This window comes from Mustela erminea, chromosome 1 (assembly GCF_009829155.1).
Source record: "Mustela erminea isolate mMusErm1 chromosome 1, mMusErm1.Pri, whole genome shotgun sequence".
Lineage (NCBI taxonomy): Eukaryota > Metazoa > Chordata > Mammalia > Carnivora > Mustelidae > Mustela > Mustela erminea.
The window spans coordinates 16825562-16896019 of NC_045614.1; the positions used below are offsets into that span (position 1 = coordinate 16825562).

The 70458-nt window shown below is 46.4% G+C and overlaps 3 protein-coding genes across 6 annotated transcripts; 2 read left to right on the forward strand and 1 right to left on the reverse strand.

Annotated features, from left to right (window-relative positions):
• Positions 1 to 2556: 2556 nt before the first annotated feature.
• Positions 2557 to 8057, forward strand: RTP3 (receptor transporter protein 3). 3 transcript variants are annotated; one of them, XM_032317721.1, is made up of 4 exons: positions 2557 to 3313; positions 5955 to 6453; positions 6508 to 6571; positions 6842 to 8057. In XM_032317721.1, exons 1-4 carry the CDS (start codon positions 3159 to 3161, stop codon positions 7366 to 7368), a joined length of 1245 nt encoding a protein of 414 aa, XP_032173612.1. In that variant the 5' UTR covers positions 2557 to 3158; the 3' UTR covers positions 7369 to 8057. The 3 variants fall into 3 exon arrangements, with proteins under 3 accessions (XP_032173612.1, XP_032173605.1, XP_032173594.1); XM_032317714.1 differs by having other exon boundaries at positions 5955 to 6584; positions 6882 to 8057; XM_032317703.1 differs by having other exon boundaries at positions 5955 to 6571.
• Positions 8058 to 11397: 3340 nt separating this feature from the next.
• Positions 11398 to 52990, reverse strand: LRRC2 (leucine rich repeat containing 2). Of its 2 annotated transcripts, none has more exons than XM_032317744.1 (9): positions 52775 to 52990; positions 37077 to 37220; positions 28074 to 28281; positions 26264 to 26420; positions 25424 to 25560; positions 20849 to 20994; positions 19217 to 19372; positions 15453 to 15589; positions 11398 to 12756 (listed from the first exon to the last, which is right to left on the reverse strand). In XM_032317744.1, exons 2-9 carry the CDS (start codon positions 37199 to 37201, stop codon positions 12707 to 12709), a joined length of 1116 nt encoding a protein of 371 aa, XP_032173635.1. In that variant the 5' UTR covers positions 37202 to 37220; positions 52775 to 52990; the 3' UTR covers positions 11398 to 12706. The 2 variants fall into 2 exon arrangements, with proteins under 2 accessions (XP_032173635.1, XP_032173624.1); XM_032317733.1 differs by lacking the exon at positions 52775 to 52990 and adding an exon at positions 49051 to 49166.
• A 9411-nt stretch (positions 52991 to 62401) lies between these two features.
• Positions 62402 to 65534, forward strand: TDGF1 (teratocarcinoma-derived growth factor 1). Its single transcript, XM_032360577.1, has 6 exons — positions 62402 to 62436; positions 63250 to 63302; positions 63388 to 63513; positions 63933 to 64047; positions 64163 to 64272; positions 65374 to 65534. The coding sequence occupies exons 1-6, from the start codon at positions 62402 to 62404 to the stop codon at positions 65487 to 65489; spliced, it is 555 nt and encodes a 184-aa protein (XP_032216468.1). The 3' UTR covers positions 65490 to 65534.
• Positions 65535 to 70458: the final 4924 nt, after the last annotated feature.

Below are 70458 nucleotides of genomic sequence, written 5' to 3' on the forward strand. Positions count from 1 at the left end.
CATCACACTTGGAATAAAATCCTAGAGGCCCTGCAGCCCTCAGCTGCATCTCCAACCTCATGTACTCCTTTTCTGCTTACTAAACTCTGGCCACCCTGGTTTCCCTCTTCCTCCACGGACACACCAGGCTCACTTCCACCTCTGGGCTTTCACACAGGCTGTCCTCTCTGATCCGACTATTCCTCCCCCCATGTACATGCTTGGCCCAGTCCTTCACTTCAGACAGGTCTTGGTTCACATGTCATCTCACAGGGCAGCCTTCTATAACCGCCCACTTAGAGCCGCTGTCCCTACTGCCACCCTGCCGGTGCACCCATGCCATTCCTCCTTCCAGACCCCTGCAGTGCTGTTTTCCTCCATAGCGCTCATGGCTACCTGACATGACATTGAACATTTGCTTGTTTACTGGGTCATTGTCTTTCTCCCCATTGGAATAAAACACAAGCTCTGTGAGGGTAGCCTTTGTTTTATTGGCCACCATAACCCTAGTGTCTGGAACATAAAAACTGAGACTAACAGGGGGTCTGTCAGCACCTTGTGATGTCACACAGATGATTTCCTGTGGGACTGATGCAGAAACTGCAGAAACCGGACATCTCATTTCTTGGATCACCCTCCTCTTCCCAATCTCTACAGGATGGAGCATCACAGGACTGAGCCCAGGGACCTCTTCGTTCTCTAGATCAACTTCATTCTCTAGACTAGGTCTTGTTGCTGGGAGAGACCCACGAGCACCTCAGGGGAAAGGGATGATAAGGGATTTCCAGAAGGAGCCAGACTGCTTTTGGCACAGGACTCGGAAAGCACTGAGCTGGAGATGGAGTGGACTTGCTTTCCTAGAATCTATCCACCACTCCCCAGGGGCCAGGCAACTGGGTACATTAGAGAAAAAAGAAATTACAGTCTGAAATGGCTGGATTTACAGTTCCCGGTGCATTCGATCAGTTGTAACCACCAGTGCAGAAGCCTGGCTGGGAAGAGAATAACACTCCGATCTCTGGGCCACAGACAAGACGGGGCTAACAGATGGCCTGCAGATTTGGCAGGGTCTTAGACTAGAGCTAACGGCACTAGTCATTAGCAACTTTCTGGACAAAAACTGGATAATGGGTGAGGGCAGGGCTCAAAAGTGGTTCAGTTTCACCAAGCCAGCTCTCCCCATGGAAGAATGGGGAAGAAAGACAAACCACTGAGTAGACAAAGAAAAACGCAGCCCCCCAGCTCTTTTGGTGGGGGGGGGGGGCGGTAAATCCCATAAAATTGCCAAGAACACTAAAATAACAAACACTGAACCGTGACTCCCCAGGGAAATGCAGACTTAGTTCCTGCCAGCCTCTAGCAACAACATTTTGGGCCGCTGAGCAATCCATGACCTTGCATTGTTTCTGTTTAAAGACACCTTATGTAGTAAGGAATGTTCGTGTATGAACTTGCAGGGAGCAACACTAGAACTCGTGCCTGAATGAAGCTTACCGAGCACACGCTCTCTCCGGAAGGTACATCCCACTCTCCTCACCATTAGGCACACTAGACCGAACACTAGGCTTTGGGGCCACTTGAAACAAAGAGATCACCAACAAAAACCACGAAAATCTGACAAACGTGGCACAAATAGGTCATGAAGAAGACACTTGTTTTCCGCACAGGAACTGAAATGAGAAGGCTTGTTTGTCTTGTCCAAGCTCCTCTGCGTCTGTCCCAAGTTTTCCGACGCGGCCCCTTCCCAGCGGCAGAGCCAGGGCCCAGCCAGTGTTCAGAAAGAGCGATAGCAAGTGTCCCTAACCCTGCTGGGAGGAGAATGGCCTCTGGGTTAGAAGCCGGGACAGCTTGGGAGCTGTGAGATCCAGTTGTACAGAGACCAGCAGAAACAGGAAGCAGAGAGCCCAGAACAGGGACTTGGGGAGCAGTGCGGGCCCACCGTGGCCACGCCCTTCTCTGCATCTCTCCTTCCCAGGCTCGGGCACTGGGAGCCCAGTGGATAAGGACTTCCAAGTGTTAAAACAGAAAGAGTTCTTGGGGCGCCTGGGTGGCTCAGTGGGTTAGGGCCTCTGCCTTCGGCTCAGGTCATGATCCCAGGATCCTGGGATCGAGCCCCGCATCGGGCTCTCTGCTCAGCAGGGAGCCTGCTTCCTCCTCTCTCTCTGCTTGCCTCTCTGCCTACTTGTGATCTCTGTCTGTCCAATAAATAATAAATAAAATCTTAAAAAAAAAACAAAAAAACAGAAAGAGTTCCTGCAACCTCTCTCTGACGCTTCCAGTTGGCGAACGGAAGAAGAATTAGGCACAAACAAGTCAGCTGCAAGAGAGAGAGCAGGCCACAACCGTTGACAAGACCGAAGCCCCAAACAACTCCTCAGTCTCACTTTTATTAGATAGAAACAATAACCCACAGAAGAGCCGATGAAGGTCAAACATCAGTCACCAGTCTTGTGGACAAACAGGAAGGCAGGTAAAGTTTATAGTTAACCAAGCACATTCAAAGGACTCATCTAACTAACAACAGGCACTTTGGGGAGGAGGAAGGAGCGACAACAATAAAGGGAAGCAGGCGGTGTTCCATTCTGCCCTGAGCTGGCCGGGCGGTTCCCAGCTGCTCGGCTTCCAGGCAGCAGGCGGCATTCTGCCCTGAGCGAGCTGGGCATCCCCAGGGGCCCAACTTCATGGTCCTAGATCGTCCTTTCCCCCAAATACCTGTTGCCAGTATGTGTTTTTCTTAAGGCCGTATCTAAATGTGCTTGGTAACTAGTAAAATCCTCCGGGGATTATAGTTGAAGTAATACATTGTTCTGAGGGGCAGTTGCATCTCTCCATCATTTCCAGAGGCTTCTGAGGTAAAGAATGTATTCCGGGTTACAGGCAAGTTATCTGCTGATCCAATCCAGAGTCCGGAGCTTTCCCGGACTATTTTTATTGGATGAAACCATGCATTCCGTGTCTTTGGAAATTCCCCGTGGAGGAGGCTAGCGCTCGCTAGTCCGCTGAACTGAAAGCCAGATTCAACTGACCTTCGTCTTTGAGGCAAAGACCTGGTCCACTGGCCCAGGTCATGTACACAAAGGCGGGTCCCAGCCCTTTAAAGTAGGAAACCTCCTGTCCTGCTGCAGACCTTCAGAGCCTCCCCGAGATCCTGAGGTACGCAGCTGTCCACACAGCGTACCATGAATCAGGACATGGAGCTATGGAAGCAAGTGTTCCAGGAATTAATCCAGGAAGTGAAGCCATGGCACAAATGGACCCTGACAGAAGACAAAGACCTTCTTCCCAACAGCCTGGAGCCAGGGTGGTCACAGTACCAGCAGTGGGCCTTTGCCAGGTGAGTGGGGAATGGGATGGTACATATTCCAGAAAATTCTTATTTTTTCATTTCCTTGCTCCTTTTCTTGTTCGATCCCGTGCTTGCACATTGAAGACTACAGGAAATACGGTGCCTATCATCCAGAAGTTTTAGCTTTATTTCAGCGAATCCCAAACAGCAGCAGGACTGGGCACCAGTGTTGGCTGCATCGGGGGGGAGGGAGGAGCTGCAGGACAGCTGGGTGGGCAAAGTTCCCTACCTATGCTCCCTGTCTCCTGGGGACCTGGGGCTGTCTATGGAGCCCAGGAGGGAGAGGCCCCGCAGGCTGAGGCAGCCCTTCCAGGAGAGGGCAGAGGTTAGCGTAGCTGAGCAATATGCAGAAACCTTGCCCCCTCTTCTCTGGGCTGATGGATCCTTTTAAACCAAGACTCTTGGGGGCGCCTGGGTGGCTCAGCCATTATTAGTTAGGCGTCTGCCTTTGCCTCAGGTCCTGATCCCAGAGTCCTGGGATCCAACCCTGCATCAGGCTCCCTGCTCAGTGGGAACCTGCTTCTCCCTCTCCCTTGGCTTGTGCACTCTCTCTCTCTCTCTCTCTGAAATGAATAAATAAAATCCTAAAACAAACAAACAAAAAAATAATCCAAGATGCTTGGCACTCATTCAAAGCCTTACCCTGTTTTCCCCAGGTGAGGAAACAGAGTTCCAAGGGTCAGGGGGTGGGGCTGCCCCTGCAAAGAGGGTAGGGGCCTGAGACTTGGTGTCTGCCCATTGCCCTCCTCTCTGGGGGAGGGTCTGGGCAGAGGAAGCAGAGCTCTCCTCTCCTTGTGGCCCACGGCTTTCCCAGGCCAGGAGCTGGCACCAGGAACATCCAAGCAAAATCTCAGCCCCGCCCCCACCCCTCACCCTGCTTTTTTGGGAGAACCTTGAACTCTGAGCTGGCACATGAACAGAGCAGTACGGCCCAGAGACGGAGGGTTGGGGACAGCAGCTCAGGAGAGCAGAGGCCCCCTGTGCACAACCAACTCTGAATAACCCCAACAATGTCATCTCTCTCCTGGTGGTCAGAGCCTCTTGTCCTCGTCCCTTAATTTCATGGCCGTGCTCACCCTGTGAGGTGTGGCTGGAATCAAGCCACAAGAAGGAAATCTTGACTGGCTCATTCTTCCCAGCTCCCTCCAATTCACTCTCCCATGATAGGTGAGGCTTGGCTGCTAGAGCAGAGAGACCTTGAAATATCAGTGTTTTTGACCCAACACACTGTCCCCAGGTTGTTGAGGCAGAGGAAGAGGAGTTGGAGGGTTTTCCAAGAGCTTCCGTGCCCGATGTAGAAGTAGCACATGTCATGGCCCGCATCCCATCGGGCAACCAGTCATATTGCCCACCCTAACTGGGAGGGGATTGGGAAGCGAACGGGAGTGCGTGGATAATTTAGTGAGCAGGAATTGTCCCTGCCATTCTGCAATTTCTGCCTCTCCCGTGATTCCTGTCCTTGGTGCAGCCATGTCCTTGTGGGCCTTCTTCCCCCCTCTCCATCTATCCTGTATTTGTCCAAATATCTGAGCTCAGGAGATCGCCCTCTTCCCTGCATAGAAGGAAAGGTGTGAGGCCAGGTGCACACAGAATATGAGGTTTTCCAGGCTACCTTGAGCAATGAACTGGGTAGGAGGGGGAGCAAGAAGAGAGAGAGCTGGACACTGTGATCTCCCCATCATACTGACGGATTAGGCGCCCCTGGGCAACAGGGCAAAGCAATGCTTTTCCTCCAGACAGTAGACCCTCCTTGATCTGTGGGTCTACGATTTACTGTCTTAGTCTGTTTGGGGGGGGGGGCGTAATAAAACATAAAGTAAAGTAAATTAAAATAATATAAACACCAGACTAAACACAACAGACACAACAGAAATGTATTGCTCACTGTTCTAGAGGCTGGAAGTCCAAGATCAGGGTGCCATCTGGTCTGGTGAGGGTCCTCGTCCGGTTTGTGGACAGACTTCTGTATCCTCGCATGCTGGCAGGAACTGGGGAGCTCTATGGGGTCTGTGTGATACGGGCACTAATCACATCCACATGGGCTCCACCCTCATGACCTAATCACCTCCCAAAGGCCTTCTAACATCATCACCTTTGGGACTTCGGGTTCCGACCTGTGAATTTGTGGGGAGACACCAACTTTCAGACAGTAGCACCTACCAGCACCCACTTGTGCCATCTGTGGATTTCAGTTCAGAGCTAGTGGGGGCTAGTTTAATAGCTACTGTTGCACCCATAGCCTCTGACCCACTTCAGTCCACATTTGAAGAAGCCTTGGTTTGGGTTCAGGAGCCCAGAGGTCTGGTCCTGCTTCTTACACCCACCAAGTCTCTGCACATGATGGGTTCCAGCATGCACCTCATCTCTAGCCCCATCATGTCAGATTTAGAAGGTCCCTTCCAGCACCAAGAGCTTGTGGTCTGCTATTTTCATGACAGACACCTGTGGATCCCAGGGCATGTTGGTGGCACAGTGGAGATAGGAATGAGGGGCTCGCTAACGTCTTCCCCACCAACCTCGACCCAGTCGAGTCATGTCTCTGTTGTTGGGTGCCCCTTTCTCCCTCTGGCCCAGCCCACAGCTCGGCCATCCTGGGCCAAGCTGAGGGTCTTGTCTCCTGTCCTTACAGGTTCCAGTGCTCCTTGTGCTCTCGCAGTTGGGCCTCTTCTCAAGTTCAGGTTGTTTTCCACATGCACAAGACTGGGGGGAAACCCAGGGGCAACGTGAAGATGAGGGTCTTTGCCCAGAGATGTCAGAAGTGCCATCAGTCTCCATTTGAGGTTCCCGAGTTCACAAAAGAGAACATCTCCAGGATCCTGAACAACCTGGTATTCCGAATTCTGAAGAAATGCTACAGAGAAGGATTTAAGTCGATGGAGGAGATCCCTACCATTAGGGAAATCACTCTGGAAGGGCCGCATGACAGTAACAACTGTGAGGCATGTCTGCAGGGCTTCTGTGCCCAGAGTGGCTTCAGTGAGGCCGTGCAGTCACCAGTGTCGCCATCACTTCCTGCCATAAGCTCACCTGCTCTTGGGACCACCATTCCCATGCTCTTTCCCAGTAGAAGTGGCACCACAGTGGACACAGTGAAGGGGAACATCACCGCCGACACAGTGAGAGGGAACATAACCGTGGACACAATGAAAGGGAACATCACCACGGGCACAGTGAGCGGGAACATCACGGTGGACACAGTGAAGAGGAACATCACTACGGACGCAGTGAGGGGGAATATCACTGCAGATGCAGTGAAGAGGACCATCACCGCGGACACAGTGAAAAGGAACATCACCACGGACGCAGTGAGGGGGAATATCACTGCAGATGCAGTAAAGAGGAACATCACCGTGGACACAGTGAAAAGGAACATCACCACGGACGCAGTGAGGGGGAATATCACTGCAGATGCAGTAAAGAGGAACATCACCACGGACACAGTGAAAAGGAACATCACCGCAGACACAATGAAGGGGAACATCACCGCGGACACAGTGAGGGGCAATATCACTGCAGATGCAGTGAAGAGGAACATCACCGCGGACACAGTGAAAAGGAACATCACCGCGGACACAGTGAAGAGGAACATTACCGCGGACACGGTGAGGGGGAACCTCACAGTGGACACAGTGAAGAGGGACATCACCACGGACGCAGTGAGGGGGAATATCACTGCAGATGCAGTGAAGAGGAACATCACCGCAGACGCAGTGAGGGGGATCATCACCACCGACACAGAGAGGGGGAACTCCACAGTGGACATAGAGAAGTGGAACGCCATAGCAAACAAAGGGAAGGCTTTACCCCAACCCTGGCATCCTGGGTCCAGGGAGGCTGCAATCCTCCCCACCCACTGGAGCCCGAGAGCAAACACCCAACACCATGTGGAGACGAGAATCCAAGTCAGTACCCGTAGCGAGGTGTTCTATCCCCACACAGCCCCGAATCCCAGGCGCAAGAACTTGAATGTTTGCTGCTGTTTTTTCATTCTGATTATTGTCGTGGTGATTGTCGTAGAGAGCATTCAGTGGACCTCCAAATGATGCCAAGTTCAAAGTCATGTAGTATGATCTCACGGATAGGAAATATCCAGAAAAGGTAAATCCAGAGACAGAAAGTAGCGTGGTGACTGCCAGGGGCTGTGCGGAAAGGGATTAATCTGTTATGGGGCTTTTGGGGGACAGAAGGTGTGTGGTGATGAAAATGTTTGGCACGAGACAGAGGGGGTCGTTGTACAACACAGTGAATGCAGTAAACACCATTGAACTGTTCATTTTAAATGGTTGATTTCATGTGATTTTTTTTTAAGGGTTAATGTTAATTTCAATTCAATTCTATCTTGCCTAAGGGATGCTGAAATTCTGCTCATTTTCTGGAGAACCGAGACCGAAGGCTTTATGGCTCACAGAACCATTTGGAAATCTCGTAAGACCTGTGGATCCTCTCTCCCCAGAGAAGCTTGCACAGACCCGGGGAGGTCAGCAGGTGGAGGCACTTGCAGTGTTTTCACTGGGCTGAAAGCCTAGGTCTCAAAACTGTTCTCCACAGCAGGGTCCACGCAGTTCAGGGCTGGGGCAGGACCCACATGGGGGAGACAGCCTTCAAACTCTGGTTCGTTTCTTTGGACTTTACTATTCTTTGTTGCATGGTTTGTAACAAGCGTTATTGTACTAGTAGAATGGTATTGTGACACAATGTGTAACTAAATAAACACACACCATCTGGAAAGTCATTTCACTGACTTTTCACTGACTTTTTCATTTTCAGAATTGAAACTTTATCCTCATTAAACAGCTCACATTTTCTCCCTCCCCCTTGTCCCTACTAATGCCCACTTTTCTTTCTCTATGAATAGGTCTACCCTGAGGACCTCATAGAGGTGGACTCATACAATATTTGTCTTCTTGTCACTAGTTTATATCATTTAGCATAATGTCCTCAAGTTTCATTCATGTTTTAGCATGTGACGGGATTTCCTTCCTTTTGAAGGCTGAATAACATTCTATGATATATATATATCACATTTTGTCTACCCACATCTGGGAGGCTTCCAGCTCTTGGCCATTGTGACTAGCAGTGCTAGGAACATGGGTGTCAAAAGCTCTTTGAGACCCTGCTTTCAAAATACTCAGACCTGGAATTGTTGATTCTACTTTAAATTTTCAGAGGAACTGCCATGCTATTTTCCATAGCAATTGCATCATCTTACATTCCCACCAACAGGGACAAGTGTTCCAATTTCTCCATATCCTCACCAATAATTATTTTCTGGGATTTATTTTTTTTTGTTTTGGTTTTGGGTTTTTTTGGTTTTTAGCTACACCTAAGGATGTGAGGTGATATCTCACTGTATCTTCGATTTAGATTTCTAGAAAATGCAATTTTCTATGATGCACGATACCTCTTTCGAGGCAATATCAAAAATAATATTTGTGCATCTCAGCATAGATGGAAGTATTGGGAATACAACAGAAATGTGTGGGTCAGTTCTTCACAAACTCACTATTCATTTTCAAATATTTGGGCACAGTCTACCTATTTAGCAAACTCCAGAAGCTTAACATGTAATAGTAGACAAGACAGTTACAAACACATGCCTAAGGAACAAGCATGTCCAGCACCCATACGGAGCTGGAAGCTGAGTGACCAGTGAGGTAGGGAAGAAATGCTGAGTAGTTAATATAAAAAGGGGTTCTTAGTGGAAGGCAAGTCATAAAATGTTAAAGATGGGATCAGCCTTAAAAATCGTCTTCTGGGGGCACCTGGGTGGCTCAGTGGTTTAAAGCCTCTGCCTTGGACTCAGGTCATGATCTCAGGGTCCTGGGATCGAGCCCCGCATCGGGCTCTCTGCTCAGCGGGGAGCCTGCTTCCTCCTCTCTCTCTGCCTGCCTCTCTACCTACTTGTGATGTCTGTCAAGTAAATAAATGAAATCTTAAAAAAAAAAAAATCGTCTTCTGCTACTCTATATTTTACAGGTGGGTAAAAGGCGAAGTGATTTTCCCAAGATTATGTGGTGCGTTAGTAAAAGAGCTGGCCTTGCTAACCTGGCTCCCTGAGTCCCAGGGCTGATAAGCTTCAAGAAGAGACTGGAATGTGCGTGCATGTATGCACGTTTACACAATACAGACACGGCAGATAGAGGAAGATGCAAAACATCTGCCAATATCCCCAGAAAGACTCTGTAGTATTCAAAGATAGGCTGGGATGGTGGAATGATTTGGAGTGTATCAATAAGGAAAACAAACTAGAGAACAAAATTTAGATCATGAGGACATGAAGGTGTTGAACGATCTGTGAACTCACTGAAGACTAGCGCCAAGAACTTTAATTTTAGGAAAGAATTGGAAAGTTCTTTAAAATTCCAAGAAGTGTTATTACATGATCAAAAGTTACTCTGGTAACACATACTGCTACCGAGAAGGAGGGTGGGAAAGGCTAGGCAACGTGCTGTCCCTAGGAATCAGGACTCGGGAAATGGGAATTATGTAAACCTACACCCGCCACAACACAGCATCTCTGAGCATGTTTCCTTCCCATTCAGGAGCAGTGAGAGATTCAAGAGATGCATTGAGGCAGGAAGGAAGGGAGGCAAAGAAGCAAAGACAGGAACTGATTTCTGCAGCTTACTGTTAGCCATTATCATTCAGTTACTCTAAACTTGGGGCACCTGGGTGGCTCAATGGGTTAAGCCTCTGCCTTCAGCTCCGGTCATGATCCCGGGATCCTGGGATCGAGCCCCACATCAGGCTCTCTGCTCGGCGGGGAGCCTGCTTCCTCCTCTCTCTGCCTGCCTCTCTGCCTACTTGTGATCTCTCTCTGTGTCAAATAAATAAATAAAATCTTAAAAAAAAAAAAGTTACTCTAAACTGGCGTTTGGCAAGCGCACTTCTTGGTCATTCTAGAAACCTCCAGTCAAGAAATGTGGTGTGGTTCTTGCTGGTGATTAAAATGCACTAGTCGATGATTTCACCTAAGTGTCTCTGCCCCTCAATGTCAGACGTCTGAAAAATGGGTGTAATAATAAGCTTTTGGGAACAGAACCTTTTTCTCCTAGGAATGACATTTTATTCATATTGCTGTAATGCTCATACATATATCCCACTATGGAAATTCCTTTTCCAAATTATGAATCAGTCCCTATGTATCACGTAAAATTTTCAAATATCTATGATATTGCCACTAGGACGCCTTATAATCTTGCTGCATTTTTACACATACATGAATAAATTAAATAGTATCTCTACACACATTATATTCCAATAATATATTGGTATGGGATATTATATGACATGAAATAATGATGTATCGGTGCAATACTTTTTCCTTTGTTTAGGAAGGAAATGTAGCACCAATACAGAGTTTTTGCACAAAAGACTGGTTTTATTAAAATAAATTTTACATAGGTCATGGACAATTTATGTGAAAGCCCCTATTTGCCCCTTTTGAAGAGTCATTTTCCATTTGGCTAAATATAATGTATACATTGGCATGAAATGAAATTTCAAAATCATTTAAGTAATACAACTAATAAATTTCAATGCCATTTTTGAAGACTTGAAAGAATACAATTGTTTGAGGTTCAGCTGAAGTGATTTCTCATCTTCCCACTCTTTTCATCTCTTAACCTACTTCTCAGAGTTTGTTTATAACTTGAGGCAATCCTCTGCTGAAGCACTACCATATGGTTTTAGAATGCTCTGCTTGGTTTGCATCTGCTGAGGACAAAACACTGGGAATTATGATTAAATCTACCAAGACAAAATATGGAGGGTGTCAATAGTGGCCCCTTTGGGGCAGATTGTTGTTCAGATAAAAGAAAAAAAACACCCTTCGTTTCTTTCCCCAAAACCCAACTGTCTGGACTTATGTGTCCAATATGGCACCCCCCTGTGGCAATCCAAATTTAAATTTAATTAAAAATCCTTAATTAGGGGCACCTGGGTGGCTCAGAGGGTTAAAGCCTTTGCCTTCGGCTCAGGTCATGATCCTGGGGTCCTGAGATCGAGCTCCGCATCGGGCTCTCCGCTCAGCAGGGAGCCTGCTTCCCTTCCTCTCTCTCTCTTTGCCTGCCTCTCTGCCTACTTGTGATCTCTGTCTGTCAAATAAATAAATAAAATCTAAAAAAAAAAATCCTTAATTAATTAAAAGTTCTTCAGTTATATCAGTCATTATCCAATTAGTCAAAAAGCATGTGTGTCTGGTGGTCACTACATTTGGACAGTGCAGATACAGAACATTTCCATCACTGCAGAAAATTCTACTGGATGGCACTGAATTAGGCCATGTGAGAGTCAATTCATATAGGAATAAACGTGAATATATGCACTTTTTCTTTCTTAATCACAGAAGCTGTTTGTTAAGACTTATCTTCTACTTACAATCCTGTTTCCTCTAGCCTAAAACAGTGGTATAAAAATAAATATTTGTACAATTTCTCTCCAAATCAGATGATATGACGTAGGAGTCCAAAGCCCTATCATGACTCCCATCTTTGCCAACAAAAAACAGTCTCATGAGCTCCCTGTGGGCTGCAGCATGATGGCCTGGGCAGAGCCTCCTGTGGCACCTGTCAGGAAGTTTTGCTAGGGCGTCCTCACTGGTACAGACTAGTCATCCCTGCTACCTTGCACAGCCACCTTGGAGGAGGGGTCCCTGAGGGTGCTGTCTCTGCTCTCTGTTCTAAGGTGCGTCCTGAGACCCATGAAGTACCCACTCAGGATAAGAAGACTATCCATGTAGATCATGTAAGTCTTCCCAGGACCAGCCAGAACCACAGTGCCTCTGTGAGGACCACCAGCGCACCATCTGAGTGTCCTGTGCCCAATACAAGAGCAGACAATCCAGCCCTTCTTTCTACCTTCAATGCCCAAATTATACTTAAAGTGTTTCCTAAGACCCTACACTTAGAAAATACAATTAAAACATATGAAAATAGCAGTTTGTATTAACCCAAGGGAAGCTTTTCTCAATAAAAGAAATAATTCATTAAAACTCTTTCAAAATAAAATCTCATTTGGCTAGTCCCATATAAATGCTCTTTTTACAACCCCTTTATCCCTGGATTCCTAAAAACAGTGCAATCAACTTCAGATTTTGGTCTCTAGGTTTTAATTTAAAAAAATAACACATTTTCTAAAATATTAAAGGTGCATTATTTGGGGAAAAAAAGTATATGTAAATGAACCTTTATATATAAACCCATTTATCAATTCTCCAGTCCACTGAAAGAAGTATTCACAAATGTGAAATCTGAAAATCATTTTTCCTAACTAGGACTGTGGTTTCTAGACTTTGTCCTTAAGCGCAAACTATTATTCGAGGACACCAAGATTTATAGCTCAGCAGCACAGGGAGATTCTGAAGTCTTCTGATGGATTGTATCAAAGCTGAAGGCTAAAAGATACTTTGGTGGTATAGCTGGGAACAGATTCTGTAACAAAAGAAACAAAGATACTCAACCATTCCCCATTTTACCACAAAGTGTAGCTACAAACCATTGCTCATGCTAACCAACAAATTACTATCCTTCCCAGGTCAAAATATGGAGGTGAATGGATTTATCTATCACCATTAAGTCAGCTTTCACAAATGTTTAGTCATGCTTTAGAAATATTTAGATCTGGGGCACCTGGGTTCATCAGATCATGGTCTCGGGGTCCAGGGATCAAGCCCTGAATCGGGCTCACTGCTCAGCGGGGAACCTGCTTCTCCCTCTAGCTCTACTGGTTCCCCTGCTTGTGCTATCCCACTCTCTCAATCAAGTAAATAAATAAAATCTTAAAAAAAAAAAAGGGGGGGGGTGGCTGGGTGGCTCAGTGGGTTAAAGCCTCTGCCTTCAGCTCAGGTCATGATCCCGGGGTCCGGGAATCGAGCCCAGCATCAGGCTCTCTGCTCGGTAGGGAGCCTGCTTCCCCGCCTCTCTCTCTCTGCCTGCCTCTCTGTCTACTTGTGATCTCTGTCTGTCAAATAAATAAAATCTTAAAAAAAAAAAAAAGAAATATTTAGATAGAATTATTAACCCTCATTCTTTCGCAATCTTTCCAACAAACTGACACAGCTACATCAGAATCTGAGAAACTGTATAACCCTAAAAATAATAAAAATTGACTAAAACAGAAATAGATGGCCAAGGACCTGAGATAGCAGGTAAGACCCCAGGTGGAAGGGGAAAAGGTTTACAAGCAAAGCTTGCACTATTCCTAAACTGAGCATGATCTTAGTAAGTACCCTTTTACTCAGTCTTGCTCTTCCCACTGGTTACTGCCCACTCTCCCTTCATAGCCAAATTTTGTCAAAGGATGGTCTATACCAGTGCCTCTCAAGGTGAGGCTCCCAGACCCAAGGCACCAACATCACCCAGGACCTTGTTAGAAATGCACATTCTTGGTCCTACCCCAGAGGTGTTGAGTCAAAATCTCTGAGGGTGGGGCCTGCAAGTGATTCTTAGGGTTGCTGATGCTTGAGGACCAGCAAAGGGTTTCACTTGCTCATCATTCTTATATCACATGAGTTTGGAGGTCAGCATAACTCACTAAAGCTACTTTTTTCCACTTAGCTATGGATTCTGGCTAAAACCAGCTGAGTACATTGAAAAGAAATAAAATTAAATTAAATTAAAATTAAAATAAAAAACTAGCTGAGTATTGGCAATAGCATATGAACCAATATGAATATATGGAAGACAGAATTACAATTATTTAGAAATAAGTGAATGAATTCAAAAGCTATTATCACTAAAGTTAACCTTACAAAGCAAATTATTTTATCACTGACCAACAGATCCAAAGCTAACTACCTATTTTCTCTAATTCTTTCGTGTATTTTTAAGTAATAACTCAAAAATGTAATTATGAATAAATCTATAAAATACAACAATAAAGGTTTTCACAAGAGGAAACTTGTGCAACCCAAAAATAAATTTTGACAAAATCAATGTTTCTGCTATTTGTTTCATGTTTCATATAAATTTCTCATTTATTTCACATTATTTCAGCTTTCAAGATTGGGGATAGACAAATGGATTAGAGGTAACTGCAAAGAGATTTAATAATTTAGTTTAAAAAAAATTTTTAATTTGTCAAATAAATGGTATTTTTCATTCCTCTCATGAAACCCCTGAATATCTGAATGTGACCGATCATCCTTAGTCTATGAATGGGCAGCCATACCAAGGAAGGAGGTGGTGATTAGAAGAACAAAGGGTGACTTATGCCTTCTTCCTGTGTTTGTGTACTTGCAGCTGAAGGAAGGGCTTCTACCTTCTAGGACGCTTAGGAAACAGCCCCTGGGGAAATCTCTTCCCACCCTTTCCTGAGTCCTGTGACCTCCCCGTGCTCCTCTGTATTATCACCACCCTGTGGAAAACCAAAGCTAAAGGGATCTAGGTACTTAGTCTGCCACCGTTTTTTCCTTCGGTGATTTTTCATACAATTGGACCTTGATTTATGTAAGAAACACCTTTTGCTAAAGTTGCATTTAAATGGATTTTGAAATGGAATCTTATTTTCCCATTAACTGAGATACTCTTTTGTCAATGCCATTTTGTTAAAAACTCATGTATAGTCAGTAAGGCAACGTCTCAAGCCTATGTTTCCAGGCCTCTCTGTCAAATAGTTGATGATGTATCAAGTATTCAAGTACACTAGAAAAAATTTGATATTTAAAGAAAAAATTATGTGTGTGTATATATACATATATAATATAATTTACATATATATGTAATTATATAAATGTATATAAATATTATAAATTATATAAATATATAATTTCTATAAATATATATGGTACGTGGAAAAATAACCAATTAACCAACTAGCTTTTTAGCATTATGGGTTCATGTTGCTTGAGTACATGGAACTCCATATATTCATTTAAATGAATTTTATTTTTTTTAAGATCTTATGTATGTATGTATGTATGTATGTATTTGAGAGAGAGTGAGCCAGGGGAGGGGCAGAGAGAGAGAGTTAAGCAGACTCTGCACTGAGCACGGAGCCCAATTGCAGGGCTTGATATCAGAACCCCAAGGTCATGACCCCAAGATCTGAACAGAAATCAAAAGTTGGATGCTTAACCGACTGAGGCACCCTGACACCCCTAAAATAATTTTAAATATGATTAGCATACCTCTTTCTTTAACATCTTCAAGATAGGCTTTCAAAAATTCTTTATCAAAGCATTGACGATCGCGTTCACTTTCCATCACTTCAACGCCATCTTGACACTGGGTATTATCAAGAGGATTGTCCATAAGGCTTACAAATCTATTCAAGAAAATACAGACAATATCACTATTTCACCTGTACATGTTTCACCACAGAATTCCTCTTAGAAAAAGTCAACCTCTTACTTATCCTTGAAGGTCACAGAGGACCACTTAATGTTGACGCCACCAGTGGAACTGCCCCATGGAATAATCCAACAAGATTATGGAATCAGTCCTGCTTAGAGGCCTGCTGGAGGACTGAGAGTTACTTAGCCACAGACGGAGGACAGTGGCCCGTCAGAGGCCTTGAGGTGGACATTAACACTTGCTCTCTGTCGGAACGTTCACACTAGATCGTGTCCTACTATGGTTGGTGTTAATCCCAGTGAATGGTATCAGACTCTAAGAAGAGGTGGGGTTAAATTATAAAGAACTCGGATGGTCAGTATCCTTTCAACTGAAAAGATGGATACTCCAACCCAAAAAGAAGCCCAAGGAGAGAAACTAAAATGACAGTTGATCACCTGTCCTCACAGTTTTGAAAGATGTTTTGCTGTGAAAGGCAGTGTAATTATTTCAATTCAAACTTGGAAATCCCTTGAACAGTCTCCAGATGCAAGTGTGGGCCCTGCTGGCTTGGGTGGTATCGTTCTCATTGGTTTGTGGAAGCTCCAGACATGTGGAAGATAAAGCCCATCTGTTCTATTTTTAGCACATATATTTCCCAGTTCATTTTCCTTGTAATTTTATTTAATGTCTAAATGCAGAGAAAGCAAAAAAGTTCTAATGTCTTTGTGGATGGAACCATACAACTTTTCCTTTGCAAGCTCATTTTTTTTTTTTAAGATTTTATTTATTTATTTGAGAAAGAGAGAGACAGAGAAAGAGCATGAGTGAGCAGGGGAGAGGGAGAGGGAGCCCCATGCAGGACTCAATCTCAGCACCTTGAGATTATGACCTGAGCCGAAGGCGGCAGCTTAATCAACTCAGCCACCCAGGTGCCCCCTTTACAAGTTCTTTCCTTGAGTTAATTTTTGTCATCCATCCCTATCCAAAAAAAAAAAAAGCCTATATTTTATCATTCTTTAATGTTTTATCAGAATAATCACTCTAAGTATTTTAAAATTTGCAAGGATACTGTTTTATTTAAAACCACAGTCTCTCACTCACCCTCTGTCTCAGATCCCCCAGAAGCAATCTCTTTCATGGGTCAATCACTATTTTTACTTATCCTACGGGGAATTCTCTTTTGCACAGGACTAATACTTCACTGTTGTTTAATCAAGCAGAGGTATTCCTTTCCTTCTCTTCCGTTCCCCAACCCTATCACCTCCCAATTTTTATGATCTATATTTTCACTTTTTCAACATCCCATTATGAAGATTTTCCAACATTTAGGAAAGTAAAAAAAAAAAAAAAAAAAAATGCTACAGTGAACACCCCTGTCCCCACCAACTAAGATTTTACTGCAGCTGTTTTAGGACACAACCAGCCATTTATCCACCTCTCGATCTACTCATCAAGCCATCTTATTCTCTGATGCATTCAAAGCACTCACAAACATCATGTACTTTCACTTTCATACCGTTAACACCAACACCATCCGCATTCTGTTCTGAAACCATATTTAACATTTCTATCTTGCCTGCAGGTTGATTCCAAAATTGAAAAATTCGTGTCTTTGTGACAAGTATCTGGAAAGAGTCAGTGATGCCTTCACGTTTGAGGCTGAGACCCCAGCATGTTGGCTGGGCACCCACACATGCAAACTGGTTTTGCCCCAGCGCCAGCCCACCATGGGTGAACATGGGGACAAGCAGTTGCCAGTCCCCTGGGAAGTCTCCGAACACGAAACTCTGGGGTTTTTCCCCAGGGCCACCCTAGAGGACACCTCAGGCTTTTTGGTCAGATGCTGAGTGGTCTGTGCAGTGGAACTGAGGAGGAGATTAGAAGGCGGGGGATCGTCTGTGTATATGAAATTGTCCTTTTGTTTTTTAGTATCCTGCCTCGATCTGCCCCAGCCTGGACCTAGAATTTCTGACCACACGCTTCTTCAGAGTTCTCCAGGGCCAATGGGCTTAATTTCTTGATTTCGTCTCTGAACCTGCTCCATTCTATTTTTATCAGTGACCACTGTTCCGTCTGCTGTATGTCTCCCAAAGTGTGTGGCATCTCTCATTTTGTGAAGGCATTCCCTTGCTTTCTCCATCATGGGGGCTTATAGGTTTTATTTTATTCCTCATCTCAATAGGATCTCAAGAGGGATAAGTGTAGATTGACACAAGGTCAATCTACCATCATTAACATGGCATTTCTTGTTCTTTTTATATCTAATCTCTGGGTTATTCTAGATGTCTCCCTATATGACACACAGCAAAAATATGGCTATAGGCCATAAGCTTTCTGATGTTGTCAAGGGAAGAATGGGCTTTGTCTTTCCCTAATTATCCAACTTCCTTAAAGGTGTATTAAGTCACTCAGACCTTCCCCACTGGTTTATGAAAATCCCTGTATCACAGATTAGGATCACTTTCAGTACGACCCGCTTTGTTCTAATAATTCATCTACAAATCATTGCCTAGCACCGCCTCATTTTGAGTCTTATACATTTAAACATATTGTCATTCTCCGTAAGGCAAATTCTGATCTGTTACTCTTGTTTTCCAAAATTATCGTGGCTGTTCTTAACTTTTTGCCTTTCAGATATACTTTCCAATCAGTTGTTCAAGCTCCAAAAAAAGAAATCCCGCTGGAGTTATGGTTGGAATTACATTACACTGATGTATAATTTTTGGAAGAAATCACATCTTTTAATGCCTTTTCATCCAGAAAAGACAAAGTATGTCTTTCCAAATACTCAACACCTCTTTGACCTCCTTGCATCCGAAAGACATTCCTAGGACAGCCAAGAGCAGCGGGAGACCCATTCCAGTGGAAGGAATATGGTGGGCCAGTGGGGAGAAGATGTCATATCCCTGTTCATCTTGTGCTTACACAGGAATGAATTTAGTCTCTCTCTTTGCAATAGTTCACTTCTCTATTTTTGTCTGCTATGCATCTTGCTGCCAGGATCAGAAGATGAGGAAGAGTTATGATGAGGTGAGCACTTATCACTGAAAGAACGGGACATTTCTGGGAAATCACCCCTGGAGTCATGGTTTTAGCAAACACCTAATGTTTAAGGCAGACGAGTCCCTGGACACAGGATGGAGGGGGCTCTCACTGGAGCAGCAGCATGTCAAGGTGGCCTGGAGTCAGCTTCAGGGGAGGGAGGGTGCTATGGCTTTTCAAGCTCCCTTCCAAGGTAAGAAAGACTGTTCAATGTCTCAGGCCAGATGAGAAGCTGTATCACATTTGCTGGGATGGTTTTTCTTAGTTTGGGGCGGTTTACAGGTTCCTTTAAGGAAACCCAAAAAGGGTAAGACAACCAGGGAGCCCTGGGCGTGTGTTTTTTCACACTTCAAACAGCAGTAGCATTTGTCCAGAAATCCTCTGAGATCTACTTCCTCGTGCCATTGGCCAACAACTTCAAAATCCTGTACAAAGGCCTCGGAACGTCTGAGAACCAGGATCAGGTCATCTAAGTGCAAGAACCATCCTATCTGGTTCCTGAGACAGGTGAGCGCCCAGGCTGCAGGTTCTCCTTACCTTGTGTGTGAAAGTCTCTATGTGGGAATCTACTCACTTTAAAGGTGTGGATGAGTCACACAGGGCAGTCGGGAACTCCACCAAATGGTCCCCACTGACGACTAGCAAGGTGAGCTTCTTTAGGTTAAGCAAGGCATAAGGAAGATAGGTCAGCTTGTTCTTATACAAGAGAAAAGTCTGCAGTTCTTCTAGCCTAAGAAAAAGTAAAGGGGATAAGGGAATTAGATAAGGATTAACCTCATAGTGGAAAAAAAAACCAAAGTAAATGGCAAATAAATTCTGATACGAAATCCCTACATAGTTTATTTTATATATGTGACCCTTACGAGGATAAGCGGACTTTAGAATTAGGACCTGACCCTCAGTACATCTCTCCAAGTGTCTGACCTGACCCTCTCCAAGGGGTCAGGAAAGGATGGGAAAGGAACTATACTGGAACTGGGGCCAAGGATGAACAGATCTGGGCCACATATTTCCTGGTATATATCTTGAAAGGCCAATATTCCTCCCCTATCATATCTTCTAAATTTAAAATGGAAAGAAATCTGTCAAATGAAAAGGAAATGAGCAAAATGTACTCTGGATTTGTTTTATTTGTTTTCCGTTTTATTCTAACTCGGCTATTCCCCCCTGCCCCCGGCCCCGACCCAATTTTCTCCTTGCATGCATTTCCAAAATCTTGACTGAGCCTACAAATATTTCACAGAGTTTGACTCGTGTTTCAGACTAAAACGATTCCCACTTAGTCTCCCAAAACTGGAAAGCACGGATATACATCACACGTACCAGGAGTAGAAAAAGGACATGTAAGTGACCTTGGGAACTAAGTCAGTTTGGCTTCTGGGTCATGACAACTTACTTATTATGCACTATCTTTATAAAGGAGATTCTGGATCCCAAAAGGTCAGATATTTTGTTTCATTCACTATTTTAAACTCTGGGCCTGCCATACAGGAGCCTAGTATCATTGGTGGAATGAATGAATGAATGAAATGAGTGAATGAATGGATCTTACATGCTCAGTGTAATTTTTTTTTTAAGTAAGCTCTGTGCTCATCGTGGGGCTTGAACTCACCACCCCACGATCAGGAGTCTCATGCCCTATTGACTGAGCCAGCCAGAGAGCCCAGTCCAATTATTTTTTAAGCACAAAATACAATGATATGATTGGAAAAACTTTACCAATCATATCGATTTGCTTGAAAGATCATGTGTGATAAATCAATAAATGAAACCAATAAAAATTACCCTCACTGGCATTCTAAACAGAGTTTAGAAATGTTCCTCTTCCGTATGTAACATATATATAAAGACATAGAGTGATACGTTTCTATTCCATATATAATAAAGATACTTTGCTATGTCTACGGGGTAAAGTTAATGATGTCATTCTGTTGAGGACTCAAGGAAATTAAAAGACAACGGAGACAACCAAGACAACAGAGATGTGTTCAAATGCACATACATACGCACGCACACTTACAAGGCTGGAAACTGGAAACTGTCTCATTATCTAAAGAACGAAACTCATTTCCCAGAAACAATAAACTCTTGGAAAATACACTGATTTCAAAGACCATTCGTGTTATGCCTGTTTAAAACGTTAAAACGGCGGTTAAGGCATTAGTAACTAATTCATACACCTCACCTTCAGAATGCAAGTAGCTACCTGTCTATATCTTGGGGCAGGTCATTCAGGATATTGTTGCTGATATCCAACCACTGCAAATTACACATCCTCAGGACACAGATCGGGACACTGGCAAACTTGTTTGCTGAGATATCTACAAACGTAACTTGCTTCAAGTTACTTAACTAGAAAGGAATAACAACATATTCTAATTACTTTTGTAAGTGCAGGTATGTTCAACTAATAATTTCCAGGTGATATTTCTTCCCAAAGGCCCTTCTAAGAATATACACAACACAGATCAGGAGAATATACATTTTGGGGCACTGACGATGTGCTCCATGACGGGCAGCAGCACACCGGGGATGCCTACCAGGAGTTCACACTTCTGAAAATAAGCAATGCCATCTAATGTAGCAAGAACTAACGTGAAGAAGTTTTCAACTGGGTGCATTCAGCGGCACAGACATAAGGGGCTAATGTCCCAATGTCACAGTATAGGGTAAGGGAAAAGGTCAAGAAAGATCTCACGGAGAATGGAGTTTTTGCACTGGGTCCTGAGGTTTTCCCCAAAAGGGAAGAGAGAGAAGGGAACTCCAGGTAGGGAGCAGCAAGCATGTGCAAAGTCACAGAAAACAAAAAGCACAAGCCTTAAAAAATAGAATGACTTGAAGACGGCCACAAGGAGTTTTGGCAGATTTTTTGTTTTTTTTTTTTTAAGATTTTATTTATTTATTTGACAGAGAGCGATACGGCGAGAGAGGGAACCCAAGCAGGGGGAGTGGGAGAGGGAGAAGCAGGCTTCCTGCTAAGCAGGGAGCCCCGTGTGGGGCTCAATCCTAGGACCCTGGGCTCACGACCTAAGCCAAAGGCAGACGCCCAACAGACTGAGCCACCCAGGCACCCTAGAGTTTTGGAAAATCTTAAAAAGACTCACATTTGAGCTCATGCAGGGATAGAGCAAGCAATCAGAAATCTCTACTCTTTAGGTCTCTTCTCTATAATTTGTGTTTTAATATGGTAACTGGATACATTGGGACATATTTTTTTTATTTCAAATGCAAATCTATGAATATTGAATGAAGTAGGAAATGGGTCTCATGTTTGGATTTTTTTTTGTAAGTTGGGTCATGGCCATGACCTATAGAAGGAGCTACCTTTTACTGACTTATTTTCAGAGTCCACTGATAACACCTGGGCTGCCCTTCAGAACACATTTTCAAAACTGTTATGCAATATGCAATATGGAGCCAGGTGAACCAACAGAAGGAATGAATGAAATCTACAAAAGAAGAAGCAGTAGGCTTATACCTCTCTTTATCTTAATAGAATACCTAATTCCCTGTTGCTACATTTGCTTTAGTGACTCACAGGTCAAACTCACCCCTTTGAATGGGCACATTCTAATTTTGCTCTTGTTTTGAATTTCTAAAAATGAATGTGAAGACAGTAATGGGACAGTAAATAAGCATCAGAAAAGATGTTTGGGGTGCCCATAATTCAGTCTAAAGTCTCTGACCATGTTGCCAGTGTTCTCAGATCAGCAGAAAAATCAAGACTGAATTAACATCAGTCTCTTGTCTTCCTCCTTTTTACAATAAATGTAGAAGGTACATTTTTTTAGACTGTAAAAAAAAAAGTAAGTTCTTTCCCTTTTTTTTTTTTAGATTTATTTATTTGACACAGAGAGAGACAACACACAAGCAGGCGGAGCAGCAGACAAAGGGAGAGGGAGAAACAGGCTCCTTGCTGAGCAGAGCGCCCAAAGTGAGGCTCGATCCCAGGATTCAGGGATCATGACGTGAGCCGGAGGCAGATGCTTAACCGACTGAGCCACCCAGGTGCCCCAAGTTCTTTCCTTTAAATATCCTCAATAAGTTAAGACTTCTATGAAAATTAGAATAAGGAAAATCACATCGGCATCAAACTAGCAAGAAGACAAATGCCTGGGAAATCCAGGCATTTGTAATTCCCCACTAGCTACTTTCATCAAGGGCAAAACAAAACACTCATAAATTCTTTGGAAAGGTAGTTACAGTCTACGGCCATACCACCCTGAATGCGCCCGATCTCGTCTGCTCTTCGAAGCTAAGCAGGGTCGGGCCTGGTTAGTACTTGGATGGGAATTTGTCTGAAAATTCCAGTGCTGTCCAGATAAAAATCTGACATTCAGTCAGAATAAATACAACACTCATTTACACAGAAGTTTCATTACCTTTACCTTTGCCTCAAAATTCCTGCTAGTTCCCTCCACGGGTCATTCATTCTATTTGCGGGTCTGTTTGAACTTGAATTCAGGATTGTGTCAATTATTTGTGTGAAAGGCAACTCATGAAGACAGGCACAATCATGCGAATACATAGAACCCTACTGAACAGTACACTTAAAAATGGTCACAGTGGTAAATGTAACGTTATGTTTTTAACAAAAAAAAAAAAAAAAAGTTTTAATGCCAGCATTTGGATATGGCATCCAGGCAAATGGTGCTTTCCAGAGTCTGTAGAGACCAGAACCTTGGGTGCTGTGTGTTTCCTTTGGATACATACAAGTTGAACACATAAGGCTGAGACAACGTGTCTTCAGCTACAGAGTTTCTATTTATCTTGAATAAACCCTAGTTTGGACAGGTGGCTGAACTTTATGTCCAGTGAGAACCATTCAGTCTGAAAATAGTGAAGTTATATATAAAGAGAGTCAGTGAGCTATTAAGACAGAGCCAACTGGGGAAGTATAACAAGTACAGTGCATTTACAGAATCCCATTCAAAGCAAAGAGCCTAAAAATCTCTATCCCGGGTACATTTGCTCCCACCTATGTCAATAAAGGGGAGTCAACAGGACATTACTGTTTGCCAGGAAAAAAACAAACCCCACCTGTGGTTGCCTAGGGCTGCCTAATCCGCCAACTCATGCAGATTAACTGCAAACAGAGAGACAGAATTTTGAGGGAATGACAGAAATATCCTAAATGTGAATTATGGTGAATTGTACACTTAATGACTGAATCTGGGCCTCTATAAATTATATCTCAATAAAGAGAAGGGAAAAGAGAAGGGACAGAGAGGCAAGCCTAGGAGGCTGTGTTCCAGTTCAGATGGAGGACAGCACGGGCTTGGACCAGGGTGTCAGTGGCAAGGTGCTGGGCGGTGGTCAGACACAGAACCTATTCTGAAGGACACATTCAACAGGACTTACTTACAGAGTGGAATCAGGGTATAGGAGCAAGAGAGGTCAAGACGACTTGTCTTGCTTCCAGCCTGGACAACTGAGAGAAGACTGCGCCAATTTCTAAACTGGGGAGGCCGGGGGGCACCTGGGTGGTTCAGTGGGTTAAGCATCTGCCTTTGGCTCAGGTCATGATCCTGGCGTCCCGGGATCGAGCCCCACCTCAGGCTCCCTGCTCAGCGGAGAGCCTGCTTCTCCCTCTCCCTCTGCCTGCCGCTCCCCCTGCTTTGGCACGCTCTCTCTCTTTCTCTCTCTGTCAAATAAATAAATAAAATTTTTAAAAATAATTACATAAATAAACAAACAAACTTGGGAGGCCTGGGGAATGAGCAGTCTCAAGGAGAGAGTCACGCCCCTGGGCAGACACCCTCTCCTGGACTGTGGCCCTCACCTGGACTGTTGGGCATTTCCTGGGGAGATCGTGGAAGCAGTCACTTCCACCCGCCAAGAAGTTTCCAGGCAAGGAGAGTAACACCCCATCTGGGACTCTAATCAGCAGCCAGGGCCTTGTCAGCACCACACCAGCAACATTGTTTCCAGTCTGTTCCTTACCAGCAGGATTATGAGATCTCTATCTCCCTTTAGCATAAGAAGTCTGTTGAATTTTGTTTGGCAACACTCTTCCCTCTCTGCGGCTCCATTTCATCAGAATGGGATTCTAAATCATTTCTCCAGTGAGTACAGACCAAAAGTCACTAGCGAATGTTGTTTAAATGAATGGACCTTTAAAATCCTATCTGTTAAGACCGTTTTGGTTACCTACAAGTTTTTGTGAATATATTAACTTCTTTTAAAAATTTTACCCCCTTTATTTCCAACTGTTTCCAATTTATTTTACCACTGTGGATAAATAAATCCAGATCTGCATCACAGACAACAGGCATCAGACATTAAATAGACATTAAATAAAAATATCTCGTATGAAAACAGGACGTTTTGCCTAGTTTTGTTTGTTTCTTTTTTGTTTGTTTGTTTGTTTGTTTTCTTTTTTTTCTTTTTTTTTTTCACAGAGAAAGAGAGAGATCACAAGTAGGCAGAGAAGCAGGTGGGGGCGGGGGGGCTCCCCACTGTGCAGAGAGCCTGATGTGGGGCTCCATCCAAGGACCCTGAGATCATGACCTGAGCCGAAGGCAGAGGCTTAATCCACTGAACCACCCAGGCGCCCCGTTTGTTTCTTTTTGACAGCTTTTCCGAACTTAAATTCAGCTCCTGGCCTAGTGTAAGAACATTTTGAAAGACCTTCTATTCACTGGTATAAGGTGACTGAAATGTCAAGAAAGCGTGATATAAGAAAGATGGACTCTGACCTTGTGAACTGCCTTCCCCACATCATCCCATGTCCTAAACCAAATACAAGTAAATTATAGTGCAAAAATGACTGCTTTCTTACTTCAAAGGGGAGCTCTGTTAATTCTAGGTTTCCAGAACAATCCAGTTTCTCTAGATTTTCACAGTCCCCCAATTCTGGAGGGATGCTTCTCAGAAGGTTGAAGCTCACATTGAGTTCTTTCAGATTCTTCAAGCGACCTGTCATCAGAACAAATGAACATCCATCGGGAAGATCCTTTAAGGTCTTTTAACAACAAACACAAGACAAAGAGAAAACATTGTATAATGACGATGGGGGAGACAAGGAACATAATTTTGTATTGTTTTGTAAGCCCTTGATTAAATGTCAGCTTCTCTGTCCGTGATCACAGCATTTTGTGCTTACCCTCTAGTTAATCCTTCATGGAACTATAGGCAGCCCCCATCTTTTGTCCCTCACACCCCAAGAGAAAGAGAAGCAGTAATGATCACTGTAGTCTTCATTTTAAGGTACTGCAGCTGAACAGAAATGTGATGGAGAATTATAAAATGTTGATCAAAATGACATAATAGGCTACGCTAAACTTACATGGGAATAATTGGTTGTCACTTATGTTTGCAATGAACATGTATTGCATGCGTAACTTTCTAAAACTTAAAGAAAATAAACAAAGAGTTCACTCATGAGACTTCTAGTTTCTGAGCCATCGGCAAATGTCTGCCTGTGCCGAGTCCTGCAGGTGGGATGGTGGTATCACCACCCCAAGGGGACCTTGCAAAGGAACTAGCAGCTCTGGGAACCAAGGAAACAGCCCTGCCCAGCAGTGTCCTGCGCCACGAGGGAAAGGAAGCTCCACGCAGCCTGCCCACCAGCTGCCTGCCTGCCAGACGAGAGCACGGAGGCTCCTGCTGGTGAACATACCAATTTCAGCCGGAAGACGGGAGATTTGGTTTTTTGGCAGATCTAGAATTCTCATCGCTTGAAACAGCTCAATGTAGGTAGGAATGATTTGAATCAGGGTATTAGTGATGTGCCATTCTTGCAAGTGCGTCTGCTCCTTCAGTGAATCCGGCAGCTCCTGAGACAGAATGAATGACATCAGTCACAACTAGTTCCTCATGGTGTCGGAGCCGAGTGGTGGCATGCGCAAAGGCAAGTATAACTGGGTATTTGCGAGAAAGGCAAAAAGCAAGACAGCATGGGTGAGAGCATCAGACCTAACCTTAGCCCGCTGCACAACCCCACCATGAAACCACTTTAAGATTCTGGGGTTGTCATGAGTCTCACAACAGTGGACTGGCCAATTTCAAAAGTGCCATGAATTCCTGATACGAAAATCAAATACCCAGTGAACACAGATAACCAGGCTCACACCTATAGCCACGACATGTACTGTTGGTTTACAACACACTGATTTAGCATCTTCTGAAAACAAAATCTGTCCATGCATTGGATTTTAAAACGTGTGCTATGTTTCCCTCCCTAGTTGCTTGATAAAGATCTAATCGTTGCTGTGCCAAGTTTCTCACTGTTTTTCTGAGTCTCTCATAGGAAAGAACACCAGAAAGAGAGCGGGGAGACATGAATGCTGGGCCAGGTTTTTTTCAGGCGCACCACCTCCCTGGTCATTTGTGAAATGACAGAGGAACTCAGCAGAATCCAAGGCTGCCCTGGGCTCAAGGGTTCTGGGATATGATTGCAAAGGTGCTGAGAAGTGCTTATGGATGTAGGTTCTCCAGGCAGGCTGGGTAACCCTTGTGGGGGTATGTGCTTAGACAAAGGCCATGTTTGGCAATGACACATGAGAATGATTTACCAGCGGTATTTAATTAGAACTGCAGAAGGGCACATAAACTCCCCCAGTTTCAGAAGGCAGTGCAGCCTACAAGTCAGTGTCCTAGAATACTGGCTCATTCAGGACCCACAACGGTCCTCAGAGGGAGCTAAGGCAGGCCTGAGCCCCATTTTACTGAGGAGGAGAAAAAATATATGAAAGTGGAGTAAAGTGCCTCCAGATCACATGACCAATAAAGGACACCCACCACGATCCCCTCCCCAAATTCAGTCTCCCAGCCCAGAGTCCTTTCAGCCGTAAGTCAGGGGCATAAAAAGAGATGACGGGCAGGTTCCAGAGAACCCTGTCCCCCAGAAAGAGACCATCATACCAGTTTGCTTGCCCATAGCACACTCAGGTGCTGCTTCCACCAGAAAACGTCAGATCACCTGCAAGCCCAGGAGATACTGCCCCAAGCAAAGCAGCAGGTCAGGGAACGGGGAGCAGGAAGCCACCTGTAAAGCCCAGAGGAAAGAAAGGGGGTGGGGGCGGTTACCTCTTTGTCCTGGCCTCAGACTCTCAGAAAGAAAGACAGCTAAATCTGTCACCACCTACCAGGGGATGTTACCTGAAAGGCTCGGTTCATTTAAAAAAAAAAAAAAAAAAAAAAGGCAAAGAGTGATTTTAAAGGTCTTGGGGGAGAGACCGCAGGAGTAATCATTTTAAAGGCTGTGCCATCCTGGGGAGGGCCGCCAGGATCCCAGAGCCTGCCGCCCTCGGAGGGACCCTGCTGCCCTTCCCAGGACTTCAGGGTCTTGCACGGAGGAAGAGACCTGAGAACCTGGTTTAGAGCAGGCAACTGGCTCCTCCCCATCCATGGGAACGCTCTCTTTTGGCCAAGGCCAAGGCCAGTCAATGCCTCCAGCAACGCATCGGGCACCCCCTTGCTGCACTCACCGTCCACTGCTCCCCCGAAAGCTCCAACACAAACGGACTCCTCCGTCTGTCTCTCTCCTTGGAAAGTGTACTCTGCCTCGCGTAAGTGTTCCTTTCGATCTTTTCCAGAAGCCTCGCGCTGGTGTCTACGAAGCCATTCTTGCAGTACGCAGCCTGGGGGATGCCTTTCCTCCTGCACTCGGCCACGAAGTTCCACTCCTCCTTTATCCTAAACGGACAGCAAAGGCCGAAGTCACACTCCGGGGGAACCGCCGCCACCTGCCTGGAGTGGCCGGCAGACCACCTGCGCGCAGACGCAGTCCCTCCCCAGGCCGGCGATTTCCGCCCCCACCCCCGCAGCGGCTGGAGACTCAGGGACCCCGCCACGGAACCAAATCTCAGCTCTGCCCCCTGCACTCTTTCCTGGGTCCCTCTGCTGTGGGAATGTAAGCGGCATCTTAAACCCTCAGAGTTGTGAATTATCAGCAACTTGGACTAAAAAAGTAGAGAAGGTGAGTGGGACGGAATTCCTAAAATTTCTACCAAAGTTACCTATGTATTTGATTAATTACAGTTTCCTTTGATATTATGTGGTGCTAGCCCAAGTTGTTTTGTTTTAAGATTTTATTTATTTATTTGACAGAAACACAGCGAGGCAGGGGGAGTAGAAGAGGGAGAATCAGGCTTCCCGTGGAGCAGGGAGTCCGATGCTGGGATCCCAGGACCCTGAGATCACGACCTGAGCCGAAGACAGATACTTAAGGACTGAGCCACCCAGGCGCCCCTCTTCTGTTTTTTAAATGCCTGGCCACAAGAGTATGCTAATATTTCAAGGGTGTCTGATTTGAAATATACAGGCAGCCCCAGTTTATATCATACCCTAAAAAACGATCTTTACCACTCTGCAGAGACTAAAGTGAACTTGCAGAAAACTGATAGCAACACAAATCATTCTTGACTACAGACACACAAATCAATTCTGTCCGGTGGAGGGACAACCCTCCCCCACCTCTGAGGAGAAATTGTTCCGTTTGCAAGTTCATTTCAATTTTCCTGATACCTAAACGTGTCTGTCCTTTGGATTCTCCTCTGAACTGGCTGTAAAACCTCCCTCCTTGTCCTCGTGTTCATAATGAGAAAACATGAATTTTTAACTCGCATTCCCTTTGTATCTGCACGTTTTCTGAGGGTTAACCTTTAACACAGGTTGGGCACCCTGTGAGAAGTCAGGCAGTGGTGCCATTGAGGGGGGAGAAAGCCCAGACCTCTTTCCCTCATCCCTTGTTGGGTTGGGACCCGCAGGGCTCAGAGAGCTGTGATCACCTTTTCCTTTATGTAGCTTCAACTGCTTTCAGTCCTGCCTGGTTTTTGTTTCACGCCCCCAAATCCCCCCCATCCATGCCCCATCACCCCCAATCCCCTGTAATGTTCAATTCTTAGGGAATGAGTAAGCAGGGAAACCAGAGGGGCAAAGCTGCTGGGACAGCGTGCAGAGGGTGTGGAGCTAGCTAGAGACCTCTGATTCAGAGCCAAGCCCACACTGCTAAAGGAATCACAGGTGCTGAAACATTCTAGTAAGTGTTTATAGACAGTCTTTCCACCAGTCGAAAGTTAGGAGTGTTAGCAAAGCTTGGTAGCAACACTAGAATGTGGTCAATGTCAGTAATTCCTCAGGAGAGCTGCAATGCAGGGGTGGGTGGCTGGTGACACAGCCAGACCCTGCCAGTCACCAACCCTCTAGATCCCAACGGATTTTGTAAAGATCATATGTATACTGTATGATCCAAACATTCCACTCCTGGGTATTCCTAGAAGACAGAGGAAAGCATATATCCATACAAAGACATGGGCATATGTTCATATCAGCTTTATAGCCCAAACCTGGAAACAACCCAAACGCACTTCACAGGTGAATGGATGGACACACTGTACCTTATTCACACTACTCGGCAATAAAAAGAAATGAACTCTTGATACACACTACCGCATGAGTGAATCTTAAGGTCATCAGGCTGAACGAAAGAATCCAGGTAATCAATCAATCAACCAATCAATCAATAAAAGAATCCAGACCCAAAAAAGTATTTCATTTATATAAAATGATTTGTAAGACTCTAATAAATGCGGGGCGCCTGCGTGGCTCAGTGGGTTAAAGCCTCTGCCTTCAGCTCGGGTCATGATCTCAGGGTCCTGGGATCGAGTCCCGCATCAAGCTCTCTGCTCAGCGCGGAGCCTGCTTCCCCCTCTCTCCCTGCCTGCCTCTCTGCCTACTTGTGATCTCTGTCTGTCAAATAAATAAATAAAATCTTTAAAAAAAAAAAAGACTCTAATAAGTGCAGAGTCATCTACAAAGACAGGAAGGCGGGACTGCCCTGCCGAGGACAGGGATGAGAGGAAAGCACCACCAAGAGTGAGGAAGAGGCTTGTAAGGTGACAAACGTGATCATATCTTGATTGTGGAGATGGTTTTAGGGACGTATACATACATCAAACATTTCAAATTGTATCCTTTAAATACATGTAGTTTCCTGTGTGTAAGTTATGCTCCTCAGTAAGGCTTTTATAAATAACATTTCGTGGTCCGACTTTCATCACCTCCGAGTCCCTCCTCAGCCCCTTTGCACCTCCCTTGCTGTTTCGCATGCACCTAGCAAAGGTCACTCTAGCTGGTATCCACGCCCCCTCCTCTGCCCGCCACCCCCCGCCCCCCGGTTCTGCACATGCACCCATCCAGGACACAAACATGAAGGAAAGTTCACCACCTTACAAACTGGCCTCATTTTGGATGGTGGCCCCTGACCCAGGCCCCTCGCTGCTTCCCAGCAGCCCTACCATACTCCCAAGCTCATCTCTTTGCTGTAGGCCCTAGGTGACTCTTAACACATTTTCTCCCTTTCAAGCAAACCTCCATCACCGCCTACCCCATCCTCTATCCCAGAGCTTCTAGTCCAGGGAGGGCAGAAATGAAAGAGAACAGAACACCTGGAAGTCCCAGCACCACATCCACACCACCTGCTCCTGTCTGTTCCTGTCAGCTCTGCCTGTGCTTCGGCTGGTCTGGAAGAACTCTCCCAGATCCTCCCTGGTTACCCCACTCCCGAGCACCCAGCCTCTCACTGGCTCAAGGACTTCCTGCTTGTCTCTTGAGTATTTCCCTCCTGAGGATCACTCCCATTAGCACATGCAACTCAAAGGGCAACACTGCCACCATCATCTTCCCCACCCCACCCCCACCTTCCTGCAATGTCATGTCTTCCATCAAGCCTGCTTCTCTGCTCCACCTTACAGCCAACCCCACGAAAGAGCTGTGCTGGCTCACATCCACAATTCTCCGTTCCCATCCCCCTGTTCTCTGTTGAACGCCCTTCGCTCGGCGTCCCCCTTCTTTGGAAATTGTTCTCAAGGTCACCACGACCTCCACTTCGCTAGACCCAGTAGCCAAATCCAGTCCTCATCTCCTCTGACCCATCTGGAACATTCGGCACAGCTTTTCTTCCCCCATCAAGCCTGATTGCCCCTTGGCTCCCTCTCTCTGCCGATTCCACTCCTACCTCTCTAGTCACTGGGCTGCCTCCCCCTCAACTTCCCAACCTCCGAATCTCCAAGGTCCCAACACCCAGTCCTTGGGCCTCTGCCCTTCTCTATCTACACTCATTCGTTGGCTATCTCGCAGTGCATGGCTTTAAATGGATCTGTATGCTGATGATGCCCAGTTACAGTTATCTAGCCAAGACTGCCTCACTGACTCCTTGCTTCTCCCGTAGCTCCGCCTGAATGTCTAAAATTAACATGTTCCAGGGGCGCCTGGGTGGCTCAGTGGGTTAAAGCCTCTGCCTTCGGCTCAGATCATGATCTCAGGGTCCTGGGATCGAGCCCCGCATCGGGTTCTCTGCTCAGCAAGGACCCTGCTTCCTCCTCTCTCTCTGTGCCTGCCTCTCTGCCTACTTGTGATCTCTGTCTGTCAAATAAATAAATAAAATCTTTAAAAAAAAAAATTAAAAATTTTTAAAAAATTAAATTAAATTAACATGTTCCAACCCAAACTCCTGATCTTCACCCCAAAACTTGCCTCTTACCCATTCAGTAAAAGGCTTCCAGATGCTCTGGCTAAAAACCTCAGGCCCATCATTGGCTCCATACTTTCTTCATGCCTCATATCAAATCCATCAAGAGATAACGGTCAGTTCTCCAAGAACCACACCACTCCCCACCACCTTCCCTGCTTCCATTCTTGCCCAAGGCGCCATCCTCTGCACCACTCTTGCCTCCCTACGGTCTAAACTTGCCCAGCATTTCAAGTAAGCCCATCACAATGACAGTCACACTCTGTCCTTGGCTCTTTGTTTCACCCAGCAAAGCAATGTCCCATTGCGTCTCCAAAGCCCTACAAGGCTGTGCCCTCACCTGTCTGTCTGGCCACATCCAGTGGTGCAGTCGCTTGCTTTCCTGGTCTGCTGACTGGCTCCCTTGCTCCTCCTTGAACACCCAGGACAACCCATGCCTCAATATTTGCATTGCTCTTTTGTCTGCCTGGGACATTCGTTCCTGAATTTCGGCAGGGTTGGCTCCCCAGGTCTACGTGTACACTTTTTGCTCTTCCAAAATGACTTTGGGTATCATTGGAGTTTCAAGCTTGCCATTAAGCTGGGAGAAAGAGGAGCATTTGAAAAAAATATTTTGCCGATGGCCCTGGCTAGCCTGGCTACCACCCTACCAAGGTCCTAGTCACAGCGAGCTGAGCCGGGGTAAGCACTCGGCTAGCAAGGAGGCAGGGCTTCAGGATCTACCTGTGACATCTCCACGTAATGTCATAAAAGTATAAGCTTAAAAAAAGGCCAGCACATGGAGGGAGACGAATTTCATACTGGGAGAAAGTGGCGGGATGGGCTTGGGATCGTTACTTTTCCTTATTAGCTCTTCTGTATAGTTTAAATATATTTTAATACCATGTGATTTTTAAAAATGTAAATACCTAGGGCCCCCTGGACAACTCGGTTGGTTAAGCATCGGAGACTTGATTTCAGCTCCGGTCATGATCTCAGGGTCCTGGGGTCGAGCCCTGTGTTCAGTTCTGCCCTGGGCATTGAGCCTGTTTAAGACTCTCTCTCGGGGCGCCTGGGTGGCTCAGTGGGTTAAGCCTCTGCCTTGGCTCAGGTCATGATCTCAGGGTCCTGGGATCGAGCCCCGCATCGGGCTCTCTGCTCAGCAGGGAGCCTGTTCCTCCTCTCTCTCTCTCTGCCTGCCTCTCTGCCTACTTGTGATCTCTCTCTGTCAAATAAATAAATAAAATCTTTAAAAAAAAAAAAAAAAGACTCTCTCTCTCCTTTCTCTCCCTCTGCCCTTCCTTCTACTCTTGCATGCTGTCTGTCTGTCTGTCTGTCTCTGTCTCTCTCTCCCCCCACCATAAATAAATAAATAAATAAATCTTTTAAAATAAATAAATGTAAATGCCTGCCTGTGGATCTAGATCAGACTGTAGCAGTCAGGGCTGTGGGGCAGACCCTGGGTCTAAGACATGCAGATTGAAGGAAAGAGGAAATCCCCCCAAAATGGCAGCAGCCAACAGCGCAGACACTGTTCACCAAGCCTTGTGCTCACCAAGCACTTTTCAGGTTAACATCTCTTTTACAATCATTTCTTAGACTGAGTCCAAAGGGCTACCCTGCCAATGTAATGAAACGATGCCCATTAAGCTTTACAGAATACATCTTTCCTTTATTGCGAAGAACAAACCAACATAAATGGCTCACATATTTGGGGGCAGCTAACATATAATGGAGAAAAGAAAAGATATGAGACACATCTCATTAAAAAGAAGCATATACCAAATCTTTTGGGGATTTCTTTTTAAATGTTTTCTATCCCATTCCCTCTGAAACCCCATGAGAATATAAACCATTTTTTGGTGAGAGTCAAGACTTTGGTGAGAGTCAACTCTTTCTTTCAATTCCATTCTCTTCCTCCAGAATGATTAAAATCAGTAAACAGTCTAGCATAAGATAATAGAGTTGTTGAATCGCTCCCTTGTACACATGAGACTGGTGTAACATAGTGTGTCGGCTGCCCTTCAATTTTAAAAAAATGGGGGAAAAAGATGAAAAGAGATAAATAAATACATGAATAAACTGTCTTTGTCTTTATACGTTATCACCCGTATAACTGAATAATCATCCCCTTGAATCAATTTTAGCAGAACCTCAAATACAAGACATGTAAAACAATGCCATTACAGTTTCACTAATTAAATCAGTAAATGTGCAAATAAAGTGCTCTTCCCTTAAGGAACGAACCCACAATCCTAGCCTAGATGGCAGAGAGCCTTCCTGGGTGAAAAAGTCCTCACTCAGAACCTTCCAGCTGCTCTTCTATTTCTCCCACTCAGTGACTCAGTTTCATCCAGGCAGGATGCTATTCTGTATTGTATCTTTGCTTAAAATGCTTTTTAAAAATATATATATTATTTATTTATTTGTCAAAGAGAGAGAGCACGCACAATCAGGGGGAGCAGCAGGCAGAGGGGGAAGCAGGATCCCCACTGAGCAGGGAGCCCAATGTGGGACTTGATCCCCAGACCTGAGATGCTTAACCAACTGAGCAACAGATGCTTAACCAACTGAGCCACCCAGGCGCTCCTCCATTTATCATTTTTAAGTTTTGATACATGCTTCATAAAATAAAGACAGCCTTACAAAATGGAGCACCATGAAGTGAGGTCACAGAGCAAGCTAGAGCCTGTTTTCATAAAATTAAATTAACCAGATAATCGCTTTTTCTGAAAAGACATTCGTCAGGTTTTCAATATGTTAATTTCCCCGCAGGAAACAGATCTTGAGAAACTAAAGTTACCCTACAAATAGTGTTAAGAATCGCAGCATGAATCACAGTACAGAAACTCAGAGACACCTGCCAAAAAAGGGAAATTCATTCATTCATACGGTCATTTTATTGCAGGTCCTGGGAAGCCGACCAGCTTGCTCCTTGAACCCCCACATTCCTCCCTCCACTATCCCTACTTCACCCTCACCTGCCCAGCCAATTTGACGGCTGTTTTTCTTATCCTGAGCTAGAAAAACCTAACTTCCCTAAGAAGTTTTCTGTCTTAGGGCAAGCAAGATAAGACAGGGCACCAGCCCCATTCAGGGCCAACCCGGTACATAGGAACCATGGGAAGCTGTCTACAAAGTCATTTCGCAGCAGGATGAAAGAAAGAAGCCAAGAGGCAAAAACCACTCCAAAGCAGCTGGACCCTAGCTCTCTGCAGATGCCTCCTGCTTCCAGAACCCTCAGGGGGTTACATCAGCTACAGACACTTTCCCGCAAAACCCCCAGGGCTTGGGTCACCCTTTAGCAAGTTGTCCTACCCTAGAGTAACCCAGATGCTAGGAGTACGAAGAAGGTCAGAGCAGAGCTGAGAGACACTCTGGGCTCACGGGGTCCAGGGACCTGTGTAATTCGTGCTAGTGTAGATCGCTCAGACCCATTGCCATAGGTGTTGCCCAGTCTGAGGTTCCAATTCTTAAATTCAAGATTCATCTCATATTGGATAACCTCAGATTAGTGCAAGTGAAAAGAACGTCCCAACTATGTGTGACTGCAGCATTGTGCAGGGAAAAGATCTTGGCCAAATCCTCCGCTTACCAGCTGTGTCAACTCGGGTAAGACACTTGGGTCCCAACTTCCTCGTCTTCAGGTTGGGGATAAGGATAACCACCTGGAATGGCTATGATGCTTATAGTAACAGCTTAATTAATTATCAAACATGATCAGAATAGGTACTGGTTTGATCTAGATAGTTCATAAGAATGGAGAGCCAAGAACAGAGAGACATTCACACCTTACACATTTTGTTTTGTTTTGTTAAAGATTTTTTATTTATTTGACACAGAGAGATCACAAGTAGACGGAGAGGCAGGCAGAGAGAGAGAGAGAGGGAGGAGGAAGCAGGCTCCCTGCCTAGCAGAGAGCCCGATGCAGGACTCGATCCCAGGACCCTGAGATCATGACCTGAGCTGAAGGCAGAGGTTTAACCCACCGAGCCACCCAGGAAGCCCACACATTTTGTTTTTAACTTAAAGTACAAGGGCACCTGGGTGGCTCGGTTGTTAAGTATCTGCCTTCAGCTCACGACATGATCCCAGCGTCCTGGGATCTAGCCCCACGTAGAGCTTCCTGTTCTGCAGGAAGCCTGCTTCTCCCTCTCCCAATCCCCATGCTTGTGTTTCCTCTACTGCTGTGTGGGTCTCTCTGTCAAATAAATAAGTAAATCTTTAAAAAAAAAAAAAAAACTTAAAGCACAGAAAAGTATCAACCTTTGCCAACTTGAGATAAAGTTATGGACCTCCTCTGAAACTGGGTCTGCTGATCAGAATCCCATTCTGCCTTCCTTTTATAAACCACACCCTCCGCACATCATGCAAGAGCTCCAGTTTTGGTTCCTTCATAGGGAATTAAAAAGTCAGAGATGCAAAGCCACCGGAATGTGCAACCTCTCCAACTGGCCCTACTTCCTTGGATTTGTGCAGTGCTGAGTCAATTGTGTGGCCCTTGGTTATCCCAAATGGAGTTTTTCCAAAGCAATCAGCTTCATTTCATATACCTATCACTCTCTTTTCCTCCTGTATCATGAGCTTACACGAGCATAGACAAATTATCTCCTCTGCAGCCAAGTAAAAAATGGTGTCAGTAGAGCAAGTCTTAGTCCGCATTCAGCTCAACAGGTAAGGATGGAAATACATGACAGGGAGTACCTTTGAGCTGCTGCAGGGCATGGGAGAGAGTTTACTGTGTCATCGCTGTGCACCCCGTGCCTGGTACAGTACCTGGAATGCATGTGGGACTGTACACCACGGGGTCGCGATTATGGGAATCAGACATTCGCTGTGGGCAAGAGTGGGATGGCTTCAAAGTCCAATGAGTAAGTGTCACAGAGAAATCCCAGAAGGGCCTTCCTCTCCACAACATGACCACAGCTTGCCTAGCCCCCACTCACTAAAGAAGCTACAGGCAAGTAGAGAAAACACATACTTTTCCAATGCGCTTTTCTCGAGCCTTTCTGTCTCCTTCTTCTGCCAAGCTTTGTGCTTCTTGACGCGCGTCTCCCACAAGGCTCTGATGACAGAAATGTCGAACACGACCACTTTGTGTCCCATTTTGGGAGCATGAAATTACCTGTTTAAAAAACACACATATGTCAGCTTCACACACACACACAAGAGAAAATAGTTTTCTTACAACCTTTATTTTTTTTTAAGATTTTTTTTTAATTTATTTGAGATAGAGAGAGTGCGTGTGCCGGCCGGCAATGGGGAAAGGGCTCAGAGAACAGGGTGGGGGAGGTGGGGGGGGGGGGGAAGGACAAGCAGACTCCTGGCTGCCGGCTCCGCACAGAGACCATAACACACTGAAGTTTGATCCCAGGACTCCAAGATCCCAACCTGAGATCACGAACGGAGCTGAAACCAAGAGTCAGACGCCCAACGACTGAGCCATCCAGGCACCCCAGTTTTAGCATGAACTTTGAAATGAAACAAGAATGAATCCATCCTCATAAGTAATGATGAAATGCCCTGTGAATTCCAGAATGGCAGTTTGCTAATGTTCTTAAAGCCTGATGGTACTCTGGGTTAAGTCAAGTCCAACACCCAGCCTGTGGCTCCTCTAGAAGGTCACACTTGTAGCTCTACCTCTCAGCCAGATTTGGGGGTTCCCAAAGCCCCCTGGGCCCTCCATAAGCCTCTTGGTTCCATGTTCTATTGAATTTTCTAGCAGCTCATCTTTCCACTAGGGCTGTACCAGACTCAAGGGTACGTTTGTGAGTTAATCAGAAAACACACACACACACACACACATTCCTGGTGACCTGAGGCTACACCAGCAGTCACCGTTAAACAACAAAACCAATCCCTGCTCCAAGAACCATGAGCACTTTCCCAGTAGGGACTGACCACGACACAGAGCATGGGGACGGGTCCTGCAAGGGGCCCCTGCAACATGAAACTTCATAGGCTGCTGGTCTCTGTGTATGTAAGGAAAGTTAAGGGCAGGTGCATCTTGGCCCTTCATTGAAGTGAGACCCAGCACAGTGCCTGGCACACAGCAGACCCTCTGTAAATATTTGTGAAGTCAATAAACGAAAACTGAATAAGAGGTTTGCATCCAGATTGCTCCCCTCTCAGACCACTCAGTGAGCTTCTTCTCTCCTTTTTATGTTCCCATCTTTTTTTTTTTTAAAGATTTTATTTATTTATTTGACAGACAGAGATCACAAGGAGGCAGAGAGGCAGGCAGAGAGAGCGGGAAGCAGGCTCCCTGCTGAGCAGAGAGCCCAATGCGGGGCTCAATCCCAGGACCCAAGGATCACGACCGGAGCGGAAGGCAGAGTCTTTAACCCACTGAGCCACCCAGGCGCCCCATCTTGTTTTTATTTTACTCATTGCCTTAAGTGATTATTTGTTCACCGAAAAAAAAAAAAAAAAAAAACTGTCAGGATGTAAAAGTACTTCTTAATGTTCATTCCTCTAACCTGCACTCATCTCCCTTATCTAAAAATAACTTCCTCGTTATCGTTTTACATTTCCCCTACTTAGTAGCATTGAAATCTGGCTCCATCCACTTCCTGATTCATGCACACACACACACACACACACACACGCACGCCCACACAGCGTGTCAGTCAGCCAATCGTAGGGCTGTTGAATATTCTCTGCTCCAGTTCCAGATGCTTCTACACAGCAGTCCGTGGGAACACAAAAGCAAATATTTGACCTTCAGACTCAGCTGTGTACTCCCCACGAAGGGCTTGCCAGGCAGAGCGGGAAAGCCGGCTTCTGTCTGCGCAGTGGAAGGCTGGAGAGCCATCATTTTCGTCTTCACGAGCTGAAAATGCTGGCCCCGGCTTACTTCCATCTTTCCCTTCATTTCTGACATCTGGGACTGTCTTCTGTCTGCCTTTAAATATTTTTACCTCGAGGAGATTTCTGGCAAAGGTACAAGAGATGCACCTTTTTGTGCGGACCTATGTTCTCAATTCTCTGGGGTCAATAACATGAGCGAGGCATTGGAAGGTCCTGGAACTCTATTTAACCGTTTCAGGAACTGTTGGACTGTTTCCCCAAAGCAGCAGCCTCATGTTCCTGCCCTGACAGCCGAGCATGAGGGTTCTGGTGTCTCCACATCCTCTCTACGCTCGTTCTGCCACTCTCTCCCACCACTGCCATCCCAGTAGGTGGGGGCAGTGGTCTCTAGTGGTTTCGATTTGCGTTTCCCTGACAGCTAATGAGGCTGACTGAACATCTTTTTATGTACTTATGGACCATTTTTATACCTTCTTGGGAGAAATGTCTATTCAGATCCTTTGCCAAGTTTTAAATGGGGCCATTTGTCTTTTTAATTGTTGACTTGTAAGAGTTCTTTCTATGTCCCAAGCACGGGTCTTTTGTCTGATACATGATTCGCAAGTGTTCTTCGATTCCATCCTTTTATTTTTAACCTAATTATACGGTTATATTTGGTATGAGATTTTGTAGACAGAACCTTTTACTTTTTTTTTTTTTTTTTTTTTAAGTAGGCTCCATACTCAGTGTGGGGCTTGAACTCACAACCCTGAGATCAATAGTCGTATCCAGCCTGGAGCCGCTGTTGACAGAATCTTGTTGGATCATTTATTTCACACATTCCAACAACGTCTTTTAATTGGTGTATTTGAGCAATTTACATTAACCATAATTACTGATACTTTGCATTTAGGTCCAAATTCACTTATTACCCATTTTCTGCTGGACTCCTCTTTTGTTTTCTTTTTACACTTTCCAGCCTCCTTTTGTGTTTATCTGAACATCTTTTTAGTATTCAATTTATTTTCTCTGTTGTGTTTTGGACTCTGTTTCTCAGTGTAGTCTTTCCTTTTTCATGGCTGCCCTAGGGAGGATAAGCTCCCGGCTTCACTTCTCATAGCCCATCAGAAACAATATTTTACCCCTTGGAGTGAGACGTGGAAACCTCACTACCACCGAGGTCCCTTAGGCTCTCGCCTCGGTGCAGCCATTGTCCCTTGCACTGAATCTGTCAGTGTTCTATTTTGGGCTTCCAATCCTGAAATGTGTTTAAAGAACTCACGAGGAGGACGCTAGCCCATCACATCTACCCTGATACGGACTGTATCTGTGGCTCCTCCCTCATTCCTATTGTCCCATGTCCCCTCTGGTAGCATTTCCCTTCTGCCTAAACAACTCCCCTAAATAGTCCCCTCAGACAGAGACCTCAGCTGACAAAACCTCTGTTCCCCTTCACCTGAATATCTTCTTTTCACTTTCACTCCTTTTTTTTCCCCTTTTTCCTCTTTTCCTTTTTTTTTCCTACCTTCACTCCTGAAGATGGTTTTTGCTGGATAGCGAATCCTGAGGTAATTCTTTTCGACATTTTATAGACACTGCCCGTTTCTTCTGGCCTCCATGGTTTCCCATGAGAAAGGTGCAGTAGTTGGAACTATAAGTCTCATCAAGGTGACACGTCACGTTTCTCCCACGACGTGTTGAGAATTATTCCTTGTCTTTGGGTTTCCTGTTTAATTATGACAAATCTGGGCATGGGTTTCTTTGGGTTTATGCCGTGTGGGATTTCCCTAGCTCCTCTGGTCGGGAGGTTTTATATTTTACCAAATTTGGGGATTTTTCAACCATCTTTTTTTCTCCAGCTATTTTTTTTTTCTGCAATGCCTCTTCCTCCCCTTTTCTGGGACTCGGACAAAACAGATATTAGCCCTTTCAATATCATTTTGTAGATTCTTGAGGCTGTTGGCTTTTTTAGACATCTCTTTTCCTTTCTTTTTTCAGATTTATAATATCCAGCAATCCATCTTCAAATGTCCCACACCTTCCCATATCATCTCCATTATGTTTATGAGTCTATCCAGGGAGTATTTTATTTCAGGGATTCTCTATTTTATTTCTAAAGTTGCCATTTAGTTCTTTTTATCTCCGACTTCTTGTTGGTCCTTTCTCTTTCCATTCACACCTGAGGGCAGAGGCAGAGGACTCCAGAAAGGACAAACTTGGAAGGGCTTCCAACCTCGTTTTAGAAGTTGCAGCTCAGTGCAGTGGAGAGCAGAGTAGTCCTCTGGTTTGGTCAGGCTTGTCTGGCTCGCTGGGCAACTGACAGACCACACCCCCTGCCCCAGGGTGGAAGGCCACCTGACCAGCCACCAGGGATGCGGACATATGCAGTGTGGGTCCAGGGTCGCAGGACGCCTTCAGAGCACAGGGGCTCCACGAGGGCTCTGTTTTCTAGGTGGAGAGCACTGCAGAAAGCTTCTTGCTAGCCAGGGCTGTCCATTTGCAAAGGACCAGGTTCTGGGCCTGGGGCTGGGGCCAGCTCGTGTACCCAGACCCCTGCTGGCCCCCTCCTGCCCACACCAGAACAGGAAGGAGTACTGTCCCTTTAGTGCCGTCCCCTGAGAAAGCTGAACGGGTTGTTCACTTGAAAGGACAAGTACTTCAAGGAACAACACAGTGTGTCATACAGCACAGACGTTGATGGCTATGTTCAGAGCCAAGAGGCACTACGTTGATGACTGACACAGTAGGTGGTTCAGTTCAGACGTCACATTCCCTCCTCCGGCCTTCTGGGACTAGAATTCCCAGGGTGGGGACTGTCCTCAGATTGTACGGGTGGACTGCCCATGTGCGCCCCCCAGTGGCCGTCTGGGATGGAGGCCATGGTCCACCCTGCCCTTCGGCTCAAACAGCAGAAGGCATGTTGATAAGGGTCAGACTCCCAGGGAAGGCTCAAGGATGAGCCCAGGAGCTCTAAACAACGTTATGGTTGTTCTCAGAGCTCTTCCCTCTCCTCTGTTTCCCCCAGTTCTTCTAGATTGCTGAGGCTCCCTTTTACAGTCCTTTGGCCAGAGAGCTGGGGCTTTAGTCCCCCTGCTTTGTTGTGCACCCACTTTTGGGGGCCAGGTAGCAGGAGGTCCTGGGGATAGAAAAAGCAATGAGAGTTTCCTCCACTCTGGGGCCTGCAACTCCTCGGATCCAAACGGAAAGACCCCTTTTCTCAAAGTTTTGAGTGACTGAGGCCCTCCACTATCAAACCCCTGCCCCCATGCCCCTGCACCTCCTGCTATGAATCCTTTAGGGCCTGAGGCATGACAGGATGGAGAAAAGAAAAACAGGGATTTGACCTCTCTCTCTGAGCATGAGGGGGTCCCCTTTTCCTCTCCTGGAGTGACATTCAGTACCCTTGTGCCCAGTTCTGGGTTCCAGGCTGCCTTGAGTCCAGGCAGCACAACACTGGAGTGGGGGGTGGGGGGTGGGGAACATACCACAGGCTCTCTGTACTTGGAATTCTGGGGTCTTTCCCTTACTCTGTTGCCACCAGCTGGTTTTCACAGTCTTCATACTCCTGTTTCGTGTGCTCCTTCTGGGTTTTATAGAACCACATTCAATGGGAGAGACGTGGTGGAGGATGCCTGACTCTGTCTCCCCCAGAACCAAAAACCACTGCATGTCATTTGTCTTTTACCACGTTCCTTACTCTGTCATTTTCAGCTCAGGAGCACCTAAGCTGCAAACATCTTAACCAAAGTTGGCTTTTAACCAAAAAAAAAAGCTTCCATAGAAGTATGCCAAGCACCAGTCTGAACACAAGAGAGCACAGCCCCCAGCCTGAAATGGAGAAAAATTAGAAAGAGAGAAAGAACCAGGCAGACTCAAAGGCTTTGAGGCAATCGCTGTACATAATCCAAGTCTACACATAAAAGCAAAGAAAAAAGCCAGAGTAAAGTGAGCTTTCCGAGCAATGTGGACAGCCCAGGCAGCCCAGGGTACTTAAAGCTGGAAGACTGCTCCCTGTTCAGGGTGTGTGTTCTAGACCAACGAGCTTGACTCAGCCTCTGCTGAGTGACTGTCATTTTCCTAGACCAGCAAGCCCTTGGGGAGTAACCGGATCTGTCCATTAACTGCCTGTGCCTTAAACACATACACACACCATTGCTCATTAGTTCCCATGCATTCATTTGGAGAAATGTAATTCAAATTTGCATGCTAGAGGAATGGTCTCTTCTTGATGCCTTTGGGTTCTGTTTTTTAAATACTTGTAAATCAATATTAGTGTCAGTATTTTGATGGGAAAGAGCATATCCTATTTGTCATCTAACCATGTTCCCCATTTCCCCTGTATCTTGCAAAACAGAGAAGTAGTTTCTGTTCTTCAATTAAGAAGGTTTTGAATGTGCCGGAATTTAAATCAGGGTCACCTGTGAGATGTTCTGTTTGCAAATGTATGTCACAAAACATAGAGGCTCTAAGAACAGTGAGAGATGACCACGTTTGCTACAGGTTTGCATGTACTGCCCAGAAAGCCTGGGAGGCTAAGAAAGAACCAACCGCAAATGCCAGGTCCAGCCCCGCCCTTGGTGTCCTGTGCAGGACAGGGCTCAATCTAGGCCTCCCTAGACAACAGGGCAGGTTCAAGATCAACCCTGGAGATAGTAGCTCTTATGGGTGGGTGTCAGATCAGAAAAGTGGTTCTATAATAGGAGCCAATGAGTCATTCCGGGACAGAAAGGAGACCCTCCCTCTGGGAACAAAGCCACACTGGGGAGCAGAGAGGAGGGAGATACCAAGGACGGGACACAAGGGCCAGTCCCTCAGCAGGTTCCGGAAAGAGAGACGGTCCCCTGGCGAATTTAGAAAGCTCATCTCTTCTTTGTAGCATGAGCTCCAATCAACACAGCCTTTCAGCAAATCCCTGAAATGCAATTTCCTAAGCATTAGGTTTCTCCAGAACTATAGAAAGAGCACCATGATACACTATTCCAAAGCAGTAAAGAGAAATTCACCTCTACAGGATGTCGTGTGAGACAACCTCAATTCAAATAAAGCAGCAATATCCTCCTAGAGAAAACACTACATCCAAGCAGACTCTCCAGAGGCACCATAAGAAATGCAGAGCATTAGCCTGAGCCCTAATGGATTTGACAGCTAAGATTCATGGACCCAAGGGAACATCTGATTCCAGTTCCCTGCTGGAGATCTATCTGGCTTTGTATTACAGCTGAAGCACGAGAACACGGATCCCTAGATTTGGGGCTGCAGGGTCCGCAGCCACGGCAGAGAAGAAAACACCTGAGACTAGAAGAGAAGAGAGGGCGATAGTGACATCACTCATGGCAGCAGAAAGGACTCTGGGGCAGAGTGCCCTGAGGCTCATTTTTCTCCAGGGCTTGGAGTTCTGGGTCCTGAGTGGACACGTCAACAATCAGAGTCTCAGAAGTTTGATTCACACTAGAAAGGAAAATTCCTCCTGGAAAAACATTTTGCTTTACTGCTTTACTGTATTATTTCAGTAAAGGGCAAGAGAGTAAATATTGTAGGCTTCACGGGTCAGTTGGCACAATGCAAGCAGTTCTGTAGGCACTTCGATCACAACAGAGAAAACTCCTGGCCTGCCCCTCCCTGCTGACTTGCCCTGGGCCTGCAAGAGCCCCGAGCCTGCTTCTCCGCTTTGTGCTGGGTTGTCACCTGCTAGAGACATTCTCAGGACAAAAGTGACTGGCCCAAGAGGGAAAGGCCCGGCAGGTCAGCACAGAGAGGGACTGGGAATGGGGAGCTGCTGTAATCAGTTTCACTCTCTGTCCCGGTGACACTCAGATACCGGTGTGTGTGTGCTCATCTCCTGCCAGCTCCAGATGGGTAGCTGGCTCAAGGCTAAGTGGGTTTGCTAAGTCACCAACTCAGAGCAAAGATTCCATTGCTTGGTGCCCAGCCATTCCCCACAGCAGAGTGTCCAACATGTAGAGAGCAACCAGTGTGGGTCTTGGGCAATAGCAAGATACAGCTGGCCCAGTAGACAGACACTGAGAGTGGAGGAGAAGGTGGGGGTGGGGGAGGTAGGGTCTCCAACTTGGTCTCCACGGCTCACAATGCTAGCCCCTTCCAGCGGTGCCCCTGCCATACAAATACACCGGCCAGTCCTGTGTGCACATCCCAGCTTTTGTGAACAATAAACTAGATTTTGCTTTGTGGATACGATGGCTTTAAAATTGTACCCACACGTTCCTTTATATTCTTTCCTTTAAGAGTGTAGAACTTAATTCCTTCCCCCTTGAGCATGGGTTGAATTCAGTGACTCACTTCTAACGAATAAAGTGTGGTAAAAGTGATGGGCCGCCTGGGTGGCTCAGTGGGTTGAGCCGCTGCCTTCGGCTTAGGTCATGATCTCAGGGTCCTGGGATCGAGTCCCGCATCGGGCTCTCTGCTCAGCGGGGAGTCTGCTTCCTCCTCTCTCTCTCTCTCTCTGCCTGCCTCTCTGCCTACTTGTAATCTCTCTCTGTCAAATAAATAAATAAAATCTTTAAAAAAAAAAAAAAAGTGATGGTGTGTGGCTTCCGCGACCAAGTCCCACCAGGCACTCCTCTCTCTTTCCGGCCGGCCACTGTGTCATGAGGAGATTCAAGCAGCCCTGTGCAAGAAGCTTCTTACGGAGAGGAACAGAGTCCTCCTGCCAGCAGCCACGTGAGTGGAAGCTGTCTAAAAGCAGATCTTCCAGCCCCGGTTGAGCCTTCAGATGGTAGCAGCCCCAAAAGTCATCTCAGCAGACCCTGAGGCAGGACCACTCAGCTAAGCTATTCCCAATGCTCAGAGAATGTGACAAAATATGTTTGTTGTATTAAGCTATAAGGGTCAGGAATGATTTGTTATGTAGCAATAAATCATTAACACAGTGGATAGTAAAATAAGACTCAGTCTCAATGTGTAGCAACCTCTGGTGTCCACATCTAGCCATCTCCTTGACATGCCCACTTGGATGTCTCACGCATATCTCAGAGAAACACATTCCTTCCAGAGTTCCTCCCTTAGAATCTAACCATTCCTGGCTGCCTCAATTCTTCACCTTGACTCTGTCCTTACCTGGAGGCACTCCTTTATGCCTTCCACTTCTTTACCCTGCCCACCATGGGAGCGAGACCATGTACACAAACATGCTCGCTTGTTTGCAAGCCCAATGTATCACCCAAGTCTTAGAGGGCACGCATTTCTCACCACCAGTTAGTGCCCCAGCTGGCCTCAGGCATGCAGAAGCCTCACAGCTGGTGTCCTGACTTCCCACTCACCCTCTTCCAATCCATTTGCCACACAACAGTGAGAGTCATTTTCTGCCGAGAATGAGATCCTGCCACTGCGTGGATCAAGCGCTCCAAAGACTTCTCTCCGAGGTGAGGGGGAGATCCTAGGGCCCGGGTCAGACTCTGGCATGACCCGCCCTTGAGCACTCTCCTCCTCAGTGCCTCACCCACCCCCCACTTTTTCGTACCTCAGACACTGCACACACTATGCCCTCTGCCTAGACCCTCTTCCCCCATCTGCCTAGCATCCCTGCACCCCATGTCCCCGGACTCAGCTTCAGTCTTCTCTCCTCAGCATAGCCTTCACGGTCTCTTCACCTAAAGTAGATCCCCCCGTTATTTTATCTCTCAGATTATTTATCTCTCAGACTGTTGCGAATTCACTTCACAGCACATAATAGGAGTTGAACTATTTGCTCATTGGTTTAATTATACTTTGACCGTGGACTGTGAAAAGAAGGGCCACGGTTCACCGACAGAGGCAGCCACCTGAGAAGCCCCAGACGTGGGATGAGAGTCAGCCACTCACCCTGAGTGGTCACCAGGGGCAGATGGTGACAGACGGCAGCCCTGGAGGGAATGTAGACAGGCTCCTGCTTCTGGACCTCAACAGAGAAACCCTGTGTGTAGGGCCAGTTTACTTGGTGTGCATCTCTGTTCTTTGATTCCTGGGAACCCAAATAACTGACATTATGGGTACTCATCAAATGGGGAAGGATGAATGTCCCTGCCCCTGAGCTCTCCATCGGGAGAGAACAGATGCTCACAGAGATACATTTCAGTACTGCGTGTGGATTTGATCATGGAGGCGGAACAGGCTGTGGGGTCAGAAGAGGAGGGATGCCCTCAAGTGCGTGTGGAGAGGAGGGTTCTGTGAGGTCCCACAGGGACCCTGGGGAAGGGGAAAGGGACTGTCCATGCAGAATTTGCTTGAATACTTGTTCACACCCCCTCCACAACCCAGGTACATTGGAATCCCTTTTATGGAGCCATCCACTGTCCGAGCCAGAGGGCATGACTGGAAAAACATGTCCCCTGGCACCAGAGCACTCGTCCCCACTCAGAAGACAAATGCCAGGGTTCCAGGCGGGAGGGGCACTTTCTGGTCACCTCATCCTCCCTTTTCTGGCCAAATGGCAGACTGGGCAGAGGCGGGTGGGAGGCTGTGTACAGGGCTCACATCTCTGACAGTCTAAGGTACAAAGGATCTGGGGGAGAAGACCCAACTAACCCCACAATACAGGTGCCCAGCCATTCTGGGCACCTCCTTGCCCAGGCTAGGAGAGGGACGGCAGCAAGGGGGTGGTGTCCAGGCAGAGGGCACACTGCATGCACAGTCTGAGGGACAGAGCTGAGGTCAGAGCAGTTGGTCATCTGAACATCCATGGGGAGAGAGCCCTAACCCTACGGTCCCCACCTGCTCATCAGAACCCCCAGGGCCTCTCTTTCCTCTGGGCAGACCAGCTCCAGGCTTTCCACAGCATTCTTCCCAGCACAGCCCCCATGTGAATAAGACACCCATCACTAGCCTTGCTGGAACTAAGGGAGCGTCTATAACCATGGGGATTCCTGGTGACACCGGTGTACGGAGGAAACAAAGACACGGCCCACAAGGGGCTTTCACGATGCACAAATCCCATTCACCCCTCTGGACCCCAGAGCCAGAACACAGAGGGAGTTTTCTGATAGAAACAATAGGGTTATTAAAGACTCAATACTCAAGGGAGGTCAGTATAGTCACGATATTGCAGCCAAATTCTAAATTAAATTACATTTTCTGTCGCCAGGTCCAAGTTTCCCTGGGAACACCCATTGTTTTCATGGTAATTTGTTAAACTAGAAAATCCTGGCTGGGAGGCAGAGGCTGGGGAAGGGATTAGGAGGACCTTCTCAGAGTCCGCCTGCCAGCCCGGGCTGGAGTCCGGCCTCCTCCACTTACAGCTGTGTGTCCCTGAGACAGTCACCTATCCTCTCTGTGCCCCATGTACTCATCTGAACATGAGTGTGACAGCAGCACCCCACTCAGAAGACTGGGGACAGGGTCACGTGTGATAATTTGTGTCAAGTGCTTAAGATAGTCCCCGGCACCTAGTAAAGCATTTATCGAAAGAAAAGAAGAAAAGAAATGAAGACAGACATCGTCACCAAGTGAAATGGAAGATATGAGTACCTGAGACTTCTTCTGTCCCGGGCACGGTTAGCACAGGTTCTCTGCCAGATCGCACCAGCCCCTGAGTTCCCGGAGAGGATTTGGAGGAAAACAGTCACAGGGGCACGGCTGGGCTGCTTACAAAGCCAGATGATTCTCCCCTGGGTCTCTGAGCACTTTCCTACCCTCACTCTCTCCCCAAGGGGGTGAGACAGTCCCAGAAGGAAAAGACTCGCCCCGCAGATGTCAATCATCCCTTCCAGGGCACCCAAGACCAAACAAAGTTGATTTATTTCCCAGAGACAACGCTTTGGGACAGAAAGCCTTGAGCCCAGCTTTGGGCACCAGGGCAGTGTACTTGGGGCGGGGGGGGGGGGGGGCGCCCACTAACCAGGAGCAGGAATCTCGGGGAACCCCCTGCCCCCAGCATAGCCTTGCGGGGGAATCACCTGCCCTAGCCACATTCTCTCCTTCTCCATTCAATTCTAGTTCTTGCCCTAAAATGCAGATAAACACATGATCCTCCCCCAATAGTGTCCCACTGGGGGTGTCTGCCCCTGTCCTGCCATGGCACGGTGGGAAAGAGATAAACAAGGAGGAGCTGCCTCCCATCCTCCGAGCAGGTGCCACAAGTCCCCTCCCTCCCAGCACCCCCCAATATCCCCCTGTCTCAGGAGCCGAGGGTCACTTGCCCCTGCCACGTCCCAACCCCCACGACGGCCACCTACCCGTGACTGCGCGGCAGCCCCAGCCCCCTGACCGCTGCCTGCCTGGTGGAATGCGGGTTGTGGAGACACGGCCGCCACACACTGGAGCCTCCTGGCCTGTGCGCTAACGGGCTATATTTGTCAGCTGATAATATGATCTGTAGGACATGTGCTGATAAACTATCTATCTATTCTATGTGACTCAGCCCGGCATGAGACAAAACACATTTCAGAGGGGAGGGCTTGGCACGGGGCAAACAACAAGCTGGCCAATGTGAGCCCAACAACCTGGGATGACTGCACCTCCCTTTTCACGCAGGCCGTCCCGAAGCATGTGGAATAAAACAGGCCAGAGAGGGGAAAGGGCCCCGTGCTCTCTGCACTCCGAGCTAAGAACCACGGGAAAAGCAGCATCAGAATGCTGTATGGCCCAGCAAATGCAAAACTGTTTTCAATGTTGGAAGCTACGGCCATCACAGGTCTGGATTTCACCTTGTTTTTCTTTTCTTTTCTTTTTTTTTTTTTTTTTTAAGAATTTATGTATTTATTTGAAAGAGAGAATGAGAGAGAGCGCGTAGGAGAGAGAGAGAGAGAGTGTGCATGAGCGGGGGAGGGGCAGAGGAAGACGCAGACTCCCCACTGAGCAGGGAGCCTGACATGACTCATGATCCCAGGACCCCAGGATCATGACCAGAGCCAAAGGAAGTTGTTTAACCAACTGAGCCACCCAGGTGCCCTCACCTTGCTTCTTTTAAAGTTCCAAAAACATAGGTGAATTTAGGTTCTTTTTAGTGATTTTTACTAATTAGGCAAAGATGTTTTGCTGATAGCCAACATTGTGACAATCTGACAATCAGTTAATCAGGAATTGCTCCCACCTCACTGCATCCCCCCATCCATATCCTCCACGGAACCCCCACCCCTGCCTGTTCCAAGAGGATCCTTACAACCACCCCTGCTTATGGACAACAGACTCTTCATATGCCTTCACCCTAAACAGAGAAACACCCTTTGTCTGACATAGACATAATAACTTTAGCTACAAAATAGTTGGATTTTGAAGGTACTATGGTCTATGTGTTGCCATTTGTGATTATTACCATTTTATTAATGTAATCCCTATCAAAATACCAACAGCATTTTCCACAGAACTAGAACAAACAATCCTAAAATGTATATGGAACCACAAAAGACTGCAAATAGCCAAAGCAACTGTGAAAAAAGGAAAGCAATGCGGGAGGCATCGCACTCCCAGACCTCAAATCATATTACAAAGCTGTAGTGATCAAAACAGTATGGTACTAGAAAAACAACAACAACAACAACAGTATGGTACTGGCACAAAACCAGACACATAGATCAATGGAACAGAACAGAAAACCCAGCAATAAACCCTCAATTATATGGTCAATCAATTTTCAGCAAAGCAGTAAAGAATATGCAATGGGAAAAAGTCTCTTCAACAAATGGCACTGGGAGAACGGATCCGCTACATATGATCAAAGAATAAGTGAGCGAAAGAATGAAACTGGACCCCTTTCTCACACCATACATAAAAATAAACTCAGAATGGATTAAAGACCTAAATGTGAGACCTGAAACCATAAAGATCCTAGAAGAGAACACAGGCAGTAATGTCTCTGACATCAGCCATAGCAATGTTTTTTTCTAGATAGGTCTCCTGAGGCTAGAAAAACAAAAGCAAAAATAAACTGTGGGAGCTAAAAAGCTTCTACACAGCGAAGGAGACCATCAAAGAACTAAAAGGCAACCTATAGAATGGGAGAAGATATCTGCAAATGACATATCAGATAAAGGGTTAGTACCCAAAATATATAAAAAACTGAAACAATTCAACACCCAAAAAAACAATCCAATTAAAAATGGGCAGAAGACAAGAACAGATATTTTTCCAAAGAAGACATCCAGATGGCCAACAGACGCATGAAAAGATGTTCAACATCACTCATCATCAGAGAAATGCAAATCAAAACGACAATGAGATCTCACACTGGTCAGAATGGCTAAAATAAAAAACACAGGAAACCTCCAGGGTTGGTGAGAATGTGGAGGAAAAGGAACCCTCGTGCACTGTTGGTGGGAATGCAAAGTTGGGCGGCCACTGTGAAAAACGGTATGGAGTTTCTGCAAAAAAATTAAAACTAGAACTACCCTACAATCCCTACAATCCAGTAATCACACTACTGGGTATTTACAAAAAAAAAAAAAAAAAAAAAAAAAAAGACGAAACCACTAATTCAAAGGGATACATGCACCCCTACGTTCATAGCAGCATTATTTACAATAGCCAAGATATGGAACCAGCCTAAGCGTGCATTTTATTCAGCCATTAAAACAAAACAAAACAAAACAACAACAACAAAAAAACCTTGCCATTTGCAATGACATGGAAGGAACAAGAAAGTAAAATGCTAAGCGAAATAAGTCCATCAAATACCATATGATGTCACTCACGTGGAATTTAAGAAACAAGACAAACAAGCAAAGGAAACAAGAGAGGAAAAATACACCAAGAAATAGACTCTTAACTACAGAGAATAAACTGCTGGTTACCAGGGGGAGGGGGGTTGGGGAGAGGGTGAAATACGGGATGGGGTTTACGGAGCGCACTTGTTGGGATGAACACTGGGTGACCTATGGAAGGACCGAATCACCGTGTCGTACACCTGAACCTAATAGAGCACCACAAGTTACCTATACTGGCATTAATTTTTTAAATAAGTTTTTTTTAGTTTTATAGGCAAAAATTTTTTTGATAAATTATCATTTTAAATTGTACACCAAGTTGATGGGAATCAAATATATCTCTGGGACAGTATGAAGTCCTACCTCTAAAGTATTGCATGTGCTTTTTATTACTTAGAATTTGAATAGTATTTTTTTTCCTACATAATCTGAGTTTCCTATTTAGTAATTGTTTTCGTTTGGTCTTTGTTTTGTTTTGTTTATGGTGCTCTGAACCAAAGAATATAAATTAAAAAGGCAGTTTCAGGTCAGACACGACTTAAATACATTTTCAATTTATGAGAGGGCTAACTATTCAAAAGCTCAATCATATTTAAGTGGAAAAATATTTCCCCCCACCAATACATTCAAATACAATGGGCATCCTGTATGAGGCCAGGGTTAGAGAAGGAGGTCCTTGTTCAGCCCAGGCTCCTCAGTCTGCAGTGAGCTCCCAAATAAAACTGAGAAACTTAGCAAATAAAAATACTTTCAGTTACATCTGAATTTCAGATAAACCGCAAGTGATTTTTCAATATAAGTATGTTCCCAATAATGCATGAGTCATACTTAAAAATTATTTGTGGTTTATCTGGAAGAGTCCTGTGTTTTATCTGGCAACCCCCAGGATCTTAGTAAGTGCAGAATCTGACCCCGGAGGCCAGGGAGGGGCCCAGAGTCTGTCTCCCTAACAAGCTCCAGGTGATGCCAAGGCTGCTGGTCCAGGAACCTCAGTACAAGGGGCCTTAAGGACCTGGAATTAGCAGAGTCTGGGGCAGTGGTACCCAACACTGGCTCCTCATGGGCATGGCCCCAGTGGAGCCCTCTCCCCCTAGGATGTTTTGACTCAATCAGTCTGGGGTGAAGTCCAGTGATCCTAGTTCAGCATACTCCACAGTCTTTTCCAATTCACAGGCGGGGATGTGAATCAGGAAGTATTTTAAAATACACAATGTACTTATGTTAATACAAGGAATTATTATTATTGTATTAAACTTACTGTGTGCAGATGCTGCATCTCTTGGCTGTGTCCAGAAAGAACTTCCAGGGGCGCCCGGCTGGCTCCGTCTGCAGAACATGTGACTCTTGACCTCGATGTTGTAAGCTCGAGCCCCTCCTTGGGTGTAGAGATTATTTACTAAAATCTGAAGAAGAGGGGCTCCCTGGGTGGCTCAGCAGGTTAAGGCCTCTGCCTTTGGCTTAGGTCGTGATCCCAGGGTCCTGGGATCGAGCCCCGCATCGGACTCTGTGCTCAGCGGGGAGCCTGCTTCCTCCTCTCTCTCTGCCTGCCTCTCTGCCTACTTGTGATCTCTGTCTGTCAAATAAATAAAATTTTTTAAAAAAATAAAATAAATTCTGAAGAAGGAGAAGGAGGAGATGGAGAAGAAGAAGAGGAGAGAGAGGAAGAGGAAGGAAAGAATGTAGGAAGGCGTGTGCCCGAGTGTCTCAGTCAGTTAAGCCTCTGCCTTCAGCTTGGGTCACGATCCCAGCCTCCTGGGATCGAGTCCTACGTCAGGCTCCCTGCTCAGCGGGGATATACTTCTCCCCTCCCCCCATTCATGCTCTCTCTGTCTCTCTCAAATAAGTAAATAAAATCTTTAAAAAGAAAAAAGAAAGAACGACGTTGCAGTTTCTGCCTTCCCCGGGGGCAGCAGGTAGGACTCTGCCCTGTGGTCTTCGCCCCCCAGGGTCCCCTTAGCTCCCCAGCTCTTACACAGTCTTATTACCACGCTGCTTCCTCAGAGCCGGGCGCCTTTTCACTCACGTGCCCTCTAGCGAGCCTTGAAGCCTCTCAACAGCTTTGTCCACAGCTTTGGCCTCTGCGGGGAGGGCCCCCAAGTTTGTCTCCAATCTGAGGGGGCCCCACACACAAACAGGCCCAGACAGCCGCAGGCCCGAGTGCTCGCCTCACAGCCATTCTGAGCCTCAGATGCCTGTGGGAACTCTGAGTCACACGCACCGCAAAGCCTTCTTCCAAGTAAATCCCTGGTGTCACACGCCTGTCGTCACTGTGATCTAATGATAGAAGAATGAAAAACCCAAAATGTTATAGACTGATTCACCCTACTGCCGTGACCGTTCCCAAATGCTTCCTGCTGAAGGAGGAGCGCTGGGGGAGGGCCCTGTCTTACCGCTTGGCAGGTGCCGCTGAAGGCCCCCAGCACAGTGGCCTAGGCCAGGGAAGGCTGCCCTGCCCCCATCTTACAGTCACTTACATTAACTACATGGCCAAATGATACTATTTGGGACATACATTGGGTGCTGTCGAAATATATTATGAAAAGTTAATTTTACCCAATTCTCTACTTTGCTACCGTGACTAGCCAGAACCTTTAAACTCACACAGGGGGGCTGGTATGGCATTTCCATTGGGCAGCACTCCCCGAGTCACGGACCCTCGACGTGGGTGACCCCAGTGGGCCATCCTGGTGGCTGTTCCCCTCACCATCAAGATGGGTCACGGAGAGGGCTAAGAACCCAGGATCAGAATGTGGCACTTACTCTGAGACCAAGTGCCAGGAGTTTTTCCCTGGGAGGAGGCCAAACCTCTTCGCAAATACAGTTATTCAACTGCAGGAGGGCAGAACGCCCGTCGGTGCCAGGACCGCCGCTGGGAGTAGCGGCCTCTGTATCCAGCACGCGGACCCCACATCCCTGTGGTCTCCAGGCAGTCTGGCCGTGTTGCTCACCGGCGCCCCCTGGAGGACAATTTTGCCGGTGACCTGCCTCTACTGGGAAACCAGGGATGCACTGGTCATTCCCGCTCAGCCAAACTGAAATCATCAAGAATGCCAATCTTAAAATTCCCACTGGAAGCTCTTCGTGTGGGCTGGTGCAATTGGAGATGGAGCTACTTTTGTTTAATTTTCTTCGTTTCTTTTTTTTTTTTTATTTTGATACTATCCTTGTAAGATTAAAATGAAATACACACAAAGTCAAAACAAAACAAAAAAACAAACAAAAAACCACAACACACACACACACACACACACACACACACACACCATGAATCATTGCTGACACTTTTTGTGTGCCTCTTAAATCCTGGGCACAGTTCTGGGTGCTTTATGACATATCTAACCTTGAAAAATACCAGAAACAAAACAGGAGATAAAAGGTACCACTGTCCCTAACATCGCGGAAATGACATTCAGCATTTTCTGTTACCTCATCACATACGCTGGCCACCACACCGACAGAGAGGCGTTGCTCCATCTGTTACACAGAGCAGGCTACGAGGCCCGAGGATTCCCTGTTCTCAGGTGAACCTGGGAACACCAGTGACCTCCCTGAGACACCATGCTGCATCCAGAAGCCTGTTTGTGCTTTTTTTTAAATACATGGTTCTCTTTTTTTCTAAGCCCTTAGGAAACTAGAAAATGCACATTGCCCTCAGAGCGAGTCACTACTCCCTCCTCCTACTCAATCTCTGTAGAGCCTCGAGATTCCACCTGTCCGGCCCCTGTACCCACTGCTCTAGCCGCTCCCTTCCTGCCCTGTTTCAACAGTCGCCTCCAGCTTCTGTACCAGCATTATGTCCCTCTGACGCCAGAGAGATCTTCCCAAACACGCAGACCTGCCCAGGTCACTCTCCTGCTGGATTCTTCATAGTGCTACGTTAAAAGGCAAAATTCTTGGTGTGCTGGGTCTCCAGGGCCCCCGGCCCTTACCCCAGAGCCCGCCCCCTGCTGGTCACCGGGGCTCACAGGCCACCAGCCTGCTCCATCACACTTCAGTGCCCTCCTTCAGCCAGCCCCAGTCCAGCTTTTGTACCTGTTCCCCACTCTGACTCCTCTCTTCTGGGAAAGTGACCCCTTCCTTCTTAGGCTGCTGCGCCATCATCTACACAGACCCGCTAACACTGATGAAACGCACTTAATTACGTGTATATTTCCTCTTGACTGTAACAGTCTGAGGATAGGCAGCGTAGTTCCTTTAAATCTTGGTGGTCATCCCAAGTCCGTTGCCTGGCACATGGTAAGAGTAACGAATGAATGAATGAGCATTGCTTGACCTGCTTCAGGAGGGAAAGCGATGTATAAAAAGGCAGTGACATTTGTCAAATGCCTAAATGTGCTAGAACTATAGTACATGTTTATCTAATATGTATGTAATAATAAGATATAAGATATCTTATCAAATATAAGAAATATGTAGTAGAGCATCTTGGGGCACCTGGATGGCTCAGTCATTCAGCGTCTGCCTTTGGCTAAGGTCATGATCCCAGGGTCCTGGGATCGAGCCCCACATCGGGTTCTTTGCTCAGCGGGAAGCCTGCTTCTCCCTCTCCCATTCCCACTCCCCCTGCTTGTATTCCTTCTCTCTCTGTCTCTGTCAAATAAATAAATAAAATCTTTAAACACATACACACAGAGACACACACACACAACATAAAATTCGCCATTTAAAAAAAAAAAGAAGTCTGTAGTAGAGCATCTCTTGTGGGGCAGGTGTTCATACTTCCATTGTGGGAGGATAATGCAGGATAATGAAGCTGAGGCTTAGTAACTTCTTTAAAGCAGGTTAAATGTGCCCAGGGATATGCACTCACCTTCCTCCTTCTACCTGCCTTCAACATATTTGTTGAGAAACTCCAAGAAGCATGGCCTTGGGTGTTGGCATCAGTCTGGCACAGTGTGACCTGGAACATGGACACAAGGAGCACCCCCCAAAAAATGCTTCATAAACGAAGTCCACATCAGTGACAAATCTTTGTCAAATCAGTGCGCCTGTATAGAGCTCTGGGGAAAACGCACTCAGGAAACCCTGAATGGCTTATCTAAAGATGAAATAAGACAGTGGATCTCCGACCTGGTGATTTTCATGAGCGGATAAGGAGAAACACATACCCAAAAATTGAGATGGAAAATAAATGGCACTTCCCCCCCCCCTTATTAAAATCTTGGATTCACTGTAGGCTTGCTCTAGCTGGAGGGATCCAGTTCTGGACTAGCTAGTCTGCTCAGTGTCCCATGCAATCTTTCTGATTAATTCCCCTGTGGCCTTTCACAGTCAGATTCACCAGCAGTGTGCCTGTTCACATACTCTCTCCATCCATTCGGGGTGCTATAATAAGGTACTGTACACGGGGTGGGTTATAGTCTCATGGCTCTGGAAGCTGGAAGTCCAAGATCAAGTTGCTGGCACAGTTGAGTGGGGCGCCCTCTTCCAGGTGGCAGACTTCTCTCATTGTTGACCTTGCTTCCAGTCCTCTTGTGAAATTTACTTGCTATGTAATTTGGCTAGTGCTGCATAGCAAATACCACAGACCTAGGGGTGGTGGTCTGTCTCAACAACAGACATTTCTTTTCTTACAGTTTGGGAGGCCAGAGGTTCAAGATCAAGGTGTCAGAAGGTTTGGTTTCTTCTGCGTCCTCTCGTCTTGGCTTACAGTGGGCATCTTCTCCCTGGGTCATCACATGGTCTTCCCTGTGCAAGCACAAGGCTTAGTCCTCATCTCCTCTCCTTAACGAGGACATCCAACATGTGTCCACCCACATGAGCTCATCTTACCTTAACTACCTCATCGAAGGCCCTATCTCCAACAGTCATTTCTGAGGTTCTAGGGATTAGGACTTATAAATTTCAGGACAATACCAGTTACGCTCAGAACACTCCTCAAGTCCCATAGTTTATCTTTAGAGTCCTTTGGATTGTCTACATGTAGAATCATGTTGTTGGTGAGAAATGTGTTTGTGTGTGTGTGTGTGTGTGTGTGTTCTACAAGAAGAGACAAAGGGGCTAATCAAACAGAATAAGGCAACCGAATGAGATATTTAAAAAAAAAAAAACCTCACAACCTCTGAACAAATGATTCTTGATGAAAAAGGGCATTGTAGAGCAGTGATGTAAGAATGATCTTTCCGATAAAGTAGTGCTGAGTCCTTGGGTAGATTCAATGCAATGGGCACCACAGAGCCGTGAAGAGGAGCAAATTTCTACCAACGACATGGATGGCTTCCCCCAGCGTAACGTTGAGCAGAGAGAAGCAGATACACACACACACACACTTGGGATTAAATAAAGTTCCAAACCATAGAGAAACCAGACTATAGCATTAGAAATAAGAAAAGTAGTTAGCTTGGAGAAGTGAGAGGTGGACTTCTGGGGGTCTAACAATATTCTTATTCTTTTTTTTTTTTAAGAGGATTTTTTAAAAAATTTAATTTATTTATTTGATAGAAGACACAGTGAGAGAGGGAATACAAGTAGGGGGAGTGGGAGAGGGAGAAGCAGTCTTCCCGCTGAGCAGGGAGCCCAATGTGGGGCTCGATCCCAGGACCCTGGGATCATGACCTAAGCCAAAGGCTTAACGACTGAGCCACCCAGGCACCCCAATATTCTTATTCTTGACCTGGGTGGTGGTTATGTGGTACTTTGGAATAGTTTTTAAGCTACAACCCTTGTTATTTGTACATTTTTATGAGTGATGACATACTCCAATTAAAAAAAAAGAGTTCCAAAGTGTTTGCATTCGTTCTACGTTGCTGGGTAACAAATTCTCACAGAGGTAAGTGGCTCAACGCAACATCCGCGGATTATCATGGTGGCATAACTCAGAAGGCCCGCCTGGCTCAGGGCTCTCCAGGGTGGGGCACAGCTTCAAAGTTTCCCCGGGGCCTTCTGCATACAGGAAGCCTCACTGTAATTGATTTCTGATACCACTCGGGATTTGCATTTCAGCCTTGGACTTCCACTTGCTCTGAATCCATTTCAAAACCATCAAGAGCTGTGAAGAATGCCCGGATGCAATCCCATACAAAATCCACTTAAGAAGCACTTTTAAATGAGGTTCTCCAGGTCTTGTGAAAACCATCTCTCTGCTGGAGCCAGGACTTGGTCAGTGGGCCCTCCGGAAGTGACCTCTCCCTCCTCATCAGCAGAGTTTTGATAAAATAAAATGGCACTTGGCGTAGATTTCTGGGCTCGTCTTAGGGCAGGAGGGAGTGGTGTCCCAGATCCCTGTCTCCCCCACTGTGCTCAGCCCGGAGTAGCCAGTCAGTAAATATTTGTTGAATACGATTAGAGGAAAAGTTCTGGTGGGAGAGAATTCTAAACCATAGCCATGTCTAAAAGTCTCAATGAGACTTTTCCAGTAAGTGCGCAAGATTACCTTGTCTTCTCTAGGGTGAGTTCTTCTGAAGTAGATGCCCAGAATCAGGGAGCTTTGGAGCACTTGGGATTTCTTTTTGTTTTCTCCTTTACTGTTTGGGGGGAGGGGCATTCTTTGTTGTATTTCCTGGCTCTGGATAGGGGAAGCAAGTTGTTTTCCTGTGGTGCTTCTCAAAGCCCTTGTCTTCGTCCTGCCCCTCCAACCCCCCTCTTGGAGAAATGGAGGCTAAGACGACATTTCCGTCAGCCAGGGATGGGGCAGCCGGAGTCCTATTAGCACCAGCAGACACAGCACGGGAGGCTGGGGAAACTCAAAATCTGGCACACCAGGTTTCTGGACCTCCTAGTCTGGGGGAGAAGGCATAGGGGAAAGGGTTGGCAAAATTCCGGAAAACAAGCAGTTTGCAATACAGTGTTGATAAGATAAGGTGAACTCCAGCAGCGGGCGCCAGGACCGGGCTCTCGGCTAACCGGAAGCTGGGGAAGGGCTTCCCAGAGCAAATGACAAAAAAGAAGCCACTGCAAGTTCCCCCAAGCACTCTTTCATGCCAGCTCATAGAGAGAGAAATACAGCATCCAATAAAGCCCAGGCCACAGTGTAAATCCAAATAAGGACATACTATTTCTACATACAGAATTAGCAAAAATTAAGATGCTTTTTGCAACCAGCTGGTTAGGAGAGGGATGTGGGGTGGGGGAGAGAAGTGGAGCGGGGTGGTGTGTAGATACCGGTGCACCCTTCTTGGAAAATGATTCCGACGTGTCCACCCTTCAACCGCGCAATTCCAGTGCTTGGAATTTGCTGGCTGGAGAAACTTTCTGCCTCTCCGCAGTAAGGCTTTTTGACTTTCTTATCATTGTGTGTCCCCTGGTGTCCCACTTTTCATTTCCTTCAAGAACTTTGCCTTTGCATTCACAGCTTGGCTAACTGACACAGGAGGCTTCACTCACAGCCTGTCTCGGCTTTGGATGTGCCTTCCTCGTTAAGCTTCGTCATTTCTAGCTTTTGATTTAAAGGGAAAGACACGTGACTGACTCTTCCTTTCCCTCAGACACTTAGAGGCTGACGTAGGGTTATTAATTGACTTAATTTCAATATTGTTGAATTTTTTTTAAAAGATTTTTTATTTTATTCATTTGACAGAAATCACAAGTAGGCGGAGAGGCAGGCAGAGAGAAAGGAGGAAGCAGGCTCCCCGCTGAGCAGAGAGCCCAATGAGGGGCTTGATCCGAGGACCCCGAGATCATGACCCGAGCCGAAGGCAGAGGCTTAACCCACTGAGCCACCCAGGCGCCCCAATATTGTTGAATCTTGGGGAACAGGGAGGCTCGAGGAGAGGGAGAAAGACAGGGGAAAACCACTGGCCAACACAGGATTGCCCCAGTCCTTCAATCTGCACCCCCCCAAAAAAAATAAATAAAAGCAGTATCTGGAGAGGGCAACGCAGCAGAGCATGGTAACAGGACGCAAGTTTATACTATACTTTCTTCACACTCTGGTTCTTTGCAGTTGCTGGGGCTGGGTGGTTAGCCTTCTCTTATGCACTGCCCTCCCCCCACATCCAGCTTCCAGAACTTCCAGCTAAGCTCCCGATTCCCGATGCAAATCAGCACGCTACCTGAAGACTTTAACAAGTCAAAAGGCCACAGTAGGAGCTGAAGCTCCACACGAACCCAGCAGCCAGCTGCTGCTAGAGTCAAGTAAGTGGGATGCACCCCACCTTTGCTCTGATGGAGCCCTACTCCCCGTAAAAATTATTCTTAATTTAACTCCCCCAAGAAGCCAATGTGGAAGCCATCGAGGGCTCCTCTCAGCACCTGTGGCCCGTAGTCTGCACACGGGGGACACTGACGATGGGATGGCCGGATGCTGCCCGTTCCTTTCTGCCACGGTGTGACCTCAATGGACAGAGATGGATGAAAGCAGCACGGAAAAGCCTCACCCCCGTGTGCCCAGCAGCATTGGGTAAACACCAGGCTTTTCCTTTAGAAATTAGAATTAAGTGATACCTCGAACTACTCATGACTTGGGGCAAATTATGTCGTCTGGAGCACCGAGACGCTCAGTGGGGACTCCAGCTCACGGACGCGCCTCTCCAGTGGAAGCCTGGGCGGGGTGGGGGTGGGGGGGCCTCCCACGAACCACCAAATAACACTTGTGGGATAACACAGGACCCAGAATCGGGGGTTAATTCCGGTGTCTTGGGGAGTCAGGCGGAGACTCCACTTGGAATTCGCCCCGCCCGGAATTTACACTCACTCACAGGGGTTCAGGAACCCCCAGAGCCCCCTAACGACCCTGAACTTACCCCCAGAGGGCTTCCTAGTCTTTCTCCTCCCGCTGGTGGAGACACACCCAACTCAGCCACCTGAGGACACCCAGGGTCAAGCACTAGGCTCAACACAACTTTTTCGGGGAAAAACAAAGATGAAAGGAAATTTCAAATAAAACTTGGCAATAAAATACCAAACTCCTTGAGATGAGACCCATCAGTGGTGTTGAGGATTTCCTGATTAAAGCAATCACTTTCGGGGTGCCTAGGTGGCTCAGTGGGTAAAGCATCTGCCTTTGGCTTAAAAAGTCGTCATCCCAGCGTCCTGGGATAGAGCCCGTGTAGGGCTCTCTGTTTGGTGGGGAGCCTGCTTCTCCCTCTCCCTCTGCCCCTTCCCGGCTCCTGCTCACTCGCTCTCTCTCTCCCTCTCACAAATAAATAAATAAAATCCTTTAAGAAAAAAGAGAAAAAGAAAAGCAATCATTTTCCATCACTCCTCCAGTCTGGAATTACCAACTGCACAGAACAACTGATTTGCTTTTTTTTTTTTTTTTTCAATTTAAGATTTTATTTAGTGGGGGAGGGAGAAGCAGGCCTCCCACTGAGCAGGGAGCCTGATGCGGGGTTCAATCCCAGGACCTGGGAACACCGGACGCTTAACGACTGAGCCACCTAGGCACCCCAAGCTTTTTTTTTTTTTTTTTTTTTTTTTTTAAAGAGTAAATCCGATTTTTTTTGTTTTGTTTTGTTTTGTTTTAAGGAGGCAACTAATGATGGAGACATTGCGGCTAGTTAACCAGTTTAACAAGACCCCGCCTTTTCCATCCCACTTTGTCGGAAGGCTTCACCGCCCTCACCTCAGCCCAGGAGAGGCTCTGCACGGTGATGGGCGGGGGTCTCCGCCTCCGCGCCCACCTGCGGGCCCTCCCCGCCCACCTGCGGGCCCTCCCCGCTGCCGGCCTGGTTGGTGAAGAAGGAGAGGCCCCAGCCGGGCTGGCTCCCCAGCTAAGCTCAAAGCATTCCTTAGGACCAGCTCGGTGATGAGCCCCCAGTCTCCCAGACATCCTGGCTCCCGCTCCTCCTAAGACCTTTTGGGGAAAGCATATCTCTCATCGGGGATACTCTTCGTTCTAAATTCCCATTTTCACTTCAGGAAATTAATGTTTTTCTTTGGGTGTTCTAGCAACGACCATGAATGAAAGCCATGCTGACCTTCTTTTCCCCCTAACTTGTTAGGAGCTATGGACGGCGGAAAGATGGAGCGCTTCTCCTGCAGGTATGAACCCATCTTGAACGTGAGCTTCTGATGACTAGAACTTGCCACCTGCAGAAATAATGTTCTACCCCCTCTCTGTCGTTTGGCTTCATCTTGCCCAAACTTAAAAAGGGCTGGCAACAGGGATGCTATTTTCTCCCCCAAAGAACCGGAACTTCACACTTAAAAGAGTTCCATCCAGCTTCGCCGTTGGCTTTTAACATTTTCAGTCGGGTTAATGCACTGCCCGGGGAGCTGATTAGCGTTTTCCTCTCTTGGGTAAGAAAAGGTCGATATCAACCACCAGATTAAAAATCTGCTTCTGAGAAGTCTGAAGGCATAGATTCAGTATTTGCAAAACTGTGAAGAGTCATGGGAGGATTTGTTTTAACCTGAAAATCTTTTAAACGACTGGTGTATTTGAAATGGTTTGTAAAATGTGATTCACTGATTACAGAGACAGTCCTGTGGTCATTTCAAAATTCTTATAGGAAATCTAAGTGCAGGAGAATACGTGTTCTGTGAGATCGAAGCTAAAAGATTTTACGCCGACTTAAAATTATGGCTCTAGAAGGACAGAGCCCAAGAAGTCATGAAACATTGAAAAAAATTAGCTTTTAGGTGATTTTTAGTCTCATCATTGCTCTTGATGTTGTTTCCTGAGTTAGCCATTTGAAAAGAAAGGAAGGAGAAAGAAAAGTAGGGCTCTACAATTTCTCCCTAATGGTCTGCGCTCTTGTCCTTGTGCTGGGAAGACCGAGGTGTTAATTCTGTTAAGGCAAAGGGTTTTCTTTGCCTTGTTTGGCTAACGGGTGTCTGATTTCATCTTCCCAGTGTGATTCTGATCATGGCCATTTCCAAAGCGTTTGAACTGGAATTAGTTGCTGGTGAGAGACTTTTTGTTATTTTGATCAGCAGCAATTTTCACCCGGCCTGAAATCCTGAACCCATCCGTTGATTTTTGTCGTTAAGGGTTGGGCCACCGTGAACTTGCGAGGAGGGAGCCGCCCTTAAGAGATGCCAGCGTTCGGTCCCGGGAGGAGCCTGCGGTTCGTCACCGGTCTTCCCCGTTTGTGCCGACCTTAGGCATCCAGGATAGTAAGACCCAACTCCCTTAGGTCTGCCTCGTGCTATGACCATCCTGGTCTTTCCTGTTTCCTCTCTCTCTGACACGCTTTCTCCTGGTTGGCAAGCTGATTCGGGAGCTGGGCAGAGGGTTGGACTGGGGCTTGGCCCTGGAGCCTAGACCGGCAGAGTGTATTTGACCTCCCTGGGACGCACGCAGTTTCCCTCCTGATTCCCTGGGTTCTGGGAACCACCCCTGGCCTGAGCATGAAAAAGTTTCTCTGCTCAGAGGCTCCACTAAAAAGCAAGAGTGCCTTTCTGTGCAGTTCACAAGACTGCAAACATCTCCAATCACTGGGGAGACCAAGCCCTTAGCCCTGTATTAACCTTTGCTCCCAGGGGCTTTAGCCACCTCAGCCACCGCCCCTCAGCCACCTCTAATTACATTTCAGGTAAGGAGTTAAACAGAACTTGCTGTCTGAATGGGGGCACCTGCATGCTGGGGTCCTTCTGTGCCTGCCCACCGTCCTTCTATGGCCGCAACTGTGAGCATGATTCCCGGAAAGAGTAAGCCACTGGAGGGGTGGGGGTGGAGATGGTGGCGGGGGTGGAAGGGGGTGCGGAGAGGAAAAGAGAAGGGAGTTAAAAACCCAAATGCATCGCCTTCTCTGTTCCTTCCCAGGAACTGTGAGTCGGTGCCCCATGACACCTGGCTGCCCAGGAGATGCTCCATGTGTAAATGCTGGCGTGGCCGGCTTCACTGCTTCCGGCAGACATTCCTACCGGGCTGTGGTAAGCCACAGTCCTCTCTTCTGTTCTTTCAAGTTAGTTAGTTGCCTGGGGCCCCTTGGTGAAGGGGCTCTGTCCTCTTACCCCACAGCTTGCTAGGTCCTGGCCCCTGAAGAGCTGCTTGTAAAAGCATCGGAGAGCTCCAGATTGGGGGGGGGTGGGGCACGGGTCACGCTGGTGTCCCTCCGATTTACTGCCTCAGAAATGTCACCTTCCAGGTGGAGAGTTATGTCAAGGCTATTTGACACGTTACAGTGTGTGAACTTCTAAGGAAAACAAACAAGAAAAAGGCTGGCCTCTTAAACACCAAGAGGTGCTCTTGGGCTCTCCTTTCCTTTGGGCAGGGTGACCCAGATAAGCTCCCTGTGAACAACTCCCAACTCCTGCCCTTAAATTCCACCAGAGGCTCGACCGCCCCCTCTCATTCCTCAGGAGCTTCCTCATGGGTCCTCAAGGGATCTCGACCTTGCCACCTTGTGAGTTCTTACTGGTTTGAGGAAAACAGTAGCAAGAAGGGCAGGGATCTCCCCCACCCTGAGCCAGATTTCTAGGTCCTCCCCAAGTGCAGAGGCCTCTCGGAGTTCTGACCCTGGGGATGTTAGCCACTGTCCAGGGTCGAGTCCAGATACTAAATGAAAGCAGATGATTCTCTTGAGTGCAAGATGGGAGCCCTGACCCACACAGGGACTGTGGCTTTTCCACTTGCCTCCTGGCTGTCAGGCCCAGGATTGGCGTTTGGTAAGTATAAGCGGGATGACTGCAGGGGTGGAGGCCATATTTTCTTCCTGGAACTTGGGGCCCAAAAATGTGCTGTCTCCTCGTTGACAACTGAGCAAGTCCTGTGGCTCCCCTGTCATCAAAGGTGTCACCAGCTGGGGTAAGTTTCCAGGTGTGAGAGCACGTGTCCAGGGGAAACCCAAGGGAACAGTAGGCCCATGGCGACTTCTGCTGAAAGAGATTTTTTTCCAGGGGAGTCTGAATTTCGAGTGATCAGTACTCTTGATCCTGTAAACATACTCTTATTCATCAAATATTGAATCCCAACTGATTTTTGGCTGGTTTGCTGGAGGGATTTCCTTTACTGACCAAGTGTCCTCCTTTCAGATGGCCGTGTGATGGAGGAGCACGTCCTGGTCTCCAGGACTCCAGAATTAACACTGTCTTTGGGCACCACTGTCTCACTGGCTGGCATCTGCCTCACTCTACAAAGTTACTGTTAATCGACACTTGCATATGCAGTATTTTGTCATGCGAGTTTCATAACCTGTAAAGACTGTCACTCCCGTGTCCCCAGAAATGATCATTGGTTAGTCGCCTTGAAATAGTGAATAGATTTTCATCAAGGTCCCTAACATTTTCTTCAAGTACTACTTTCCTCTGTCCTGCTGTCTCCAAAAAATTTCTCTTAAAATAAAGTCAGCCATAGGGGCGCCTGGGTAGCTCAGTCAGTTACGCATCTGCCTTTGGCTCAGGTCATGATCGCCGAGGCCTGGGATCGAGCCCCGTGTCAGGCTCCCTGCACAGTGGGGAGTCTCCTCCCCACCCCTTGTGCTCTCTCTTGCTCTCGCTCTCTCAAATAAATAAAATCTTAAAAAAAAAAAAAAGCCATATCTACACTGTGAGCAAGGTCTACATTCCTTGATTCAGCTAACTCTACCAAGGGTTTCTTAGTATTTTCCTTAAACAATTGGATTCTATCTACAGATTATTAAAGGCTACTCCTAATGCGGAACTGAGGCTAAATATTTTACTAGAGTTGATCAAAATCAATTAAGACCTTGTCCGTAAAAGGAAAGGGACCATCTGTAAAGACAGCAGACAAGAGGGCAGATGTCCCTCTGGAGGTGAGGGACTGGATGCGGAGTATTAGAAGTGTGTGTGTGTGTGTGTGTGTGTGTGTGTGTGTACACACACCAGGGAGACTGGTAGAAAAGAGGAAGCAAATGGAAGAGAGATTGAGAAAAATAAAATGAATTACTTGGTTAATGATGAGATGGACCTAAGAAGTAAGTTAAAAATCCAAGTTGAAAGGCAATTTTCTTTTTTTTTTTAATTTAAATTCAATTAATTAACACATATTATTTGTGTTAGGAATACAGGTCTATGAGTCATCAGTCTTCTACAATATGCAGTGCTCATTACAACACATGGCCTCCCTAATGGCCATCATCACCCAGTTACCCCAACCCTCCAATCCCCTCCCCTCTAGCAACCCTCAGTTTGTTTCCTATGATTAAGAGTCTTATGGTTTCTCTCCCTCTCTAGTTTCATCTTGTTTCATTTTTTCCTCTCTTCAGACCATATGATGATTGTCTTTCTCTGATTGATTTATTTCACTTAGCATAATATCCTCTAGTTCCAGCCACATTGTTGTAAATGGCAAGATTTCATTTTTGATGGCTGCATAATATTCCATTGTGTGTATGTATGTACATACACACACTCTCCACATCTTTATCTATTCATCTGTTGATGTACATCTGGGATCTTTCCATAGTTTGACTATTGTGGACATTATTGCTATAAATATTGGGGTGCATGTGGTCCTTCAGATCACTACATTTGTATCTTTGGGGTAAATACCCAATAGTACAATTGCTGGGTCATAAGGTAGCTCCATTTTTGACTTTTTGAGGAAACTATACTGTTTTCCAGAGTGGCTGCACTCGTTTGCATTTCCATCAATAGTGTAGGAGGGGGGCACCTGGGTGGCTCCGGGGGTTAAGCCTCTGCCTTTGGCTGAGGTCATGGTCTCAGGGTCCTGGGATCAAGTCCCACATCGGGCTTTCTGCTCAGTGGGGAGCCTGCTTCCCCCTTCTCTCTGCCAATCTCTCCCCCTACTTGTGATCTCTGTCAGATAGATAAATAAAATCTTTTTTTTTTTAATAGTGTAGAAGGGTTCCCAAAAGGCAAGTTTCTATCCTCTAGAAGACAAGAACACCACCTTTTTTCTCAATGCATTGTAAAACGAATGAAGTCTTCCTTGGAAAAAAATTCCATCCAAATTTCTCCAACAAGAGAGCTTAATAAATTGTGTTTTCTCTGTACATTTCAAGTATTTTAACTTGAAAAAGAGAAAATGTTCACTATATATTTCATTGTAAACGAGGTGATAAAACTATGTATTTTAACACTACCTTGCGTACATGAATATGCCCAGTAAAAATGGGAAATCTTGTGACCAAAGTGTGAACTGTGGTTATTTCTGGGCTGTGCTGTGACAAGCAGGTTACGGTGGTGGGTTTTCCCCTCTGTACTCTGTGTTTCCCACGGTGAGGGTGGGTTGCATCTGTTTTCATGGGGAAAGCCACAACTATATCAGGCTTGAAACTGAAGTAACCGGAAGAGCCAAGGGCTCAGACCTAGTGTTGTTTCTGGCTTTGGTGTGTGTCTGTGCTGTGAAGGATATTTGCTTCTGTCATTTAGGCACCACTTGGTCCCCAGTTCCTGTTTCTCCAAATTAATGCCCTGCAGATGCAAACGTTCCAAAGGTGCACCCTAGGAGCTCAGAGAGTGTGGAAGGCTGGTCTAGCCACTTACTTGCCCCAGGGCAGTGGGGGGGGGCAGTTTCCCAGGCTGCAAACTGGGGTGAATCCCTACACCACATGTTGTTAGATTAACATAAACTAAAATAGAGCACTAATACAAAAATTCTCCACAAATGTCACAATTCTCCTCTTTCTACCTGTTTACCAGACTGGTTTTTGCCCAGAAATGGAAATGAATAAAAGGATAAAGCAACTTCAGAATATTGAAAAAGCCTTCTCGTTTGCAGGCAAATAACCTGTAACCACATTGCAGGTGAGGCGGGGACAGTGTTTTCCAAACTTGGGCATTCACATGCCACCTCAATTTGGCCACTTTATATCAACTCTTTTATGGTGGTAAAATACACATAAAAGTTAGCCTTGCCATCATTTTTAACTACGAAGTTCTGTGGCTTTCACTACATCCATATGGCTGGGCAACCATCCCCACCATCCCTCTCTAGAACTTTCTCATCTTCCCAAATTGAAAGTTTACCCATTAAAGAGTAACTCCCTATTCCCCTCCCCAAGCCCAGCCTCTGGGGCTTGGATCTACTTTTTGTGTAGATGAATTTGACTTGACTTGTCAAATTTTAATTTGACTTGAATTTGACTCCTCCAGATACCTCCTGTAAGTAGAGCCATATAACAGACAGCCTTTTGGGTCTGCCATATTTGGCTTAGTGTGGGTCATCCATATTAGGGCATGGGTCAGAACTTCATTCCATTTTAAGGTGAAACAATATTCCATGGTAATACGTTGTCCATTCATCCATCCATGGACATCTGGGTTGTTTTCCCCCTTTAAGCGACTGTGAATAATGTGCTGTGAACAATGGTGTCCAGTCCCTGCTTTCAGTTCTTTGATGCATCTCCTCACAGGGGAATTGCAGGAGCATTGGACAACCCTCTCCTTTGATTCTGTGAAGACCCACCAACCTGGTTTTCACAGCAACTTCACCATTCTGCATTCCCACCCATGGTGCACAATGCTTTGTTTCTCCACCTCCCCACCAACCCTTGTTGCAGCCTGGGTTTCATTTTGTTTTGCTTTTTTAAGAATAGCCATTTTTCATGGGGTGTGTGGAGTAGCGTCTCACTGAGTTTGATTTTCATTAACCTAGTGATGAGCGATGTTGAGCATCTTTTCATGTTCTGGTCAGCGATCAACTCATTTTCTAAAATGCTTTTTTACCTGTCCAAAACAAATTGTGAAGTCCTGGGTAATTGACACAAGACCTGAAATTTAAAAGCAATTAATAATGAATAGTGATGGGGTGCCTGGGTGTCTCAGTGGGTGGGAGCCTCTGCCTTTGGCTCAGGTCATGATTCCAGGGTCCTGGGATTGAGTCCCTCGTCAAGCTCTCTGTTCAGCAGGGAGCCTGCTTCCCTTCCTCTCTGCCTGCCTCTCTGCCTACTTGTGATCTCTGTCAAATAAATAAATAAAATCTTAAAAAAAAAATGAATAGTGATAATGGTCACCTGGGTGCCATCTAAAAATCATGAACCACAAGTACATTTTGGGAAATGGTGCTCTAGGGGAAGCCAAAGATGTAGATCCTACCTTCAAAAGGTTTATGGGCTCCTCAAAGCAAAGTGCCCATGTGATGAGGACCATTCCAGCCAAGACACCCAGCAACGGGGAATAAATATCAGGGTCCTGAGGAGCGGATCCAGGTGTCCATCGCAGTCAGCCCCACTTCCTGCTGTGGATTCCACTTCCTCCAGGATTCTCATCAGTCCTGGGGGAAACTTTAAGAAAAGGAGTAATGGAAGAGGCTGCTGTCTCCAACACCGCAAATGACCTTAAGGCATAGCTGATAACAGTCTTCTTCCTCCTCTGCCCATTCTAATATTCCCTCACCCTGAACTTGGCACCAATGCTGCTTTACAGGGCTCACACCTGGTGGAGCGACAAGACCCTTGAGATCCATGCCCTGACCACCATGACCTTCTCAGCTGCGTCTGCAGTATCTGCCCATTGACCATCAAGTTGGGCAGGGAGGACCAAGATATCCCCCAGGGAATCGCCTGGGCTTTGGACCCTCCACAACAGCCAATTGTTAGGTGTTCTAGAGAGGAAGCAATTCCTTGTTCTAGATGGTTCTCTTTGAGGGCAAGTCCCAACAAGATGCAGCTATGAGCCAACATTCCTTTCTGATTTATCCCCCAGGAAGTCCTGCCTCACAGGTGGGTGCCTGCTCTCCACTGCCTTCTCGCATGCGTGCACATGTGCGCTCACACACACAGGCTGCATGGGTCTAGCTGCTTAAGTAACAGTAAATAATTGGTTCTAACCTACCTACAATTCCTGTGGTCCGTAATTCCTTACCCTTCTACCTTACATTATTTTCGGGAACTGTGCAGGTTATCATTTCACCTCAGAACTTAGCTGACGATGTTCAGCAAATCGTCATGCAACAATTGATGGTTAATTGCTTCCTTCTTTTCACAGCTTAGACATTCATTTGGGGACCAAGAACTAGTCCCAGTTATTAGCCAACATTCTCCTCCAAGGATCCCTAACAAGTTGGATCCCTCTAACAAGTTCCTTAAATAACCAAAAACAAGAAAAAATGGGAAGGGAAATCAGACTACCCACACTTTTTCTGCAAGAAGACCTCCCATCCTGAGGGCCCCCCACAGCAAGGGTGCCAGTCCT

Bases quoted from the DNA above. Each gene is read 5' to 3' on its own strand.
- LRRC2 (XM_032317744.1), bottom strand. From the start codon at position 37,201: ATGGGACACAAAGTGGTCGTGTTCGACATTTCTGTCATCAGAGCCTTG. The intron at 20,995-25,423 runs GTAAGAAAGCAG...ATTCCTTTCTAG, and splicing joins TAACAGAGCTCCCCTTTGAA to TTAAGTAACTTGAAGCAAGT. The intron at 12,757-15,452 runs GTATGCTAATCA...CTTTTGTTACAG, and splicing joins TGAAGATGTTAAAGAAAGAG to AATCTGTTCCCAGCTATACC.
- RTP3 (XM_032317703.1), top strand. From the start codon at position 3,159: ATGAATCAGGACATGGAGCTATGGAAGCAAGTGTTCCAGGAATTAATC. The intron at 3,314-5,954 runs GTGAGTGGGGAA...CTGTCCTTACAG, and splicing joins CAGCAGTGGGCCTTTGCCAG to GTTCCAGTGCTCCTTGTGCT. The intron at 6,572-6,841 runs ATGCAGTGAAGA...ATATCACTGCAG, and splicing joins GAGGGGGAATATCACTGCAG to ATGCAGTGAAGAGGAACATC.
- TDGF1 (XM_032360577.1), top strand. From the start codon at position 62,402: ATGGACGGCGGAAAGATGGAGCGCTTCTCCTGCAG. The intron at 63,303-63,387 runs GTGAGAGACTTT...TTTGTCGTTAAG, and splicing joins TGAACTGGAATTAGTTGCTG to GGTTGGGCCACCGTGAACTT. The intron at 63,514-63,932 runs GTAAGACCCAAC...ATTACATTTCAG, and splicing joins GACCTTAGGCATCCAGGATA to GTAAGGAGTTAAACAGAACT.